Source organism: Gymnogyps californianus, unplaced genomic scaffold, assembly GCF_018139145.2.
Source record: "Gymnogyps californianus isolate 813 unplaced genomic scaffold, ASM1813914v2 HiC_scaffold_40, whole genome shotgun sequence".
NCBI lineage: Eukaryota > Metazoa > Chordata > Aves > Accipitriformes > Cathartidae > Gymnogyps > Gymnogyps californianus.
In genome coordinates, this window is record NW_026114290.1 from 56,204 (window position 1) to 117,118 (window position 60,915).

The 60,915-nt window shown below is 51.6% G+C and overlaps 2 protein-coding genes across 2 annotated transcripts; both read left to right on the forward strand.

Moving 5' to 3' along the window:
• Nucleotides 1-1,004: 1,004 nt before the first annotated feature.
• On the forward strand, nucleotides 1,005-14,701 carry AKAP8L (A-kinase anchoring protein 8 like). Its single transcript, XM_050914430.1, has 13 exons — nucleotides 1,005-1,017; nucleotides 2,511-2,543; nucleotides 3,638-3,878; nucleotides 6,019-6,487; nucleotides 6,981-7,104; nucleotides 7,269-7,324; nucleotides 7,994-8,030; nucleotides 9,466-9,574; nucleotides 9,922-10,063; nucleotides 10,542-10,647; nucleotides 11,967-12,097; nucleotides 12,931-13,026; nucleotides 13,519-14,701. The coding sequence occupies exons 1-13, from the start codon at nucleotides 1,005-1,007 to the stop codon at nucleotides 14,062-14,064; spliced, it is 2,103 nt and encodes a 700-aa protein (XP_050770387.1). The 3' UTR covers nucleotides 14,065-14,701.
• A 5,963-nt stretch (nucleotides 14,702-20,664) lies between these two features.
• Nucleotides 20,665-42,549, forward strand: AKAP8 (A-kinase anchoring protein 8; the record flags this gene model as incomplete). Its single annotated transcript, XM_050914445.1, has 13 exons — nucleotides 20,665-20,703; nucleotides 26,791-26,829; nucleotides 27,531-27,563; nucleotides 29,245-29,533; nucleotides 30,478-31,075; nucleotides 31,490-31,634; nucleotides 32,037-32,081; nucleotides 34,202-34,298; nucleotides 34,921-35,062; nucleotides 35,796-35,889; nucleotides 36,785-36,915; nucleotides 38,326-38,421; nucleotides 42,034-42,549. Coding segments are annotated over exons 1-13 (2,244 nt in total), but the record flags the coding sequence as incomplete, so codon positions are not given.
• Nucleotides 42,550-60,915: the final 18,366 nt, after the last annotated feature.

Below are 60,915 nucleotides of genomic sequence, written 5' to 3' on the forward strand. Positions count from 1 at the left end.
CCCGTGGGAAAAGGGGACACGGGGGTCAGGATGAGGCCGTGTCCCCAAGGAAAAGGGGACAGCGGGGTCAGGATGTGACCTTGACCCCGGGGAAAAGGGGACAGCGGGGTCAGGATGTAGGCCACGCCCAGGCCGCCACCCAGCACCCACGGGAGACACGAGTGGGGGAGGAGGGGGCTTCCCTTGAGTACTGAGTTCTGCCCCTCCCCCCCAGTGGGGACAGCCACCCCGCGTGCGCTCCCCACGTGCACACACACACCTGGGGGGGGTGGGGGGGTGCAGACAGGCGTGACACGCGTGTGCACACGTTCACGGGTGGGTGAAGTTGCCCCTGCGTGTGTAACACACGCGTGTGCGCGCACACACGGCCCCACTCCCCCCCCCCCCCCGGCGCGACCGCGCGGGGGCGCCCACGCGCCCGCTCCCGGCACGCGGCCCCCACGCGGGTGGGTCGCGCGGGTCGCTGGCCGGGCGGGGCCTCCACGGAGGCAGCCAATAGCAGCAAGCGCTGCGGCGAGGAGGGGCGGGGCGAGGCGCAGCCCAGCCGTAGTGGGGGCGGGGTTAGCGGCCCGAGGCGGGTCTGCCACGCTATTGGTGCAAGCAGGGTCAGCCCGCCCCCTAGCTGGCCAATGAGTGAGCAGAGCGGTAGCGGTCACGCCTCCTCGTGAGTTGACAGCCGCGCCGACTAATCAGCGCTCGGCCTTGCGGGTCCCATTGAGCGAGGAGCCCGCCGCGCCGCGATTGACACCTGCGCCCGCCAACCGCCGCGGGGGCCGCCCAATGGCACGCGAGGGAGGCGGTGAGCGACATCCGCCGGCGGCCAACGGGAGCCGCGGATCACCCCGGGGAGGCTGGACCAATGGCGGCGGGGCGCGGGGGGCCGCCGACCAATGAGAACGGGGAAGGCGGAGCGGCGCGGCCAATGGGGCGGAGAGGCGGGGCCCGCGCGCCGCCGTTACCGTCTCGCGCAGGAGGAGGCGGCGGCGGGCGGCGGCGCCGCCATCATGAGCTACTCAGGTGAGGGGCGGCGGCGCAAGATGGCGGCTGGAGGCGGCCCCGCGGGGGAGCCGGGACGCGGCCGGAGCTGCCGCGGCCCCCGCCGGGCCTTGGGGGTGATCGTGAGGCGGGGGGAGGCCGGAGCCTGCGGGCGCTGCGGCCGGGCGGGCCCCTGAGGGGTGACGGGCGCTGCCACCGCCCGGCCTCGCCCCTGTCCCCGTGTCAGCGGGGCCTCAGGGCCGGGAGGCGGCTCTGCCTCCGGTCCGGCGCCTCGGAGCCACCCTATGGCCTCGGTCCCTGCGGCTCCCAGCCCCGGGACGCCGGCCCGGTGCTCCCCGGGCAGCCCCAGGCCGGGGGCAGGCGGAGCTTCCAGCCCCGGTGCTGGTGATGGGGGAGAAGGGAGCGAGCCAGGCTCTATTTCTGACAGAAAATTGATTTATTTTTTAATCAAGCTTAATTAGGTTCCCTCTGATTTCCGCCTGGCGGTGGTGGCTGGGCAGGAATTCCTCATCCTCGCTCAGGTGACGGCTGTAACTCTGCTCCTCGCCTAATTTCCTGGCAATTTTGCCTTTTTTCCTTTTTAATCTCGGCGTTTTTATTCCTTTGCTGGCTCCTGGAGCGGGATCTCGGCTCACCTGTGGAGCACGGTGGGCGTAGGAAGCGATTTGCCGCTATATTCCGTGTGAGCTGTTTCGGCTGGAAGTGGCTCGGGCTGTAAGGGTGACGCTGGGCGGGGAGAGGGGGGGCAAAGAAAGAGCAAATTAATAAATGAGCCGCCTTCTGGGACGAGGAGTTTCTAATTAAGGGGGAAATCGCAACGAGAACCTGCAAGGTAACATTGCTTTCCCACAGCGTGCGCGTGGATCGATAACGAAGGGAAGCCGTGCGCATACGTACCCTGGTTAACGAGGCTGTAATTGCTTTGAAAATTAACGCTGGGGTAACGGTTTCTCGACTGGGGAGATGTCATCCTGGCCGGGGCTCCTCCGGACCCCGTCTTTCCATCCCGGTATCTCCCATTTTCCAGCTGGTTTCCTGCAAGGGCAAAGTGCAGCGATGCCGTCGAGATACGTTTCGCCTCAAAGGGCGTCTGAATGTCAGTCCCGGGAGGCTGCAGGTTGGCGGACGATGGGATTAAAACTTCCCCGAGGTGTCCCGGTCCCTTCTTTTTAGGCGTTAATCGGAGCGGGGTTTATTCCGTGCGAGACCCCTCTCGCTTTCCCAAACGCTTCACCTCGGTTCCCAAAAGACTCGGTCGTGGAAATCGTTCCCGGGAGCTCGGCTCGTAATTAAAACCCGTTTCTTGGGTCAGACGAGGAAAGGCTGTTGTTCTTGTGGGGACGTCTCATTTGCTGGGGCGCCGTTAAGGTCTGATTTCGTCGATATTTGGTGCAAGACTCGTGGATTATTGGGGGCGTCGTTCCGTTTGTGACGCCGGGTAACGAGAATCTCTTCGGCCGCGAGTGCCACCGTAACGATGAACTCGTCTCTAATTGCTTTTTGCTCTTTTCTAGGTTATGGAGACTGGAACTCTGGGACGAACAGAGGCAAGTACAGTAAAAACTGGAGTAATGGTTTATTACCTTCCACTTCAGATCCGTTTCCTGAGCCTGAGGGAGACGCGCCGGAGGTCGGTGACGAACAACCGCCGTCCCCGCCGCAGCGCAGACCCCGCGCAGCCTCTTACTGTTCCGCCTGCGCGACCATTTTCTTCTTTTGTTTTAAAAATGCGTGCCGAAGCCAACAGAAAACTTTGTTGCTGTAACTGGTTGCACAGGAAAACTGTTCTAGGCGGGATATTTGGGTTTTGGGGTTGTTTTCCCCCCCAAAAAAACCGCCTTTCTGCTACTTAGGGAACCGGAATGAAGTCAGTGCAGGTGACGATGTAAATCGAGGCTTGGGGAGACAGCAGAAATACAAACGCCCTCTCCACGTGTGCCAGCGGCCAAATAAAAGGGCCGGGGAAAGAAAAAACCTAAATTTTAAGCCTCGGCAGGCTTTTAATTGGCTCTGTGTGTTAGTCCTGTGGTGGTTTTTTTTCTGTTTATAGCAGTTTTGGGGCTCTTTAGCAAGAGGAGAAGCCTCGCTGTCGCTTTCTGATATAAAACGTGTGGGAAACGCTAGGCTGAAAGTGTTTTTGCTTTCAGCGCTCGGCTGTGCTGTCTTTAAAGTGGACAGGTCCCCGCTACGGCGTCATCCCTTGGGATTTAAGGGGTTATAAAGCAGCTTATATAGGTCCCGGCGAAGGTATGTCCTGGCTGTGTTCATCTGGCTACCAACAACTTCGTATCAAACTAAAAAACGGCTTAAAATGGTTCTTCGATAGCTCTTGTGTTAACCCAGAGTGGGTTTTTCTGGAGGCTCTGCCTTGGCCGTGTTTACTCCGCTCCCGAGCAGGTTCGACGGAGGAAGCTATGGCTGTGCCTGTGTTTTCTGGGACTTACACGAGCAAATTGTTCCCGTAAACCTTTGTGAGCTCAACAGTTCAAAGTTTATCGGTGACTTAAATAGAAATCTGAGCTTTTTTTTTTTTATTTTAACTCCCTGTGGCGATTTCTTGGGGCATCTTAATTCAAATTAAAACATTAGCAAAGCCGGATAACTGGAAATAAACCCGGCTCTCTTATTTTTGTCGTTCCAGGTTACGAGGGATACAGTTACGGCTATGGATACGGCCAGGATAACTCCGGTAATTACGGATACGGCATGGCCGCTTCGAACTCCTGGGAAATGGCCAATTCGGACGTTGACATGAACCCCGACGGTTCGGGAGGCGGCAACGCCGACGCCGTCATCGCGAAAATGAACCAGCGCTTGGACATGGTGTCGCACATGGATACGGACACGATGCAGGGAGGACACTACGGATCTGGCGGAGACAGGTGAGCGCAGGGCACGAGGCGAGGAGACGCGGTAACGATCGGCTGTTCGTTAAGAATCGTTCCTGCTCGGTTTGTTCCCTCGCTGGTCTCGTTCTTGCCTTTTTCCAGCGTCGTGACTCAAGCGAGCGTCCAGAGCTGGCTCAGCCATCCTCCTCTCGTCTGCTGTAACTGTAAAATAGGATTTTATGCTAAGTTTTCATCCATGTCTTGCAAAAAAAAATAATCCAAATTTGGGTCTTACGGTGCAGCGTTTCCAGCAGTGGCTGAAATTTGGGATTCTTCAGGAAAATAGTAACGATAAGGAACGTTCTCACGAGCTTGCTTATGTACTTCCAGAGCAGGGCAAAGGAAAACAAGGCACTATTCCATACTTAATCTGAGTTTAAATTACTAATTTTGATTAATAGATTGACTTCTGCTGCTGTGGTGAGGTTTTTGTAGCCGGTGTCGCAGTAGACGCTCAGCTCTGCGACGTAGTCAACGCCTTGCCGATCTGTGTTAATGTTTAAGTGCTAAGAAACAGGATTCTTTCCCCAAAGATTTCTTATTGATTAACGTGCACTGTGAGTTTTGAGCCCGGACTTGGTATTTCTGCAGGGCGACTGCTTACTCCAGGTTTTTAATACCTTAAATAAGTAAAAGTATGTTGGACGAAGTAAAACTCGGGAGTAAATATTAATAAGTGTGACGTAACTGTTTTCTACTCCGCTCCTACGCTCCCAAAACAGTAACTCTCCTACGAAATGATGCGTCCGTACTACTCTATCAAATCGATTTGTTCCGGTTGCTTGCTCAGTTTAACCACGCAGGAAAGGGTTTGCCGAATCGTCCCCCGGATTCTTGTCCCTTCAAACATCTTTTTGGGCTTCTCCGCTTTGATCTCGTGTGCCGGCGGTCGGCGGCTCGCAGGCACGCTCCTGCCTGCGGCGTGTTTCCACCCATTCGGCGCTGCCGCACCGGTTGGGATGGGATAGGCTTCATTAAAAAGTTAAAACTTTCCTGCTCCGTGCAGGAAAGAACGAGAAACGCGGTAAGAGGAAGGTAAATCACTTGGAGAACGTCGGCTCCGGGCTATAATGGAGCGGAAAAGGAGCTGCTCACCCTCCAGCTGCTCCGGCTTAGGCGTAACCGGACACTGGCGGCTCCTCCATCGGTGCCTGACGTGATTTTTGTAGCCCCAACGTCTCCCCTTGTATCAGCGGGGTGACTTTCCTCTGACCCTGGAGCCACGATAACATCTTTTCCCCCTTGCTGATTCCCATCTCCGTGCTCTCCAGGCCTCGCTGTAAAAACCCAGCGGCGAGGGGGTCGCGCTTCGGCGAGGCTCGTTAGTTCAGCGTCACGATCTTTTCTTGAGCGCCGGCTTTCCTCCTCGCCTGCCTTGTCAGTCAAAGCACTGCCGGCAAGCAGGCAAAGCCTTAAATTCCAGTACAAAGCGTTTTAGGATTGCTGAATATAACGTTAAAAATCCGCTCCCGCCTCATTTCCAGGAGGAAAAAATGGATTTAAAACGGGTGGGGCGCGTGTTGGCTTTCCAGTTGGGGAAACCAGTTTCTTAATGGACGGATTGCTTGTGGGGAGTGAGGAAGGATGAGGTCTGGAATAGGTCTGTGGTTGTGCCAAGGTGTCCCTTGAGTAGCTGAGGAGTAAATCTCGCTGCTCCCGGAAGTATTTCTGGATAAGGTGGAACTTGCGATGAGGACGAGCGGCTCTTGGTTTGCTTCAGCTGCTCCTAAAGCTCATTTTGAGGCAGATATTTGGGAGCGAGGACAAAGCGATAACCCCCAGCCTCGGCTGGCGAAGGAACCTTTGCTCAACGTGTGGGGTTTTGGTTTTTTTTTATTTTAAAACATTTTGGTAATTCTGGAAGAAACGGATGGTTCGAGGGGCTCCCTGGCATCAGGGTTTTCCCGTGTCTAAAGGTCTCTGGTTCCTCCACCACTGGAACTGAAACCTTGAAGCTCTGTCACCAGCTCCTGCTGCTCCCGTCCTGTCCCACCGCGCAGTGAAATACGTCCCGTGTTGAGTGACGCGTCGGCTGATTGCAAAATAAACCTAAAAATCTGTTTCGATGGGGTTTTTGTTTGCTTAACCTCTGCCGCCGTTTCTCAGCGGCGTCTCGCTGACGCGTCTCTTGCAGGTACGACTCGTACGAATCCTACGACTCGAGGTCTTCCATCAACGACCGCGACATGTACCGATCCGGCTACGATTACAACGAATCCGAACACGACAACGACAACGCCTACGAAGGTCACTACGACAATTTCTACGGGAACCGTCGGGATCAATACCAGAACAGAGCACGGGATAACTTTGGTCAGCGGGGTCAGAATTGGGGTAGAGACGGACGCAATAATAGACCCATGGCCTCTTCCTATCCCGGGCGCATGGGCGGACAGTGGAACGAGCCTCCGCAATCGATGGGATCGCGAGGTCTCGGTCCCCACGGCTCTTCCAGGCTTCCTTCCCTCTTCTCCCACAACATTATCCCAGAACTCAGCATGTTCCAGGGAATGCGAGGTTTCTCGGGAAATATGCGGTACGGAGGAGGAATGATGAAACAACGAATGAGGAGGAACTGGAAAATGTGGGACTCGGATTTTAAAGTAAGTACTTGTGCGAGATCCTCCCGCCTGCTCGGCTCGAATAAGAGACTTCTTTCCCGACAGACCCGCGCGTCCTGCAGCAAAGGGCTCCAAAATACACGCTGGGAATATATAATATATATATTATATGTATAATAATATACAATAATATTAATTGAATATATAATTCTGCGCGTTAGTGGCTTTGTAGCGTGTTTTCTCCTAAGCAGACCGAGGAGGCTGCGCTCAGTTGCAGAGCAGTATTGATACGCGGGATGTTTTAATCCTAAAAACTTTGTTTTCTGAAGGTAGGAGAATAGCGCAGCCCTTCACGGCTTAATCTCCTACATTACGGGATAGAGGTGTGGTGGATTATGTCCTTCCTGATCGACTCTGCCTGTCGGAAACTTAAGGCGGGAAGCTTAACTCGCTAAAAATGAGTAAAACAAGACGTTGCTGGTTGTGGAGGGCAGCCGCTCGTATCGCGGCGATTAACCTTTCTCTTCTCTCGCAGCCCCAGAAAAAGAAAATCAAAAAAGATCCCACCGCGAAGAAACGGAAGCAAACAAACAGCTCCGATGAACCCGACAGCAAGGCAGCAAAGACAGACGGCTCCGATAACTCCGACTCCGACAACGGTAAGAGCGGAGCGGCTTCGCGGCGCGCCCGGGAGCGACGCAAAGCTGCCGCTGCCTTTATTTTTCGGCAGAGGCGTCGTGCTTCGCCGCGCGTTTTAACGCGGTGGCCGAATTGTCGGTGTCGATCTGGGTTCTCTTTCTGCTGACTGTGCTCTTTCTTTCAGAGGAGGGAACAGAAGGAGAATCAGGAGAAAAAGAGGAGAAAGAGGGCTCCAGAGGTGTAAGTAACTCTTGAAAAACCACTTTATCGTGATTAAAAGCCGTAGTTCTGGTTGGAGGTGCTGGAGCTGGTGAGGGCAGATTCCTAGACTCCCGTGTTATTCCCAAACTGAGTCAGTTGGCAGAGGCTCGGACGAGTTGGGGGGGGGAGCGGATAGAAGCAAACCCTCCATCGAGGGAAGCGTAGACGTTACGGGGGCTTCCCAGCTACGCCCACCGGCCGCAGCGTCACCGCGAGACGCTTTACGGTGTCGAAACGCAGTGAAACACCCGTGCGCAAAGAGCTTTAAGTAAAGAAAAACCCCCCAAAATCAATCGCCCGCGACGTGGCGAATCCCAAAGCGTGGGATCGCGTTGCCTCGCTCTAGATGGGGGCCGAAGGCGGCCCTCCGCCGGCGCCCTTCGGCTTGGTGGAGGGAGGGTCTCTCGGCTAGAAGACCCGCGGGCGTTGTGGAGGCATCTCCTGCGGCGCGGGCGCCGCGCCGGCTTTCCCTGCGCTTACGGGAGCGCGGAGCGGGCAGATTCGATGGATCTGTGGCTCCTCCGTGCGGTGCTTTGAGTGCCTGGGGGGGAGGGTTTGAGAGGCAGCAGGCTGGTGAAGATGGCAAACCGGCCTCCAGACGGTTCGCTTTCTCTAGATGGTTTTAACTTCCCGACGTTGCGTTTTTAGGAAGGGGAAGACGAAGAAGGAAAAGATTCGGAGAAAGGTGAGTTGGTGTGCATGACAGCTCGTTTGCGCTCCGAAGCTCCGCGCGGAGCATAACCCCGCTCTGGTCGAGGGCTCCGACGTGGCCGGACGAGATATTTCCAATTAAATCCGATGAGTTTATTCAGGCAGCTTTGGTTCTTAGAGTCCGTTTGCCTTGTGGCTTCGCTGTCCCTTTCGGTTCGTTGCATCTCGGTGACCTGAGCTAAACCTCTGCACCTTCTCGATGAAGGGCGATTTTTTTTTTTTTTTTTTTTTGGCTTCTGTGTGCGTTCCCCGAGTCCCCCGGCGACGCCGCTCTGGTGCCGTGACGGATCCCAGAGGTGGGGTCCTACCAGCGAGAGCAGTCGAGGCTCTCGCGTGCGAGGCTCCGGTGGGATTGCGTCGCCGTAGCCGGCGGAGGGAAACGGGGAGGCTCTTCCCAGGGCCGCGAGCCGCTTGCTCTTGAGGACGAGACCTGTCAGAGCTCCGCTGACGGGGGGACAGGGGACTAGCTCAGCTGTAACGTCTGCATTTAGTCAGATGAATCCCATCCTTTGTGTCTGCTCAGGGATAAGGAAATGCTGTAAAAGCCCTGCTAGGGAGAAGCTGGATCCCTTGCTGGAGGTAGGTTGGTGAAGCTGCTAGCCTGGGGCTTAGGGAAAGCAGATTTAATTTCCCACTGTGCCGTAGATTTGACTTTGGGTAAGTTGTTGGGGCTGTGAAACAGGATGGAGCTTCCCGGCTCGGAGAGAAAGGACCGGTGGGAAAAGCACCGCGATAACCCGAAGGGAGCTTAGAGAAGCAGGAGGGCTGGCAAGAAAGCTCTTGGCAAGATGCGTTGGGGGGGGGGTCCTTGCTGCCCGTCCCACCGGTGGGCAGCGTCAGTTTGATCCTGGGACGTGCCCGCGCGTATGCCAGGGCGGGCGGGCGGACGGACAGAGAAGCGGTTTTTCCGTCCCAAAAATCAGCGGTGTAAATTCATCCCCCTTACCCAAGCCGGATTGCATTGCCAGCGTTCGCTTCGAGGCTGAACAAATCAGAGCGGGTGGTACTTTAAAAAAAAAATCAAAACCTGTAAGTAATTAATCATTAAAATCTCATAAAACCAGTAGTAGCAAACAGAAATTAAAACAAAGGGCTGGGAAACCGCGTTAGAGTCTTTCTGCTGCGGTTCTCCCCTCTGCCCCGCACCCACCAAGCTTGGCCCAGCGCAGCTTTTTTTTTTTCTTTTTCTTTTTTTTTTTGGAAAAAGCTAATTTGGAGTGGACGGCGCCGTCGTACAAACCCGCGGTTTATCTGTAGTTGGCTGGCGGGAAGCAGCTTCTTGAGGCAACGGCGTCTCTAGGTTGCGCGGGTTGGTCGGGCTGACGACTAAACTTGTCGAGGGAAATTCTCTTTAATCAGGTGGTGTCCTCAAGTAGTGCCCTGAAATACAACCTGCTTTAAACACTTAGGTGCTTTAACAATTCAAGAAGAGATCAGTCAAATCAAACGCAAATTGCAGGCGGGCAAGAAAACTCAAGAGAGGCAGAAGAAGAGGCATCGGGATCGCATGGTAGAAAGGTAACGTCTCCTATTTTATTTTATTTAGTCGTGTTGCTTTCTTCTCTGGGACTGTAGTCCTCGCAGCCGGGGTCCGTCCTTTTGTTCCCAGTCGTCCCGGTGTTTTGTCTGTTCCTTGTAGAAGCTGCTTTGCTCTCCTGCCGCTCTTCTTGCCGTCCGTGCTTAAAAGATAAATAGGAATGGGTAAACCCCTGGGAAACATCCCGTAACTGCTTAAAGGGTTGGAGACTTCCATGAGTTTATCTGCCAGCCCTTAGACAGAGCGAGGGAGTAGATCCGGTGAGAAAGCGGTGCCGCGTAGAGCTGGAATGGATCGGTTTGAATATCGCTTCCCTCTGACTCCCCAGGATCCAGTTTGTTTGTTCGTTATGCAAATATCGGACCTTCTACGATGACGAGATGAACAGTCACCTCGAGAGTAAATTCCACAAGGAACACTTCAAGTTTGTTGGAACCAAGTTGCCTCAACAAACAGCTGACTTCCTCCAGGTAAGCCTCTGGTTACGTTTCTGTCCCCTAGGTTTAAGAGTTTGGGCTTGGTTTATTATTATTTATTATTATTTTGGAGATGCTGTAAATTATTATTATTATTATTATTATTATTTTGGAGATGCTCTAAAGCTCCTGAACTGCCTCTCTTAAGTAACTGTCGTGGAAACTGCTAGAGAAGGTGGAGTAAAGTCGGGCTAAAGCATCAGAGCTCTGCCTTGACTGCCCTCTTCTTTTCAACAGGTCGCTTAACCTCTGGTCTTACTTGGTTGCACTGGTAGGAAATAAAATACTTGCCCACCACGGATTTTGGTGGCCAAAGCGGGTGACTTAAGTGCCGAAAGGCAGTGCTACCCGCAGGACAGCGCACGGTGGGATTTGTTAGGGCTTTTAGGATGAGCGGGCTGGAGAGCTGCACCTAAAAGTGGGAAGGGGGGAGAAAAAAAAAAAGATTAATATGAAATATTCTGCCGTACAGGAATACGTTGCTAATAAAACTAGGAAAACTGAAGAGCGACGTAAAGCAATTGAAGACATTAACGCAGTTATTCAGCAGATTTACAGGGACCAAGATCTTACGCAAGGTAAGAGTTACTGCCCACGTGCGTGCGAGAGTTCCTTTGTCGCGTGTATGGGCTGCCTCGTCAGCTCTATAAATAGTAAAAAATAGTAAAAAAAGGGGAGGGGAGGAACGTGCTGGTGTTGCTGAAGAGTAAAATCTACTCTCTGCTCAAGTGCAGCGTCAGCCGCTTCAGGTTATTACCCGGCTTTGTGGACGCTAGCTAAATGATTAGCTGGCTGAAGAGATCTTTTTTTTTGGTTGGTTTGGGGTTTTTTTGGCAAACCCGCAGTGCTGGTGCAGCCGCAGCTCGCGTCGCTCGTCGGTGCGCCGCGCGGCCGGGCTTGTAGCTGGGCCACCGGGTGTTCTGGTAACCTGGCCGTATGTAACGCACGCTGCGCTTGGCTCCTCTCCTGCTCCTCGGGAAGACTGTTTTGATGCCGGTGGAAGGGTTAGAGGTGAGTTTGGGGCGCCCAGAGGTGAGTTTGGGGCGGAGGTGGTTTGGGGCGCCCAGAGGTGAGTTTGGGGCGCCCAGAGGTGAGTTTGGGGCGCCCAGAGGTGAGTTTGGGGCGCCCAGAGGTGAGTTTGGGGCGCCCAGAGGTGAGTTTGGGGCGCCCAGAGGTGAGTTTGGGGCGCCCAGAGGTGAGTTTGGGGCGCCCAGAGGTGAGTTTGGGGCGCCCAGAGGTGAGTTTGGGGCGCCCAGAGGTGAGTTTGGGGCGCCCAGAGGTGAGTTTGGGGCGCCCAGAGGTGAGTTTGGGGCGCCCAGAGGTGAGTTTGGGGCGCCCAGAGGTGAGTTTGGGGCGCCCAGAGGTGAGTTTGGGGCGCCCAGAGGTGAGTTTGGGGCGCCCAGAGGTGAGTTTGGGGCGCCCAGAGGTGAGTTTGGGGCGCCCAGAGGTGAGTTTGGGGCGCCCAGAGGTGAGTTTGGGGCGCCCAGAGGTGAGTTTGGGGCGCCCAGAGGTGAGTTTGGGGCGCCAGAGGTGAGTTTGGGGCGCCAGAGGTGAGTTTGGGGCGCCCAGAGGTGAGTTTGGGGCGCCCAGAGGTGAGTTTTGGGGCGCCCAGAGGTGAGTTTGGGGCGCCCAGAGGTGAGTTTGGGGCGCCCAGAGGTGAGTTTGGGGCGCCCAGAGGTGAGTTTGGGGCGCCCAGAGGTGAGTTTGGGGCGCCCAGAGGTGAGTTTGGGGCGCCCAGAGGTGAGTTTGGGGCGCCCAGAGGTGAGTTTGGGGCGCCCAGAGGTGAGTTTGGGGCGCCCAGAGGTGAGTTTATAATGGAGGCTGGAGTAAAATCTGGAACACAGCAGAAATCCCTGGATTATTTTCCAGCTAATACCGTTCTTATCTTCCTTTTCAGATGTTGGCATGGAGCATTTCATTAAAAAGGTGGAGGCGGCTCACTGTGCTGCCTGTGACCTCTTCATCCCAATGCAGTACGGCATCATCCAGAAACACTTGAAGTCGCTCGACCACAACCACAACCGCAGGGTGAGCGGGCAGCCTGGCGCCCTGGGGGTCTCGCGGGCTTCAGCGGCGATACCAGGAGCCCGAATTTGGATGGGTTGAGTTCACGTGGTTTCCGAAACCAGGGAGAACTTTTCTTCATCCCCTTGGGTGCTTCTCTCCGCAGAGTCTGCGGTTAATTTGGACGTTCTTGCGTCCCCAGAAAGCTTCCCTTTGCGAAAGCTGCCAAGCGAGACGTTAGCGGGATTAAAGCACCTTCGGCAAAGCCTCGTGCCGATCTGAAAATGAGATCTTGTGTCTCTTGCCCTGTTTCTTGCAAAATAAACGCCTTTCTGACTTTCCCCACTTCCACGTACGTGTAGGATGATGTTGTTACAAGCTTTACTACACCCACAAGCAGCGAGCCGAGGTGATGGCTGTCAGACGACAGCTCTTCCTAGGTATAAAATACGTGTATCGGCACGCGACTGTAAATCTTGACGCGTTACTGTGGTGATGTTGAGCAGGCTGCAGTGCTCGGCTGTTCGGCCGTCCTTCGCTCCTCACGCCTCAGCAAAATCAAAACGTGCCCGGGGACTGAGGGATGAAACGATCTCGCTGGTGGAAGTGGGTGAAACGATCCACGCGGCTTTTCCTTGGCTGCCTGCTACTCGCCTTCCCGAAGCACACAATTCGGGGAACGTGCAGAAAATAGCAGATTTCTTAAACATTGCTGTGTTGTCACCTACCCAAATACCGAAGCGGGCTCTGCAGCCTGCCGTCCGCTGCTGAGCTGTGACTAATTACTGGCCTCGTAAGTGAATTCAGAACAAAATCTAAGTGCTTTTTGTTGTTGTTGTTGTTGTCCTCCCGTACAGGCGATGATGGAGCAGTCCAAGAAGTCGTCGTTAGTAGTTGCGAGGAGTATTCTCAACAACAAACTCATCAGTAAGAAACTGGAGCGGTACCTGAAGGTAGGTGTTTGCGGAGCGGCTTGGTGTGGGGTCAAACCGGTAGCAACGCTTCCACGCTGTAGTAATTTCACGGTAGCCGCCGTTGACTGCTGAGGGTGCTTATTAGCTGAAGCTTGAGGCGATTTGGGGAGGTTTTTTTGCTAATATATCCGATTCCTGGTTGCTGGTCATCGAGTCTCTACAGCGCAGGTGACTCGCTCGCTCATCTCCTGCTCCACACTTTACACCGAACCCCGGAGCGAGCAGGACGAGCAAGGCCTTCCGCTGAAACTTTGGCCACGGACCTGACCGTTGCGCTGTCGCCGCTAATATTAGCGTCGATTTGAATTCTCGAGGCGGGAGCTGCTTTCAGGAGCTGCTCGCTCGGCTGCTTTCGGTGCAGCCGTTACTCTGAACTTCTTGGGAGGGTTTGCTGGCGTGTAGCCGGTGCGAATTCCTGGAAGCAGCTAGAGGTGAACTCGCAGCAGGCGAATGCGTGTCTTCTCTTTTCAGGGTGAGAATCCTTTCACGGATGACCCAGAAGAAAAAGAGGAGCATGAGGAAGGCGAAGGGGGAGCCAGTGGAAACGTAGAGGAAGGAACAGCAGAAGGAGCAGATGAAAACAAGGATGAGGAGGAAAATCCGGAAGAAGAAAATCCAGAGGAGGAAAATCCGGAAGAAGAAAATCCAGAGGAGGAAAATCCAGAAGAAGAAAATCCAGAGGAGGAAAATCTGGAAGAGGAAAATCCAGAAGAAGAAAATCCAGAGGAGGAAAATCTAGATGAGGAAAACAAGGATCCCGAAGAGAACCCAGAAGCAGAAGGAGCTGAAAATGAGGGGGAGCGAGAAGAAACAGGGACAGAGACAGAAACCGAGGCACAAGCACAAACAGAGGTGGAGCCGGATGCAGAAAACGCGGAGGAGCAGAGTTCCCCGCCTGCAGAGGGATCTCTCCCTGAGGAAGAAGAGCAACAGCCAGCAGAAGGCGTGGAAGTAGAAGATGAGGAGGAAGAAAGCGAGGAAGCTGCTGCAGCACAAGAGGATGAGGATGCGGAGTAAACTCTGGAGGGGGAAGCCGATGTGTAAAAGACCTGACGTATTTTGTTGTGTGTTATATTTTTTTTTTTTTTAATAACATAACTGTGTCTGTGAATTTCATAGCACATGTTTTGAGTTCTCATTCTACTAAACTCACTTAGGCAGTGGAAGCCTTTACCTGTAAAGTGATTTTTTTGGAAAATAGAGGAAATCTTTTTTTTTTTTTTTTTTTACCAAATCTTCATTTTAGTAGCTAGGTTTTGTGCGGTCTCTGTTTTTTAGATGGCTTTGTACTAGGAGAATTTCCTTTTGAGCATGCGTGCAAACCAGTGCTACTTCACGATCTGGCGAACGAAACCTCTTCTCTTCCCCTTGAATCGAAACTTTTCTATATTTAACAAAGATGTGGTTTGTCTCCTTAGCCTGTCTGTCTGGAAACATCAGAACTTCGGTTCCGGGGTTTTAATTTCTGCGGTGTACGCCGTTAAGGTTCTGGCATAACTTCCACGTGACTGTAATATTCCCCCCTGATGTTTTATTCTTCCTTTTAACGCGGAGCGAAACTTAAGTGGTGTCAACATTGTATTGTTTGTAAAATGCTTTCGTTTTAAAGGTGAATGTTTTGGTGGGTGGAGATAAAAGGACTGTCCTGAGATTACCTGTGACTCTGCCTTAATTTCTGGTGCCCCGGTAAAGCTTGTGCGAGGTTGGAGGCTTAGAACCGGGCTACGAACCCTGCGTCTCCGTGTTCTGGTTCGTTATTTGGGTTCAGCTCAGCTTTCCTCTCTCTTCATTCAGCGCTGCAGATGGAGCCGACTTACTCGCCTGCGTTAGCAGCGCACGCTTAGTTGAAGCTGTCATCGGTTAATAATCACCTGGAGTGCGGATTCTCCTTCCTGAAATGAGGGAGAAAGAAGGAAATTGGTTTCCAGGATGCCGCAGAAGTTGTTCCTGCTACGGAGAGAGGCGGCCGGGAGCTTTCCTGCCGGGTGGGTTGATGGATAAGGACGTGCTTAGCCTTGAATCGCCAGCGTGACAGCAAATCCAGCCTTACAAACCTCCAACTTGGCGTAAATTGTTTGTACGAGAGAAGTTTTCCCCCAGCGCTGCGCAGAAAGGGAGGTTTTAAGCGTTAACGTGAAGACAAAGTGCCGAGACTGCTCCCGACCTCAAACCTTTTCCTCCAGCGCGGGTCCCTGGTGGCAGCGACTGCCAGATGCTTCAGCCGTGCCCGTGAAGTCCTCGGCGAGCTAATGGGATTGAGAGCCGGATGAGAGGAGCTCCGTGAGAGGGAACGTTTCACCCGCTCCATGCCAGGGAGACTTCTTATCCGTGAAAACACCGAGCGCAGGTCCTGAACTCTTTATCCTGGCATCGCCCGCTCGCCTTCCAGAGCGGTGAACCCCCTCTCCTGCAGACGGACATCTCGAACTAGTCCTGGAAGATTCTTTCCCAAACATAATTAATAGCCTGAGTCACTAAATACCTCAGCGGGGCTGTAACGAATGCGGCTCGTTCTCTCTTGCGCAGGTATGGCTTGATCCCGAGGTCGACCCCGCGAGCTGCTGGGTGTCGCGGGAGTTGGCTGCCGCTTGCTTCCACCTTTTGCGTGGGTTTAAACGGACATCCGCCGGTTTTGGGGGTGTTTTAGCGTATTGAGCCCGATCCCCCCAGATCTCGCGTTGATCGCGTGTTGGAGCTCAGAGCGGCGGCATCACCGCTGAGCGCCGTTAGCGCGCTGAGGGGATGAACGGGGCGGGGGGTGCCTTGGAGGATGCTGGTGGCACTGGGGGATAATTTTGAAGGCGGTAAAAGAGAAGGGGATGCCTTGGAAGCGTAATCTTCACACGTTTTTGCTTGGAAGGCAGACGGGCACGCAGCTAGCCACCATCATCTGTTCAAATTCAGCTCGTGCCAAGAAAAGAGTCGCGATTCTTTTTGCCTTCTTTTTTACAGCTGCTGGTTTTTCCTCCTCGTTCAGCGGAGCTTTGCGGTGATTTCCAGGTTTCCTCCTGCTTTTCTTTGTGGAAACCCTCTGATCCTAGATGTAATTAGCTGATCCCATCCTGATGAAAACAACCGGCCTTGGCTTTGTTGCAGCGTTAAGGAATTGACCTGCGCTTTGCTTGCGTTTTACTGCATTTGAGGATCGACTGTTTTAATCGGGGTGGGTTTTCAGAAAGCATTATAAAGAAATAGCTTTGATTTAAGGTTTACTTAAGAAAATGGAGATTCTTTAATTGGGGTAGGCTGCCTGTAACCTTAAATATTGGGTCCTGAAAGTGGTGAGATCTCTGTGAGCCAGCCATTCTTTCTAAAACCGGACAACCCCCACCTTTATTTGTAATGTAGTGAGTTACACCTTCCTTATACCTTCCCCTTTCTGCTTTATTTCCTTACTTTCCCCTTTCTGCTGTCCGTATTCCTCTAACACGCCATTATACTGGCTTGCGAAATGAATTTTGAGAAGAGGGACCCTTGAGGGGTGCGGGTTGCGTGTTAAATACGCTGCTTCCCAGCTGATTTTTTTCGGGAGAAGACTCTTCACCTCCTGGTCCGCGGGGTCGGCGGCTCCTCCCGTCCCCTTTCGCTCGCTCCAGAAGTGTCGGCGTCGATGAAAACATCGGCAGAACTTCTAGCAGGGAAGAGCGAGTGGCGTTTGGGCTGCTTGCTGCACTGGTTATCTTCTACCTGTTGTTTTTTTTCCACCCTGATTATTAACAAGGGGAGGGAAAATGAGCTGTCAGCATGAAAGAACGATTTGTAATTAATTCCCTTCTTGTGTAATTGGGGCACAGCCTGAGTGAGGTTACCTCGGTGTTCCTGAAGTTCGGCTTGGAAGGAACAGCTTGCCTCCTCGTAGCAGAATCCAACTTCCCCTTGCAGAGGTGAATTTTTATCCCTTCAACAACCGCCTTTTCGGGTCGATTAACCGGCACGTTGTGCCTTTCGGACGCTCCCCCGCGCCGTTGTGCCGAGCTTTTTACCTTCTGGTGAGGGATTAATTGTACAACGGCCCTTCCCTTGGACTCTGAGCTTTGCGTTCCCTTTCAGCCGAAGGTCTGGCCAAGGAGCGAGTCCTTCTCGAGGGAGCTGATGCGTACGAGGAGGCGCTGAGCTCAGACCGCCGTCCGTGCTGCCGTATTGGTGAGGTCGGGGCTCATCCGGCTTCTCGGGAGCGTTTGAGGCTTTACGGTTGCAACGTAACTGAGTCCTTATACGCTAAATATTGCTGTGGGTTTGCGTTCCGAGTCGAAATCCTTGAATTAAGTGCAATACAGATACGCTGCGTAGGAAATGCTTAGTGCTTGTATATGTAGCGCTAAGGTTTTCACGGCTCTGTGCTCCTCTAGGGTGCAGGCAGTAAACTCCAAACATCTGACAACAAATAATTAGTCGTGCTAACTAAAACCCCCCTCGGACTGCTCGAAGCCGAGCAGGATGGACCTCGGTCTGCCCGTCATCCGCAGGAACATCCGAGCACCTCGTTCCCAGAGATGCCGCAGACTCGGAGCACGTGAGCGGAGGAGAGGCGAGGAAATCAGCCGGGAAGGGTTCGGAGAAGTCAGCGGATGCACTAAACTAAAATCCTTCTGCGCCAACTTCCCTGTAAATGCTTTCCCTGAACGAATTATCTCTTAAGAAAATTGCTGACGAGTAAGCGATCGCGTAGAGTTCGCCGCAGTTCCTCCTGCGTGCTGGCTGCTACGAGGGATGGGCTTTAGGATATAGGCGCCGTACATCTGGCCGTTGCTCGGTTTACGCCTGTCACGACGGTTTTCGGATGCTGCCGCTTTTCCCAGAGGAAAGGTGAGCTGAATTATCGCATCAGCTTGCTTCCCTCCACGCTCCATGCATCTTCTAGTCGTATCCGGCACTGATTTGTTGGAGAACGCGCAATTAAGTGCCGCAATTCAAATTTATGCAGCTCACCATAAAAAATAAGGGTGGTGGGTTTTTTTTTTTTTCCCCAGAACACCCTTATGTCCGCTGCGGCTGCTGCGATACCCTCGGCAGTGGCCCTGGTAGCGGATTTAACTTGTATTTTCTGATTATTTAGCCCCCATCTCAGTTTCTGCTAATGCTCTCGGGTATTTTATCATGTTAGTTAATAATTATTATAATAATTATCACGTGCACCACTCTATAAATCCTGCCTGATCACCCCTGTGCCCGGCGCAGCCCGCTTCTCTCCTCTGAAGCGGTATTTTTCGTAGCACCTAAACAAGAAGGATCTGGGGAGGAGATTGCAGGAAAGATTCAGGGAAAGAAACTGCAGGAGGTTTTGAGATGAGTTTTGGGGTGTTTCGGAGCAGACGGCTCCGTCTCCTGGCAGGATTTCCTGGGGATGTGCCCAGCCTCGTAGTTCTGCTTCCTTCCGAGGTCTCCGGCGCCGTGGGGAGCACCTCGTGGCGAGGAATTTTGAGGCGCTCGAGCTTGCTGGGGTATCTATCAGTCATCAGCAATTAAGGACGGCTGGTTGAACTTGTTTCTATACGTGTTACGTATAGAAAGGTAGTGATAATGCAGCACGGTGGCACCGATTTAACTCCTTACTCTGATTGTGAAGTTGCCAACAGCTTCATGTTCATTCATTTTAATTGTTTTAGATGAGAAACGCATAAACAAGACTTTAAACGGTATTAAATTGAGGACTTCTTTCAAGAATGTATCACCCAGAGCATCGGTTCATAGTCTGAATATTTCTAGGCTAGAAATCCATATGTGATCCGTAAGTATTTCCCTAAGGTGTGGAAATAATTGTAGGACTCTGTGAGTCTCCAATCAACGTGCTGAAACGGCCACGCTTTATTAACACAGACCTTAAATCCTCCTGATTTCCTTCTAGAATCAGGAAATCAATTCACGTCAGCTCTAATACCTGGCTGCTGTGATAATTTCCAGATTTGAGTGGGTAAAGATTTCCTTTGGGTGCCACCGATCCATCTTCCACATCCTACGGAAGCAGGTCGGACGTTTGTTCAGCCCTTCTGTCTCAAATTGTTGGGGTTCTCTTCGTTGGGCTCTGTGTTCCCTGGGATTTTTCCTCATTCTGTTAAAAAAAAAAAAAAAAAAAAAAAATTATCAGCCTCTGCTTGTGCCATTCTGGCATCTGCGAGGGATGGAATAAACGCCTCGCCACCCTTGAAGCTTTTATTTCCCCCCTCAAACGATCTCGCAACGCTTGCGCTCCTGCTCTGGCTCCTCCATCGCGTTTTCTAGGCGTCGCAGCCGCCAACTGGGAACACCGAACGAAATCGCACAGGGGCAGCAGCGCAAACAGGAGAAGGTTGTTCCTCGCGCGACTCAAAACCGTGGAATTTCTTGGGTTTAAGTGGATTAAAATTTAAAAAAGCAGGGAGAAAAAAAAAAATCCCTTGAGGGATTTTTGAGGCTGAGCCACAAAATGGGGATATGTTGGGGGAGCAGCATTACCCCCACACTCTGTTTTTACCCTCTGAAGAAGAGACGTTGACCTGATGGTCCCGCTCTACCAACGCTCCCCTCTTCCATGACGAGCAGTTGTTGTTCCAGGAGTTTTCCTGGTTCTCCCACTGGAATAGAAGATTTTCTCTTTGTTCCGCATCTTTTTTTTCTTTCAGGCTCCATTGATTGGACCTTGCTGGAGTTCAAGGATTGCTCTCTTCCTTCCTTCTCTTCAACTTACACCAGGTAGAGCTGAGATGCCACAATCGTTCACCCTTTATGTAATTTATAGCGATTTCTTTCATAATTTGAACTAAAAGCCTGTCCTTCAGCCGGTTGCGCTTCCATTCAGGTAATAAAGGAATGAAATGGGTCTGGAAAAGGATGCGGAGCTTGAGGAAGACCACGGCGTGGTTATGGCCGCTTTTGGGGTACAGCCTGGCTCTCCTCACCCACTTCCCGCTGCCGCCCGTCGCTTTTCAGCTGCTTTAATCTGGTTTTGGGTAAAAAGCTGAGGGGAAAAAGCCGCCGTCTCGCAGGGCTGAGCCTTCGTCACCGCCGCTCCTCGGGCCGTGCTTTGGCGGGAGCGTAGATCCAGCTTTAGGGATCCGTCTGCTGCGTGAGGTGAAGGGTTCTGGGGGGCGATGCCCCTCGGAGCAAGGCGTTGTGGGACGGGGACGGAGGACGCCATTGCTGTGAGGGGCTGGGGTCGGGCCCGGTGTCACGGCCGGGGTCTCATGGGATAGTGGGGAAGGTCAAGGGTCAGTTTAGGAGCCGAGGGGCAAAGGTGAAGGGTCAAAGGGCGGGTGAAGGGTGAGGGCCCTCGGTGTGGCGATCCCCGCCGCCCCCATAATGCACCGTGAGCGAGCGAGTCCCGCGCCGCCGCCCAGTCAGGAGAGGGAATGGCTGTGATTGACAGGAGGGAGCCCCAGAGTCGGTCGACGGAGGAAGCGCCTCCGCCAATAGAATCGGGAGATGGATGCCGGCAGGGGAGCGCTGGCCAATGGGAGAGGCGGGGGGGGGGGGTGTCGCGCCTCTCGGCGAGCTCGGCCAATGGCGGGGGCGGAGGCGGGCTTCTGGAGCGCGGCCAATGGAGAGCTTCGTGGGCGGGCTAGAGCGGCGGCGGGGCCCAATGGGCGGCGGGCGCGGCGCGCCTGCGCAGCGGGCGCTCGGGCGGGCAGTGCGGCGCCGCTGGCCGGAGGCGGAGGGGAGAGATGGAGCAGGGATACGGCGGTAGGTGCGGGGCGGCCCCGCGGCGCGGCGAGGGCCGGCCTCTCCGCTCTCCCGGGACGGCGGCTCGGTCCTCCCGCCGCCTCAGCGGCGGCTCCCCGTAGCGGTGGGGAGGGGGGGGGGCGTAGAGGGGGGGGGGGACGGTCAGCTCCTGCGGGAGGCATTGTACCCGCCTCCCGTGAGGGGGCGCCGCCCGTGATTGGCTGAACGACGCGTCGCTCCGCGCTAGGGCGCCGCCGATTGGTGGGCGGGTGCTATTCAAAGGGGGGGGGGGTGGTGAGGAGGGAACGGCCCCCCCCCCGGGGCGTGGGGGGGGGCGGAAATGGAGCCGGTCCCATTTCTGAAGACGACACAAAATGGCGGCCGCGCGGCCACGCCCCCCGCCGCGTGCGCGCCGGTCCTTCCCCTCTTCCCCCCCCTCCCCCCCCCCCCCGGAGGGCCCCGTCCCCTGAGGGGGGGTCACCGGAGGGGGGGTCCCCGGTGGGGGCAGCTGGAGCATCTCCTCATGGCCACGCAGGGAGATCCGCTGAGCCCCCCCCCCCCTCCAGGCACCGGCTTCACCCCGGCCGGGGCCTCAAATCCTTCCCCCGTTCCCCCCCCCGGGAGAAGCAGCAGCGACTCGCTGAGGAGCGAGGGCCCGATCCGGGCACCTGTCACAACTGTAAGGCCTGCCATGATGAGCCGCGGTGGCTCTCCCGCCTCGGATACCCACCTCAGATACCCACCTCAAGCCGTCTAGGTGCGTCTTTGCCCCCTGAGGTGTTTTCTTCCTTCCCGGTGTAACGGCAACCGGCCAGAAGGCGTCAAACGAAGCATAAGGAAGCAGGTGAGAGCCCTCCGAAACGGCGGGGAAAGGCTGTTAACGTCGTTCAGCTTCGTTGGCCGGCGTGGGGAAGTGATTTGTGAGGGGGGAAAAAAAAACCCGTCCTCCTTCCACAAAGCACTAAACGGCGTTGAGTTCGTTAGCGTCGGCGCGCTCTCCCGGCTTCTAATGGTTCTTAGCATCTCTTTAAACTACGAAACAAGGCTTGCGGAAGTGGAAATTGAAAGAAAGTCACCCAAATTGACGTTTAACAGATGGATATCAGTTGTTTAAAGTCCCTCGATGAAGTTTATTTGGATGTGAGATGGCCGTGTGTGGGTAAATGCTCCCGGATCTGAGCCCGAAGCAGCCTGGCAGCCCGCATCCTCTCCCCCGCGCCCGTTTTGAGCCCTCCGTCCTCTTCCCGCCTTGAATTCACGCTTCGCATCGCTTCCATTCGCGTTCGGGGACGTGAAGGTCCCGTGAGGGTGATTTTTAACTCGCTGTTGAAAACACTTCCTTGGTTTTTATAACGTAATTATGACTGCGGCAGGATTTTATAAACAATACAGCAGCGATGCCGTTTCTGTGTGTGTTTTATCGAGTTCTTAATACCCCGCACGTCGCTTTTTCTGCAGAGATCGTTCCTAATTCAGCCGGATGTCGTGTTGATACAGAGCTGTTGACAAGTTGCTCTTTCCAGGTTCCCTCTGTCTCCGCTTTCAGCTTGGTGGAGATCTGATGCCCGGCATCTCTTTCATTATGCTTTTAAATGTTTTTTAAGTGTTTTACCTGTTCTTTGGCCATAAAAATGAGGTGAGAAACCGCAACAGGATTAAAAACACCTTAAATGTGTGTTGAATCACCCTCTATGAGTGCTGGTTTTTTTCTACCGACAGCTGAGCGAGTCCACGTAAACAACTCGGAAGAGTTTAGGCAGCTAAAAGTTATTCCCGAGAAAGATTTTGTTGGCTTCATGAAGGTAATGAGCTACTTAAAGCTGGGATCTTCCCTTCGCCTCGCAGAACTATTAATAGATTAAAACCCCCGAGCGTGTTGCAGCTTTAGAGAAGTTTTGTCGTGGATTTTTACCGTGACACGGAATAAAAATGAATGAGTTCTTTAGAGTTCTTGCGTATTTGGGGTTTTATAAATAAACCTCAGGTGTAGTCAGCTCAGCTTATAACCGGCCCCTTTATTTTTAATTCTCTGTGTGTTGAGAAGCGTACGGTTCCATGCGAGTGGGTTTTTGAGGGGAGCACCCTTTACAGTCGAGCTTTGCGTAGGAGCGTGTGATACATAGATTTCATTTAAATACTTCGTGATTCCAGCAGAAGACAAACTTTATTCTCCCCGGATAAACTCCTTTGTTGAAATCAGCAGGAGAACCTCAGACCTCTGCTTTCAGAAGGAATTGCCTCCTGGGCCCCGGCTTTTTTTTCTGTGGGTGTTAAACTTCTCAGCGCTTCACGTAGGCTGAACGACGTAAATCTCTTGACGTTGCTCTGTCATCTCTGGATTCACGCTCTGCTTGTACACATGTGCGGAGAAAAATGATTCCCAAGCTTTTTCCCCCAGCTCAGGGAGCGCTGGCTCGGGAATCAGCTGGGAACCAGGACACATGGTGTGCTCGGCTCAGTAAAATTCACTACTTGGTCCCTTCTGAGTTGTTTGTTTCCTGTTCTGCACTTTATTTTGTGTTTATTTTTCCAAGAGAAGGTGATGATGATTTATTCCGCTGATTTTTTTTCCCTCCTGGGGATGTTTACGGACGTGCTGTGCTGCTGCAGAACTGATGGATACGACCTCTGCTCGTTGGTACCGAGTCATTAATACCCGAGTGTCTCATCTAGTGGGTTTTTTACATAATACTTAGTTTCAAAATTAGGCATTGAACTCTTAATTACAACGTTCTGAAGTTGCACCGAAAGCTTGAGGTCTTTGCTTTGAAAGCTTGAGGTCTTTGCTTAACCCAGATTCCTTCATTCCTTGAAAGGATGTGATAATCGTGGTAATACCTGTATGAACATAATGTGCCTTATGTCTCAGCGAGCCGGATACCAACGTATACGCATGTAACATAAAAGCGGGGAGCTTTACCCTATAGAATCTGGAGGTACGAAGAGGTGGGACTCTCTTTGGCTGAAAAATGCTGCGTTTCGGGCCAAGCAGCCTCTGTTTTCCTCGAGGTTTTGTGCTGGGGCCAGGCTATTTTTTTTCCTCCTGAATTAACGTACCCAAGATTTCATCAAAAGCGGCTTAAAAATCGAAGGAGAGGAGCTCGCTTTTGATCCGACGTCTGCTGCTATTTTTGGTGTCGCTGGGTGAGAAATCGAGCAACCTGCCCGGAGAAAAGCTTCCCTGCGCTGACTTCGCTTTCTCTTCCCGCTTTTCTCCAGCTACGAGCGTGCCCCGAGGCAGGCGTCGAGCTGGGATGATGCCTGTGACAACCGGGGGCTCGGTGTCACTTGCCGTCGCTCGCGTGCGCTCAGCAGTTTGTTTGCAAGAGGCGAGTTAACGTGCTGGAGGAGGGAGCGTTAAAATCGAGCTGCGGATTTAAAGTCAGGCTTTGGGGTGACTGCAGTCGATGGATCAACGGTTTGTCCTTAATTTCCGTGCTCTGTCTCGACCTGATCCTCCCCACGAGTCCCACCGGCAGCCGGAAAACCGCATCCCGACGCCATCCCGCTCCCGCTGGATAAACGAAGCTGAACGGCGAATGACTCGACCTAAAAACGCCGACGGTGGGAAAGGAAATTATTCGGTAATAAAGGCTCCGATTTGAAAAGGCGTTTACGTGTTGCAGTTCCTGTTTTGCTGGAGTTCAAAAGGAGTTCAAAAATACGGCGGTAACCATTTCGCCCGCGATTTCGTTAGGTTCTGTGCGCTTAAGGTGGTTGCCCATGAAAAAAAAATAAAGTCGTTAAGAGGGAGAGGTGTCCTGTACGTTCTTGGGTGTTAGACAGGTTTGTGCGGGGACTTGGGGGCTGCGAGAGAAAAGTTTTGTAAGATTGGGGGCTGTCTCTAAAAAGTAAATGTTTTGCAGAATTGGGGGTTGTTGCCAAAAAAGAAAAGCTTTTGGAAAATTAGGGGCTGCCTCTGAAAAATAAAAGCTTTTGGAAAATTAGGGGCTGCCTCTGAAAAATAAAAGCTTTGGAAAATTAGGGGCTGCCTCTGAAAAATAAAAGCTTTTGGAAAATTAAGGGCTGCCTCTAAAAAATAAAAGCTTTTGGAAAATTAGGGGCTGCCTCTGAAAAATAAAAGCTTCGGAAAATTGGGGGCCATCTCAAAATATAAAAGTTTTTTTGCAAAATTGGGGGCTGCCTCCAAAAATAGAAAAGCTTTGCAAAATTGGGAGCCGCCTCCAAAAAAAATATAAAAGTTTTTGCAACGTCAGGGGCTGCCACCAAAAATAGAAAAGCTTTGCAAAATCGGGAGCCGCTGACAAAAACAGAAAAGCTTTGCAAAATTGGGGGCTGCCGCCAAGAAAAAGGAAAAATTTTGCAAAGTCGGGGCCTCCTCCAAAAATACAAAAGCTTTGCAAAGTCGGGGGCCGCTGCCAAAACCAGAAAAGATATGCAAAATTAGGGGCCGCCTCCAAAAATCTAAAAGCTTTGCAAAATTGGGGTCTGCCTCCAAAAATAGAAAAGTTTGGCAAAATCGGGGCCCCCTCCAAAAATATATAAGCGCTTCCCACAATTGGGGGCCGCCGCTAAAAATAGAGAAGCTTTCCAAAATTGGGGGCTATCTCAAGAAAATATAGAAGTTTTGCAAAATCGGGGGCCCCCTCCAAAAATATAAAAGCTCTGCAAAATCGGGGGCTGCTGCTAAAAAAAAGAAAAGCTTTGCAAAATTGGCGCCGCCTCCAAAAACAGAAAAGTTTGGCAAAACCAGGAGCCGCCTCCAAAAAAGAAAGAATTGTTGCCGAATCGGGGGCTGTCTCTAAAAAAGAAACGCTTTGCAAAATCGGGGGCCGATTCCAAAAATATCAAAGCTTTGCAAAATTGGGGGCCACCTCCAAAAATACAAAAGTTTTGCCAAATTGGTGTCTTAAGGTGCAGAAAAGCGACCTAAACCTTAAAAGGAGGAGGGAAGGAAGCGTGCGTGTGTGTGATTTTTGGCTTGTGCAGGCTCTTCCTCAGCCGGGGAGCCTTTGGAGGGCGATGAGGTCGCTAAAGGGAAGGGGAAATCCGGATCCAGAGGGGGAAGGCAAGGCCAGAACAGAAATGGGGAGAAGTTTTGGGGTAATAAAGTGGGTATCGAAATAATTTGGATCCGTAGGAAGCCAGGCATCAGTAGTTCTGCTTGTGGACCAACTCATTTCTCCTATGAGAATAATAAATAGAGATAATAAAACTGTTTTCCTGCAGAGAAGTGGCAGCCAAGACTCTGGGCAATGCTGTCAGCAAAACACTCAGCGCATTGCTTTTGATTTCAAGATTTCATTTCGATGATCTTAAGGTTTCGTTGCAGCACGGAGCTTATTTATCTGATGCTCTTGGCGCAGATGAAGGTGTTTGCCGAGCTCGCTGCGGGTCTTTCGGGGATCGCTGCGGTGCCGGGGATGCTGATTCCACCCTGGAAACTTCAGAAAAGGTTTAAAATGGAGAGAGGATTTATTTTGGCGAGGAAAACAAATCACTGCTGTGAAATAAAAGCCGGTGAAGCCACGGCGGGAGCTCCTGCGTGTCCTGCTCTTTTCCTTCTTCTCCCACCTGGACAAGTGCTTTGCCCCGCTGCTGTTTTTGGAGAGACCAGACCGAAACCGCCTCATTAGCGCAAATCTTGCAATTAGTGCTAAAAAGTGGAGGGAGATCGATTTATTTTATTGGCTCGTATAATAGCAGTACTCGCCTCGGATCGCGTACGAGGATATCTGATCTTCCCTAGGAAAAAGGATGCTTCTGCTGGCGTAACACAATCGAAACGTCTGTTCTCGATGCTGGTTCAATTCTTCGGATGATTTATCCCGCACATTTTCTCCTGTATAAACGTAGTTTTGCACCGTCGTTACGTCAAGCGCCTTTTAAAACTGATTTCTCTTTCAAAACACACTGTATTTTTTTTTAATTCTCGGTGTTTCAAAACACCTCGTTGACCTTTAGATTGCTGAAACAATCTGAAATAAAGCGTCGGGCAAGCTTCAGGCGTGTTTCCCAAACAATAACAAGCAGAAGCGGAGCTGTAATTAAAGACTTCATTGGGTTTAGGGTCAATTAAGGGAAGAAACAAACCCCGTGATAGCAGCAGAGACGATCCTTCTAACAGCTCCGTTCTTTTTCTTGCAGGTTATGGCACCTGGAATACTGGGGCCACCAACACTCAAGGTGAGTTTTGTGTACGTAAAAACAGATGCGGGGGAATTGCAATTTTAGAATATAACTTAGTTTTGCTTCTTTCTAGCCAGAATAGTGTAATATAGAAACAACTTTTTTCAGCCTTTCTTCTCCTCCACCTGTTTTAGTGACTTTCTACTTGTTTTTCTGTCAAAGCTTTCTCCGTGATACCATGATACGCTCCGATTCCCAGCGCCGTATACTGGAGGAACTGGTCACAACCTTGCGTGTGATTAATAACGTGCTTTGCTTTATCGCCTGGGGTTTATTAGCGCCGCAAAACGCAGCGTGTCCTGGGCTGTTTGGGAGTTTGGGCTCTCTCCTTTGAACTCCTTTCCAGCCTAAACAGCAGCAGAAGCAGCGAGATGCTCCTGAAAGCGATAGTTGTAACGAACGTATTTGCTTTTGCCGTGGTTTTACTGCTACTTGAGGGTTTTTATTGAATCGTTTTGAGTTGGTTTCAAGTGCAAATATTTGAAAGTGTTTCAAAATACGTATTAAAAAAAGTATATATTACGCATTTCATTTTCATAATTAGCTCTTGGAAGTCCCAGCTGCTTTCTTGCCCTTTCTGTGCAAAAGGATCCGTCATTTTTACCGGCAGTTAAACTGAATGATATAAATTCAGTCTCTGAACTTTTAACTTTGGTGCTTTTAGAGCTGAAACTCTCTTTTCTCTTTGTCCCGTTCAGGTACATACGCGACGAACGCGACGAGTTGGCAAGGTACGTGCTAAAAAAGCCCCTCGTTTATCTCTGGGTGTTGGGGTGCCCTGCTCAGTCTCTCGAGCTGGCTGCGGCGAGCGGAGCTGTTTTCCTGCTCGTACGCCGTCTCCGCTTGGAAGTCGATGCGAAGTATGCAACGACGTACTTTTAAACCGCTCCTCCTCACTAATTCATTGATTTATTTCTACCTTGCCTCCGTGATTGCGGCTTTTTCTCTTGCCGAGGGAGCAGCTCTGTCCTGATGACTGGCAGCCATCTGTTCCTTAAAGCAGAAAAATTAGCTCACGGATGAGAAAAGTTCGTTTCGTTTTACGTCTCCGTTTCCCGTTTGGTCTGGGACAGCCAGATGTGTGCATTAATCAATTGATTTTACTGAGATTATATCGTTTTCCCCTCAAAACCCAAGGTTTGCCCTTGTAATTCTGGCAGCTTGACGGTACACAAACGCAGTTCTCTGTGCAAGCCGGCGCTTCCTCAATAAAACATGATTTGCTTTCACTAATAAACTTTTCCTCTCAGAGCAATTAGTTAATTGGCCTTGATTTGGATCCTATGGCTGTTTGAAGCTGGTCTTAACACAATCCTAAGCAAAAGCCCGAGATTCTTTTAGAAAATATTATTTCTTTGGTCCTCACAATACAAAAATTGAATGCTGCACGTCAGGCTGTGGGTTCAAACCTCCTAGCTCAAGTCATTGGTGAAAATGAGGGGTTTTTTTTCTTTTATTATTCCTCTTTTTTGTAAAGCCTGGGTGCCCCCGTGAAGGACTTGCGCCCCGTTGTGCTGAGTATTGTGCCGATGCGGAGCAGAAAGGCTGTTCCTGCTCCAGAGACCTTTTAATCTAAGTAAAAACAGAAGTCGCAGGCAGATGGGGGAATACAAAGACACGATGAGGCCGTGCCGGTCAGCACAACCGGCAGCAGGATCAGCACACCGGCGGCCTTAATGATGTCAATTTTATCGTAGGCATTGTGGAAAAGGAGAATTATGAGGGATTATTATGGCGGTCGCTTCAGAGAGCCCTCGAAGTGATAGAGCGAAGGGTTTAGCAGGTCAGAAGCAGCGAGAGGAAGCTTGCTGCATAGCTCGTGGCACGTGTGTCTGCCGGAGCGACACTGGATTCGAGCCGGGGCCGTAGAGCTGCGACAAGGATTGCCGGGACGTGCGCATCCCGTCCGGATCTCGGGATCGCATGAAGCATCCGGCAGCTTCACGAGCGTGTTGGTTTTTCCACCGCGCTGTGGTATCTTGCCACAAGGTGCTGTTTGAATACAGCTCGCAGCTTTGATTTTCTGATTGATTTATTTAGTCGTGGTCCTTTTTTGGATGGATATACGGCGACGTGCTCGGCAGCGCATCCGTTTTGGGTTTCTTTGTGTCGTTTTGTGGGACGGTGCGACGTAGACGGCTCAGGGTCTCGTTCAGAAATTGCGAATACGACCAGCGGCGCTCCGTTTCTGCGATTAAAATCGCCCAAAGGAGGAAGGTCCTTACGCTTTTAGGGTTGGGCAACAAGAATCTTTGGTAGTTCTCACTTTAAGAAACCAGATTTCCTTTAAAGGAGGTAAAACCCAGCTGCGGCCTTGCCTGGTAGGATCCGTTCGCATCTAAACTCTTCCTCTGCCTACCCACGTCTTTATAATATTGTACTAATATCGATTTTATTTTCTTTTCCTGCCAGGCTATGAAGGCTATGACTATTACAACACCCAAACCACCGCCGCTAACACAGCGGCCACGTACAACTACGCCGCAGCCGCTGCCACCTCCAGCAGCTGGGAAACACCCAAAACTTCGGATATGAGCATGAACGCCGACGTCAACGCCGCCATGCCCGTCGCCTCGTACGGCGCTGAGACTTCGGCGAACGAGAACTCGGATTCCATCATAGCCAAAATCAACCAACGTTTGGATATGCTGTCGAAGGAGGGCAGCGGCGGGACAGGGGAGGGGATGGAAGACCAGGAGAGGTGACTGTTCCGCTGCTTTATTTTAATAGTAAAAAAAAAAGAATGGCTTTTAATCGCTATAAGTTCAGATTAAGCTGTTCTAATTGCATAGGCACCATCCAGCGTTCGTTCCCTGGAAAACGAGCTTAACTGCTTACTTTTTACCTGTCCTCATCTGTATGTCGCACGTACACATACGTATTTTATATATATCTCTCTCAAACATATCAAACTTGATGTACACGTCAAGCATTAAAAGCAGCTTCCGTTGTCGATTCGATTCCTAGATTTTGCAGAAGGTTTTTATCTGTAGTTTTTGGGTTTCTTAAAGTATTTTTTCCCTCTGCGTCCCTTTTTCCTCCTGGCTGCCCAGTAATTTTGTTTTTTTTTTTCCTCCCTTTGGGTTAAATTCTGCCACTCTGGAGAGTTGTTTCATATCGGTGCGTGCTTTGCTGCTGAAATAATACAGATCCTGGCGAGAGTTACGGAATAAATGAAGTTTTGCCTTTTTTTTCTTTTTTTTTGCCATTTGATGCTCGCTGCTGCGGTCAGACAAGGCGCTGAGGGGTTTATCTGCATTAATTCACACCCGGAGGCCCAGCTAAGAGACAACGAGAAGCAGCTTTTACCTGGGGAAGCTTTTGGGATCTGCTTTTCAGCTGGCAAAACATAAGGCAGAGTGGTTTAGCGCTATAAAGTTAGTAAGGTGACGTCCTCTCCGAAGGATTTCTGTTCAGATGCTCGTGCAGAAAACCGCAGTTCTTTGACACTGATTGATTTTCCCTGAGACTAAGGAAAAGGTGATGGGGGATACAGAAAGCGATCGGTACGCAGGGTTTAAAAATATTTTGATTCTGTTTTTTTCTGGCCAAAACCACTTGGATTGTGATAAAAATGGATGCAACCGCCTGTCTGATGTGTGGAAACGTTATCCTAGCTGCTGACTGTTGTCTCCTCCTCCGCAGCTCTTTCAGATTTGAGTCTTTCGAATCGTACGACTCGAGGTCTTCGATGAACGACCGTGACATGTACCGATCCGGCTACGATTACGGAGAAGTCGGAACCGATCGGAACGATTCCTTCGGGAGCCAGTTCGACAACCGCAGGGATCAATCTCGCAACCGAGGAAACAACTACGGCCTCATCCGAGGACGGGGTCAAAACCGCGTTCAAAATCGAGGGCGTCTAAACGCTTTCAACCGCACCGACCACTTCATGCCCTCCTCCAGCTCCGAGCGCCTCTCGGCTCGTTGGAATGAGTTGAACTACATGGGTGGGCGTGGGATGGGGGGTGCCGGATCCAACAGGCTCCCTTCCCTCTTTTCCCAAGCCCTCGTTCCCGATTACGGCGACTACGGAGATTACGGCGACTACGGCGACTATGGGGATTACGGCGATTATGGCGACTACGGAGATTACGGTGACTACGGAGACTATGACTATGGCATGATGGGGATGTCGGGCATGGGAATGGGACGGTATGGGAATATGCCGTATGGAATGGGGAGGCAGCGAAACAGAGACAGGATGGGTACGGTGCCCTGGCACATGAACGCGCTCATGGTAAGTCGTCACCGTCGCTCTTTTTTTTCCTTGTTAAGATTGCTTTTTGCTTGCCTCGGTGGGTGGGCTTCGCTGTTCAGCTGTAGGGCGGAATCCGTGGAGAAGCACGAGTCTTCCTTCACGTTGCTTCCACCACAGAGTAATTTAAATCTTCTGGGATAGAGCAGAATGTCGCCAAGCTTGTATACACCCATTTGCCCGGAAAATAGAGCCTCTGAATGCTTACCCCATCCCAAATCCGCTCTTTAGGGGCACTAACCCAGCTAATAAAATCCTTTTATGGCCAAAAATAAGTGCGGAGTCACAAGAACTTAAACTTTTTTAGGAGATGTAGCGGATGGGTGGAATACTTTGATTTTAAAGCTTTTTTGGTGCCTCGAATTGATGGCTACAACCGATTTCTTCCCGCTTTAGCCCAAGAGAAGAGGTTTCCGAAACCGTTCAGGAGGGCGATCGGACGGCGAGGGAGGAGGACGCAAGCGAAAACAATCGCAAAGCGGAGACGAGCCGGACAGCAAACAGGCAAAGACCGACAGTGAAGGAGACGACACCGAGAACGGTACGAGCTGTCTTCACCCACTAATATTGGCCATTTCCCCCCATTTTTAAGTGTTTTATCTTTCAGCTGACTGCCGGTTGTTACGTTTCAAAGCTGTTGTATTTTTTTTTTTTAATCGTTAGCGTTGTTATAATACTCCTGGAAGCGCACAGGCTTTATGATCTGTGTATTTTGTGGCCCGGGACAAAATTTAATGCCCGAGGTGAGCATTGTGAATGTAAGGACCGAGTTTGCAGCAGCGACTGACGGGCAGGGAGAAACCAGTGAGCTATTTGCGATCTTCACTGGAGTTTTGAGCTGTTATCGCAGCAGTTGGGGATTTATTAGGGGCCCCTTGGAGTGTTAAGTGGGAGAAAAGACCCCCCCAGCACCACCTAAATGATTATCTCTTTTGTGCAGCAGATGAGGGCGAAGGAGAGGAAAAATCAGGAGATGAAGCTGACAAAGGTGTAAGTAACCTTTTTTTTTTTAATCACTCTTCGTGGCAAATGTGGGAATATTTAAGCACTCGAGCAGTTTCCTCTGCTCTTTTTCACCGCGCTGAGGGTCGGAATATTGAAAATCCCCCAGAAACGGCGTTTGGAGCCCATATATTGTGCAAGTATGCGCTCTTCGTCATTTCCCCGTGCCCTTCAGCGCGGATTACTGGCGGATTCGCTTCCACCGAGGTGCCTGAAAAGCACTCGTAGTGGAAAGGTTGGGATCCTGCGCCTGTACTTCTGCTTCTGGCGAGGCTCGTTAGGGCTAAATTCCAATGAGCGGTTGGTTTCTTTCCTCGGCGGTTGGTTTGGTGGGGGTCGTTGCCGTTTGTCTTGCTGGTGACGGTGCGTAACCTTCGGTACGGCGTTCCTCGGAGCGGCGACTCGGCTGCCAAGTATTTAAATTTTGATAGCGAGAAGCGATACTTAGCGGTGACATAGAACCTGATATACGGAAAACAACTATTTTGTAAACGTTTCTAAAAACGGACGTTGAATCCCCGAACGCCAGAACCCTTCGCTCGCTCTGCCGTCTGGCTGGGTGGACTGTGAAACCTCCAGATCGCAGTGAATAACCCCAGCGTCTTTTTGTGTTTCTCTTTTCCAGGAGAACGGGAATTGGGGCGATTTGGCGGAGGAACGTAGGGTGTGAACCCCCCCTCCTCGCGCAGTCCTCCTGGATTACTCCCACACCGAATCCATCTGCTTCGCCTCTGGGTGCTACCAAGAGCTTAATTTTTTGCGGTCAAAACCTGATGCAGCTCCTGCTGCGACCTGTTAACCAGTCCAGGGCTCCGGCGCTGCCTGTCGTGGCACGGAATTGCCGCGCTGGTTAGCAGGGGAGTCCCAAAACGGTTTCGTTTCTTCTGGGCTTCTCCGCGCGGACGGTTGCCGTCTGTACGAATGGATATTGGCCGCGGCGTTAGTTTCTTTTCCTGCCCTGCTTGGAGGACGGCGGCGAGGACGCGCGTGTCTCGCAACAGGGCAGAGCAAAAATCCCGTAAACTAAATAATTTTCAGGGGAGGTTTCAGTCACTGGGCTAAACCCTCTTTTGTTTTGATTTTTTTTAAATAGATGGGAATACATCGAGGTATATTAGAACACTAATTTAAAAACTGCATGGTCTAAAGTAGCTGAAACCACTTCAGCGTTGTAATTTTCGATGAAGACACGTCAACCCCACGCACGTTGTGCCTTCTGCATTAGAGGGACGTGGGGAAAACCACGTGTAGGACTTCTTTTGCTGCTTTTAGGTTGTTTCCAGGATTCAAACTGAGGTGGGGCTGAATGTTAAAATTCTCGTTTAAGCGTCCCTCTGATGCCCGGGTCCGGACTCCGGGCTTCTTTACCTGAAAACGTTGCAGGTGAATTATTACCGGAGTCCTGTGAGGCTGAAAGACCTCTGACTCGCAGCTTTCTACCCCAAAACACTGCAGCACTTAGGTCAGCTGAATCTTTTAGTTCTTTTTTGCTTTCCCAATAATTATCAAGGAATTAATATTGGGAATAATTCCTTGATAATTATTGGGAAGGCGACATGAGGAATATATCCAAAACCGTCCCAAGGAAGCACAACCGTTACTCGAGCCCTGCTAGCATCTCTGCTATTTTTTGTTGCTTCACTTGCTTGAGTAATGTTTTCAGCCTTGTGAAAAATAGGAGAGGGAAAAAAAAAAAGAGAATTTGGGGAGAAAGTAGCAGCTCCCTCCCAAGGAAGGGAGAGAGAGAGAGGTGTCTTTGCAGCATCGTAAAAGTCGGGACTCTTTTCCCCTCTTTCCGCTAACGGCACGTCCCGTCGCTCTCTGCGGAGACTTGAGTCGCTGCGGGAGGTTCAGGGAGCTGGGAAAGAGGAGGATTTGGGTTTTACAACAACTGCTGAAAACCTTGGAAAAAGAGGCTGCCGCTTCCCTGCGGTCGGAAGCTGACTTGGGAGAGAGAGAGCTTCCAGAGACCAAAAGAAGTTGTGACTTCCCGACGCTGAGAATGAAAAGGAAATTAAGGAACTCGGGCCCCCAAATCCCTCAGCCAGCAAAGCGGCTGGTTGGGAACGCAGTAATTCTGATTTATTTTTCTTTTTCCCCTCCCAGCATCTGGAGATGGCTGTGAAGATGACGACGAGGAGGTGAAAAAGAAGAGGGAGAAGCAGCGGAGAAGAGATCGGATGCGTGATCGTGCTATGGACAGGTACGGAAAGCGATAAGCCGGTCCGTTCCTAGCGCTTCTGTGAATAATATCGACCAAGGATATTCCTCTGCGCAAGCGTGGGAGGAATCTGCTGGGGGATTGTGTTTTGGGGCTCTGCGTTCTGATTTCAGCGGGGTTTTTTTCCCTTTTTGTGTGTTTTATGACTGTTTTAAGGTGAGGAGAATACTGTGGTTCTCAATACGTAGATCAGCGTAGAGTTCTAGGTTCAGAAGGGTGTTTTAAGTGGCTATATATGCAGCCTTGCTGTTAAAATAATACCATAAGCGATCTAAAGACAGACTAACCGGCGAAGGCGGCACCAGCGTTTCCGTACCTCGGGGCTTTCCCACCCCGGGGAGAGGATCTTCATATCGAAGAGTGCTGATTCACCTCCTGCCCTATGAATTTCTCCGGTTGCTTTTAAACTCGTGCAGGATTTTAGCATCCAATCCCGTAGCGTAAAGTTGTACGGAGAAGTAGGTGCTGTTTACTCCGTCCAGGTCCTACAGCGATTATAAAAGTCCAAGGCAAAGTCAAATCGCGTGTGGGGGGGGGAAACTTAAGAGGTAGAAAACTACAAGAGGGGCTCGTTCCTCATTTGCGGTACGATCGCTCTGTTTAGAATCCAGTTTGCCTGTTCCGTCTGCAAGTTCCGCAGTTTTGAGGAAGAGGAGATCCAGAAACACCTCCAGAGCAAGTTTCACAAAGAGACCTTGCGATACATCGGTACCAAACTCCCGGATAAAACGGTCGAGTTTCTGCAGGTAGGTGGGTTACCTGGCATTAGCTCAACCCTTCCTTGCGTCCGTGCTGGGATTTCCGGCTTAATTTGAGATTTCCCAGCTTAATTTGGGATTTCTGGGCTTAATTTGGGATTTCTGCTTAATTTGGATTTCCCGGCTTAATTTGGGATTTCCCGGCTTAATTTGGGATTTCCGGCTTACGTGGAGAGCGGAAGGGGCTACAAATTCATCCACGTACGGCCCGCTGCTTGGTTAGCTCGCATCACCACTCGTTAACGCGTCACCTGATGACGTCAGTTTGCGTGACGCGGTTTCTTTTCGTGTTGGGAGGAAAAGTGAATTGTATGAATTTGAACAAAAAGGCCAGAAATTAATATTCCGGAGATGGTCTTCACCGTCTACACATCTAGAGCTGAGGAAGGCGAGATAAAAGACCGGGGTGTTTTATTTTCTGGATGACCAGCGTTTGCGTTTTGGGGGCATTTTTCAAGGATTTGGGGTTTCCCGTAAGGAATCTGATGGTGACGTGGGAGCAGGCTTCCGTTCGGCTCTGATTTGGATCTTTCCGTCTCTTGCTCTGGGTAGAAATGAGAGGGGAAGGGGAGGGGAAAACCCTCGCCTTGTCTAGTTAATTCACCGATCGCGCTCTTCCCCGCGGGGTTTTTTCTCTGGAGAGCTCCTTTCCCTTCCGAGCTACGCCGTCGTCCCGGCGCGTTGCGTGGAGGACAGCGGGTTTTGTCCTCTTGCCTTCTAGGAGTACATCGTCAACAGGAATAAGAAAATCGAGAAGCGGCGTCAGGAGCTGACCGAGAAAGAGGGCACAAAACAGAAGCCGGATCCTTTTAAGGGTAAGCGTCCGTTCTGCGTCCAGAGACCGAAGAACTCTTGCTCCCCAAGAGATACAGCAGCGCAAACGTGAAGGATTTGGGTAACTCGGCCTCGGGTTCTGGGTGGGGTTTTTTTGCCAACTCAGTGAAATAAATTCGTTTTGGTGGGGAAGGGGGGATGCCTGTCCTCTCTGCAGTTTCTCAAGCAGCAGATTCATGAGGCTCGTGCAACGTCAGAGATACTAAAGTCAGGTAAACAGGGAAAAACTCGCAGGAATGGTGCGTTTTTGTGGCTGGTTAATGCAGCTGGGTCCTACGTTCGGTTTTTAATGTTAAAAGAAAGCGGCGAAGTTGATCTGTCGTGGCAACAAGCGTGATGGGGGAAAAAAATCCGCTTAGCTTCCTCAGCGTGCCCGTCCCCGATACAGGCTGCAACGCTCGGCCGCGTTTGTCCTGAGAGCGATGAGTGGAGTTTAGTTAAGCCGCGTGTCGGCCGTAAAATCTCGCAGGCAGAAAACCTGAGCCTAAGTAGAGAGGAGGAACAAACCCGGCGCTGGGGCAAGCGCAAGTTGTCCCTTCTGCCTTTATTTAAATAGATTTTTGGAGAGGCAGGCTGGTTTCGGGAGGAAAACAGCCTCGGGTAAGCCCATGCCTTTGTACCTCGGGCTGTTATCCCCGTCTCTCTTCCTCCTACGCCTGGGTGCTGCGTCGGTACGATCTGTTTTAGAGCAGAGTAACTTTCCTCCCCGTCTTAGAGCAGCGTATGGGATTTTTTTTGTCCCTGGAAGGAATACGGGCGCTGAATTAGCGCGTCGGCCATGACACGGGGTCGTTAGAAGGGGTGGAAAAGCAACGTTAACCGGCCGAACGTCTCATTTCTTTCGGGCTTTTGGCTGACGTCTCGTCGTCGCTGTAGGTATCGGCCAGGAACATTTTTTCAAGAAGATCGAGGCGGCTCACTGCATGGCGTGCGACATGTTAATTCCCGCGCAGAACCACCTTCTCCAGAGGCACCTGCGATCTGCCGACCACAACAGAAACCGCAGGGTAAGCAACCCTGCTCGCTTCCGAACCGGAACGTTTCACCTCTGCCGGGGCGAGAGAACGTCGGTCCTGACGCTCGAGTTTTATTTGCGGCTTCTTAAAACCTTCTCGTACGGTCTCGGATCGCGCCGTGAGATGAAGCCGCTGACCGGGGAACTGTGAAGGGTTGTGGGACGCTTGTGGATGGGTTGTGCGAGGTTTGTTCTTCCGTAGGGAAACGCGAGCGGATGAGAAGTGGGGAGGTGAACAGAAAAAGCGATACGAAAAGGGAGATCTGGCCTTTTCTTTTGCGCCGGGGGTTTAGCGGGGTACGTTGTCCGGGCGTGCTGCATCGACGTGCAGGCTGAACGCTTCCTCTTTCTAAATTGGCAGTGCTTGCTAGAAATTAATTAAAAATTACCTTTGAGGGCGCTTGGGGAATTCATAAATGAGCCGTAATCGATGTCTAAATTGGCAGAGGCGGGAGAGGGGCTTTGGACGTTGCAGACGGAGACGGGGTTGAGCTTCGGTCAGCGCCGCGCGTCCCTCGTTGTCGTGGTTTAACCCCAGCCGGCAGCTAAGCACCATGCGGCCGCTCGCTCGCTTCCCCCCCGGGATGGGGGAGAGAATCAGGAAAAAAAAACCTCGTGAGTTGAGATAAAGACAGTTTAATAGGACAGAAAGGAATGAAAATGAGAATAATGATATGACAAGAGTAACACTAAAAGAATTAAATTATACAAAGCAAGCGGTGCACAGTGCAATTGCTCACCACTCGTTGACCGATGCCCAGTTAGTTCCCGAGCCGCGAGCTGCCCCTCCCAGCCAGCTCTCCCAGTTTATATACTGGGCGTGATGTCATATGGTATGGAATATGGTTTGGGGCGGTTGGGGTCAGCTGTCCCGGCTGTCCCCCCTCCCAGCTCCTTGTGCCCCTCCGGCCTTCTGGCTGGCTGGGCAGGAGAAGCTGCAAAATCCTTGCCTTAGGACAAACACTGCTTAGCTACAACTAAAAATATCAGTGTGTTATCAACATTATTTTCCTACTAAATCCAAAACACAGCACTGTACCAGCTACTAGGAAGAAAATTAACTCTGTCCTAGCCGAAACCAGGACGGGGGGGTCTTCGTCTCCTCCGTCTTTGAGTCTTTGACGTGAACGTCGCTGTCGCGGACTCCATCTCGGGATATTTGGGGGATGTTCCAGCTGCTGGTGCTGAAACGCGTTTTTCTCCAGGGCTCGTGTTAGCGGAAGAGAGGCGGGTGCTCCCTTGCACCCGCTTTTTTGTGGGTTTTTTTTGGGGGGGGGGGGCGGATCTGAGATCAGGCTTCCCAAGCCCTGCAGAGGAGGAGGGAATCCGAATTCTCGAGGCGAGCTCTTCCTTCGAACTCTTCCCCTTTTGAACTGACCCCGATGGTTCGGTTCCTTTGCAGATGGCTGCCGAGCAGTTCAAAAAGACCAGCTTACACGTCGCCAAGAGCGTCCTGAACAACAAACACATCGTAAAGATGCTGGAAAAATACCTCAAGGTGAGTGAATGAGAGAGTCGGCAAATCGTGCCGAGTTCCCGGAGCGGCATGGAGCCACGTCTCGCTGTGTGCTGCGTGTCGGTGACGCGACGCCTCGCCGCGTACGATGGGGAAGAAGCGTAGGTTCCACTCCGCTGCCTTTTTATCTCTAAATCTTTGGGTCTGGTTTCTTTTCTCTGTAGGCGGTTTACCACTTCTCGTGCTTTTATTTTTTTTTTTGTTCGGTTTTTCGGTTTTTTTTTTTTTTAATTTCTTTAACTCGCAGACTGTACCTGCTGTCATTCCCAGGCGCGTGTAGATCAATTTACGAAACCGTCCCAAACGGAAACGTAATTAAAGAAACCAAAATAGCAAAAGGAACTCCAGTTCCCCGAAGCCACCCCTCGAGCTGTGGCCTTGCGGAGGGGGGGGGACGCCAGGTTCCTCCCCCCCAGCGCCGGGATTGTGAGCCTGTGGGTCGGGAAGCCACCGCTTGAGTCCCGCCGGGATCGAATCCGACGTGGATAGCTCCTGGCCCACCCGCTAACCCCGCGCTGGAGGGGGTCGGAATTTTTACCCTGTCTAAAGAGCCGGGCTCCGCGACGCTCCCGGCAGCTCGACCAAATGACGGAGCACCCCGAGGAGGGGGGCGCATCCAATTCCCGTGAGTTGAAACACCCTCGTTAGCCCCCCCCTGCCCGCTCCCTCTTTTTTTTTTTTCCTCCTCTTCCCTTGGGAAGTGGCAGAGGACACCCCAGCCGATCTTCAGAGCCGAGATGGAGCACGAGGAGAGGTCAGGGTAGGGTTCGTTTAAGCCCAAACCAGCGTTCGGAATTACAGAAAGAAGCCCGGAAGGCAAGCGCAGTCTTCAGAGCACGGGGGGTAAATCCGCTCCGTGCGGGAACGCCGCCGAGCGAGCGAGCGAGCCAGCCGGGCGGTTGTGCCCGGCCTAAAACGCCTCGCGGTATCCGCGGGTCCGGAGGCGGCGTGGGTTTAACGGGCGAGGTCCGCATCCGAGCCAGAGAGAGAGAGAGAGAGAGAGAGAGGAAAGGTCGCAACCTCCTCCGCCAGGCGAAGATGAAAAAGAAGCGCTTTTGGCTACTTGCTCGTTCCCTGGGAATCCGGGAACAGCCCAGGATCCGGCAGGAGAGAACCCCTTGTTTGCAAACCTGGCAGGCAAGGGCAGGCAGATGCCCGCGCACACCCCGGCCCCCGCCACGGGGGGAGCGGACGTTTCCCCTGTCCCACCGGCGGCATGGGTTTATTTACGGTCTAAACCCGGACTGAGCTAGCTCTCGTCATGCCCGGTCTCCGCTAAAATCTAGCGCAAACCGATAAAAACTGCGACTCCGCCCTCTGGGTCCAGTGAAAAAGAGACTTTGAGCTGAGAGTTTGTCGGCGTAGGATGGCCGTCTCTCCCCTTAAACCGGCCTCTCATACACGTTGAACAGGAGGGTGAGATAAAAACCCTGCGGTACCCCACAGGAGAAAGAGAGAGCGCCAGCGAGAGCGCCCTCGGGGCAGACGAGGTGCAAACCTCTGGGATCTCTCCGAGAAATTTAAAACGAAACGAACGAAAAATTTAAAAAAAAAAAATAAAACATTCCCCCCCCCCCCCAAAAAAAAAAAAAACCCCAAAAAAAGACCGGAACCACTCAAGTGCAACTCCGTCTACCCCTGCCAGGGTCCGCAGGCACGTCCACATCTCCTCATGATCAACGGTATCAAAGGCTGCCGGCAGATCTAAATGAATCAGCACGGGCACCTGACCTTTGTCCATCGGCAGGAGGAGATCTTCGGATCCATCCCAGCACGGTCTCCGTATCATTCCCAGGTGCAAAACCAGACTGAAAAGGGGTGGAGGAAAATCTGAGGATTCCAGGTAATTGCCAAGAGCCGCCTCGCCATAAACGTTCTCGGCAAACCTTCCCCCAGAAAGGAAGGCCGGAGACGCAGGGCGATTAATTAATCAAGACTTGGCCGCATCAAGAGATGATTTCTTGACCCGTCGGCCTAACGATTCCTCCTCGGAGGGATGGCGGGACACCTCGCCCTTCCCAAGGGAAGCCGTGACAGTCTCCACCACGAGTGGACTTCACATCCCCCGGTAGATTTTACCGGCGATAACGGACGTTGGGGTCCAGATCGCGAGGTAGAGCCCGATATTTTCCTTATCTCCCCCTACCTCCGTGACCTCCGTAGGGTTTGTGATCCTCAGCCGGAGAAGAGATGAACGTTGAGGTTTCTCCTCCACCTGCATGGATCTTCTCGCGTGGAGGCAGCCAACCTGGTCTGAATCTCTGATCGAGGCAGATATTAACCCTCGGGTGGGGCGGAGATGGGGGGGGAAGGCGGAAAAAAAAAAAGGAGGAAGGCTACCGGAGAGCTTTTTCCCTTCCCGTTTTTCCGAAAAATAAAAAAACCTCTCCCTGCCCCGCCGCCGCCGTCGATCAGATTTCAGGCGAGGTTTCTGCCGCCGTCGGCATGCCGCCCTTCCCTTCCCCGTTGGCCGCGATGTCGTGGTGACCTGTGAGGCGGTGGCCGGGGCGGAGGGGGGAGCGGCGGGGATGAGTTTTGGGGGGGGGGGGGTGGAGGGGGAAAAAATGCGGAAAAAGGGAATGGCTAGGAGCAGGGTTTGTCGTCGGATTGCGGCACGGGTGTGTGTGGGGCATCTCCTCGCTGGCAAGGTCAAGGTTGTAGGGCAGCAGCACCCCTACTGTCACCCTACAAGCGCTCGCCCCGCGCCTCCTAACTCTCGAAACGCTCCCCGAAACCGAGGGGGAGCGGTGCTAGGATCCGCTGGGAAAAAAAAAAAATAAAAGGTAACGAGGTGAAAAAGCAAACTTAAAACCCCCCCAAAACGAAACAACACCCCAAAATCCGCAGGGTCTCGGTGTCTCCCCAAGAGACCCCCCCTCCCCTCACGGCAGGACGTGGCGTGGGGAGCGAGCGAGGGCTGCGAGGTTACGACCGCGTCTGGATTCCTCCGTCTCCCGAAAAAAGAAACCAAACCCCCCCAAAACCTCCCCCCCCCCCCCCCCCCAAAAAAAACCGAACCAAAAAAAACCGTAAAGGCCAGATGCAAACCTGGAAGCGTCGCCGCTCTTCCCGGCGAGGGAAGGGGAAGCCGGCCGCTGGCAGCTTGAAACCGGGGACGGAGGGTTGAGGAATATCCTTTTGGATTTTAATCGTCTCGGTTAAAGCCGAATTCCTCCCGGGTGAGGAGCGGAGCCGATAAATCCCCGGCACGCTTTCACGGCAACACCGGCGCGGTTCTTCCTGAGCGTCGGGTCCGTCCCCGGTGCCCGCAACGCCGCGCAGGAGCTTCTGTTGTTTGTCACCGATTCTTTCCACTCCTTCCAGGCGTGGGATCTTTTTTTTTTTTTTTTTCCTGGGGTTCTTCTCTCGCTGCAAATCCTTCGGGATTTTCCACGACGGATTATTCTTTTCTTTTATTTTTTTTGTTTTCTTCCCCCACCATTTTAAGACTCGTCTGTCGCCAAGCCGATTTTTCCGTTGCCAAAAAAAAAAAAACCAACCACCGACCTCTCCCGCGTTTTCACGGCGGAGATTCCTTTTGCCTCGGCCGCAGCTCGATGACTCTTCGTCTTTCTCCCGTCTCTTTTTCCGCAGGGAGAAGATCCCTTTACGGATGAAATCACGGATCAGGACGTGGATGAAGCTTTGGAAGGCGGAGACGGCGCCGGGGAAGGAGCGACCGAAACCGCCGCCGTCGAGGTTGCCCAGGAAGGAGAAGGAGGAATCGGGGAAGCTACGGAAACGGCAGAAGCTTCCGAAGAGTTTTCCAAACCTGAGGAATTTCTTAAAAATCTGGGGGAGCAAGATCAGCCCCCCAAACCGCTGCTGATGCCCCCGTTCCTGCAAGACGACGAGCTGGAAGCGGAGGAGATGACATCAGAGGTGACGGCGGAAGCGACTGCCGCGGCAACTTCGGAAGCGGCGCCGGCGGCAACTTCGGAAGGCACGGAAGAGCCGCCTGCGGTTCCTGAAAATCCCCAAGAATCGGCGGATTCCCCCCAAAATGAAACTGAGGGTTGGGCAGGCAAAGAGGAGGAGGAGGAAGAGGAGGAAAACGGGAGCGAGGCGGCGGCTGCGGCCGGCTGCAGCGAGGAAGAGGAGGAGGAGGAGGAGGAGGAGGAAGAGGCTCCGCCGGCGGCTGCGGAGCCGCAACCGGAATAACTGTGAATATTTGCGTGAAGGTGATGGTATAATCCGTGCTTTTTGATTTATTATTGTTATTGTTTTTCGAGCGCAGCGCCGGAAACGTGGCCAATTTGGGTTGGAATGAAGGGGAGGGACCCGGCCGCTTCGTTAAGGAGCAGCCCCGGCGTTTAATTCGTCTCGTTAAGATTAATTTCGCTTCGTTTCTGCCAATTCTTTTTTTTGTTTTAGGACGAAGAGCGCAGGAAGCCGTACCTTCCCCCGAGAAAACCTCCGGCTCCGGCTCCGCTTGGGGGTTTTGGGGTGGGTTTTTTTTTTGGGGGGGGGGGGATGGGGGGGGGGGTGGGAAGGGGGTGGGGAAGGAATTTTAGAAAGAAAAAGGAAAAAAAAAAACCAACCAAAAACCCAAACAAACAAAAAAAGCTGAGGTTTGGAAAAAATAATAAAAGCATCGATTCGATCCCGGCGCCTCGTTGGGTTTTAAGCGCAGCGCTAACGGCGGGCCGGAGCCGTCGTCCGTTCCCTCGTCCCCCGTCTTCCCCGAACGCCCGAAATCCTCCATTTTGGGGAATTTTTAGTCGGGGGATTTGCCAAAAAGGGGCATTTTCCTTCGTGGGGAAAGGCGTTCGTTTTCATCTGCCTCCGTTACCGCCGGAGGATTTGGGTTGGTAACGAGTTCGTTACGCGGCAGCTCGATTAGCTCGAGAAACGGAGCGGGTGTTTGCGCGGGGGATTCGCTCCGGGCGAAGAAAACGCTGACGTTCCCCCCCCCCCCCCCAAAAAACCCCTTTTTCCGGCAGAATTTGCAGGCTGCGGCCGCATCCTCCATCTCCAAACTCTTTTCCTAAAGGATTCACCAAAAAAAAAACCTAAGAGAAGTCACGATTTGGTGTTCACCGGGCTGCTGCCGGTGAGGCTGGAGGCTGAGTAAATCCTTTTTTTTTTTCTTTTTTTACCCCAAACCCCTTTTTTTCTCCCCAAAAATCCCGCTACGGGCAGGTTTTTAGGCTAAAAAATAGACTTTTGGGGATGCAGAACCCCGCTGCTGCTAACGAACTCCCCCAAACTGCCCCCCCCCCCCCCATTTGTGCACCGAGCTCAGCCCCGGTCTCAGCCTCCCTCGGCGCGGGGATGGACGCTGGGGCCGGCGATACTGGGGGGGGCAGCGGTTGTGTCGGCGATATTGGGGGGGGGACGACGGTCGTGTCGGCGACACTGGGGGGGGGGGGCCACCCTGTGTGTCCCCGTGTGATGTCACACCCCGTGCACCGCCATCCCCCGGTACGCTGAGCCTCTGCGTTCTGCCCCGCCCCGCCGCGCGCGGTCCCTCCCCTCATCCCGTGACGTCACGGCGCGGGGCGCGAGGGCGCGGCGGTGCCCGGCGGCGGCGGCGGCGGCAGCAGCAGCAGCGGGTGGGCGGGGCCCGCGGCGCCGTGACGTCAGGCGCAGCGCGGTGAGGTCAGTGCGGCGCCGCTGCCGGACCCGCTGCCCCTCGGTGCCCGTCTCCCCCCTCCCCCCCGCCGCGGCCGCCTTCCCCCCCCCCTCCCCTTCCCCTTCCCTCCTCCTCCTCCTCTTCCCCCCGCCGCTCGGTGACGCCTCCCCCGGCCCTGCGGGACCCGGCCCCGGCGGGAGGGCGGCTCGCCCGGCCCGGCCCGGCCCGGCCCGGCCCCCTCCTGCTGCCGCCGCCGCCTGAGGTAAGAGCCGGGCCGCGGTGCGGGGAGCGGCACCCCCCCCCGCTGCGGCGGGGGGTGGGTGGGGGGGGGGGGCGTTGCCGGGTGGAGGCGGGGGGGGGGGGGGGTGCCGGGATTCACCAACGCTCCGTACGTCGCCCCGCCGGCGTAACCCGCATTGCGTAATGCGGCCGCTGCGTCAGGGAGGCCTACGTAAACTGCGGCGCGGAACCCGCCTGGAGGCTTGAGGCCTGCTGCGCAAACGGCGTAAGGCGGGGGGGAGGGAGGGAGGGCGGGCGGGGGGGTGCGGGGACGCCGTTAGCGTAGCGGCGGTCACGCGCCGGCTGCGTAGGCCGCTGCGCAAAGGGGGGGTGGGGGGGGGCGGTGTTCTCCGCGCCGTACGCACTTTGCGCAATCGCCGGCTGGCTGTTTGGCGGGGGAAGCGCGGCCCCGCCGCCGGTACGGGGCGGCGGGGGGGGGGGTGGGGTGTGAGGGGATCGCTCGGTGCGCGGGGCGGCGGGGGAAGAGAGCGGGGAGCGCCCTCCCGCCTGCGCTCGCTGGGTTACGCTGCTTGCGTAAAGCCGGCGCGGAGCTGCGGCGTTTGCGTACGGGGGAAGGTGGGAGCGGCGTAACGCGCGCGGCGTCCGTCCCCGTCTTCCCCCCCCCCTCCCCGCACCCCGCTGCGCCGTTAGCGTAGGTCCGGCGGTGAGTTGCGCCGTTGTCGTCGGGGCGGGTTACGCCGTTGGCGGGCCGGTACGCAGAGTGCGTGCGGTGGGGCGGGGCGGGGCGGGCGGCGCGGGGGCACTTCCTGCCGCCGCCATTTTGTCGGCGGACGGGAGGAGGAAGCGGCGGCTCCTGCGCGGAGGCAGCGGCCAGGCCCGGCCCCGCGGCCCGCGGTGAGTGACGCCGCCGCCGCCTTCCCACCGCCTCACCCCTCACCCGGGGGATCCCCACCGGGCTGGGTAGGACCGGACCGGGCCCAGCGAAGGGGAGGTGGGAAGGGGGGGGGGGGGGGTTGTGCTCCCACCGCGCCGTTAGGCCTAGGCCGCCCGCCCCCGCCCTGGCCCTGCAGCCAGGCCCAGCGGCCGCTCGCTTGGAGCTGAGGCGGTGGGGACGGACAGCGAGGGCGATCGGAGCCGGGGAGCTGATGGAGGCTGGGCCGGGAACGGGGTGTGAGTGTGCCCGCCGGCCGGGAGCCCTGTGGGGGGGGAGCGGCGGTGCCTTCCCGGGCAGCCCTGAGGTACCGAGCTGCCCGCCCGCCGCTCCCCACAGTTTCCCCGCCGTAACACCCGCTCCACGGTCGCTCAGCTGCTCCTCGGCCCCTTTTTTAAGCTTTCCACAGGGTGATTCGCTCTCCTGGTCTTCAGCTCGCACGGCCGGTGGGTTTCTTTTAAATTTTCAAGCTGAATTTTCCCTTTTTTTTTTTTTTTTTCCCCCCAGGTTGCGTTCCCCTTTTGTAGGAGTTGTTTGGGAACTGTAAAGCTGGAGGGCTCAGCTCCGGGAGAGGGGAAACTCTTGAGCCGCTCTCCTGCGTTTTTGGGGACGGTGTGGGGTGGGAAAGGGGAAACCTCGGTGCTGTTGGAAGCCGGAGCCGGCCGGGGAGCGACTCTTCTTTCCCCGGGGGTTTCGTGGGTGAAATGCCGGAGGAGCGAGGTCTGCTCCAGTTCACACGGACGCTCGGTTCCTGCGCTCGTTTGATGCAGTAATTAGCCGCTGGCGTGAAAGTGAAGGCTGTTCCTGCTCGCTTCGAAGGCACGTTGGCCGTAAGAGATACAGCTTCACATGGCTAATTAACAGCAGGGAGTAAAAGTCTGTTCGTTATAAACTCAGGCTGCTCTCACCTTTATTAACGAGCGCATCCTTATTCCCCCCCCCCCCCCCCCGTGTTTCCGTGGTGTTTTCCTCGGCTGGTTTTTATTTTCACTGATGCCTTTCAAACTTAAAAAACCCTACAAATAGTTTTTACTCCACATAACGTTAAAGCTTCCCCGCTCTCTTCAGCAGAAGTTTCCACAAGAAAACTCTTTAAAGCCCCGTTATTCTTTGGATACGTACCACGTACTCCCGCGAAAGTTTGCAGCGTGGTTTTAAAAATAAATAAAGGCAGCGCCGTTGCTCGTAGGGACGTATGTTATAACATAAAGAATTCAGCTGGTAATTCGGTAACGAATTTGTGTCGCCCGGTAGCTTTATGGGGCAGCGAAGGGGACCCCCCCCCGGGTTGTGCGAGACGCCCCGGTGCCGCCGCTTTGCTGAGCTGGGGTTATTGGCTTCTGGTTTTCGTATCTGCATCATCCGTTAAAGTTTTGGGGTCTTTTGAGCAACTTAAAACACCCGTCGTAGTTTTATGGAGGTTTGGTTTTAGCTGTTTGTGGCGCGGCGACTTCAAGTGAAGCTTAAGCGCTCTGTTTAAGGTTGTTGTGGCAAAGTTTAGCTCGATGTAGGCAAGAAAATGAACCAAACTGCTTTGGGCAACCAAAATATTGAGGATTTCAACCTTGCAAACACTCAAAAGGCTGCTGTAACTCTGCTGCATAAGTGATTAATCTTTGGTGGGATTATTGCTAACGTAAGTGTTTGCAGAGATTAATGTAAATCGAACGTACGTCGCTGCGAGTTTCTAGCCTTCAGTTTAAGGCCGTGTGAGTTAAAGGTCGCCCTCGGCCGTTTTCTGGTGTTACGCGAGGGCCCCTTTGTGTTATAAAACACGAGGCAAAAGAAAATATTTGAATTCTCCACACCTGAACTCGAGGAACCGCGATAGCGACTGTAAATAAATGCAGCGTACGGGGAGGAGGGGGGAAACCACCCGTGCGAGGCCGGTTGTTCCCACAAGGCCTCTAATCTTTGCACCTTGGCAGAGGACGGGATTACTCATTTGAAAGTAGTAAAACACGACTTTCCTGATTATTTTATTCCCCTCCAACAACGTTAATTGCTTAAAGCTGAATAACTGTTGTTGCTGCATTATCTGATGATACTCCGAGTGTGACTGCGGTGGAGGTGACCAGCTATTAGCTAAATTACCGCGGGCAGCAAAACCATCGTTAGCGTAAATCCCGTTTGTGTTTTAAGAGGAAACAGGGATTGAGCTTTGGTTGGAGACCGGCGCGGGTAGGAATCGATCTCACCCCGGCAAACGACCTGCCGGTCTCTCCGGTGCTTCTAATTACTTTTTATTAAGTTATTTTTGGTCTTCCACGCTTCAGTCGAGGGGAGCCGTAATCAAGTGTACGTAATCAAACGCCCCTCGTTATGTTCCCTTGCTATTTTGGAACAATTTCTCCAAAGTAAACTTTATAGTCTGGTAATTATCTACTGGCAAACAGCGTTTGGACCGAGTTCAGGAATGTAAACCATTTATTTGCAGGAAGATATTTTACCTTAACCCCGCACGAAATCCCGAGTACTCCGCCGAGAAGGAACCGGGGTGCAGCTTTGCCAGCGAAAACGGGGTGAAATCTGTGGGATTTGAGTTGGCGATAACGCTGAACGTCGGCGTTCCCTGGATCTGGCGGTGAACGGGGAGGATGAAGGCGCATCCCGGCCACGTTACTTCGCCGTTTGTAGCGAGGGGTGATGTTTCATGAAATAAATATTTCCTCCTCGTTCAAGCGGTGGGGTCGTTGCGAGCGTTGCCTTCCTAAATATAGAAGGGGCACAAGAATAGGACGGCATCTCGTTTTGGGAGATAGCAGTGGGTGGATCGCCGTAACCTGACCGCGTCTGCTTGGGAGGGTTCTACAAAGCCTAAATCCCCCCGGAAAGCGGCGGAATAAGGGATGTCAGCGTGCGGGGCAGGGAAGGAGAACTGATGACTGCTGTTAGGAAAGGTTTCGCGTCGCCTCCTGGCTCGTTGCACGCCGTTTGTGTTAAATTCTAGGACGAATCGTGTCTCTGCTTCGGCCGAAGCAGCGAGCGGGGAAGAAATCTGTCCCCAGTGCCGCTGGAGGAAGGGTTTGAGTCCAGGTTTTAATCTGGTTTTTGAGCTTTCGTGCTATGAAAAGGAGGAAAACAAAGTGTCTGTAAGCTTACGAGGGAATTGGTAGGGGTTTTTGGGGTGTAATTGAATAATAGGTATTTTAAAGCTCTCTGACATCCAAATCCGAAAGCTTTTGGAGAAAAATTGGCAGTGTTACTGGGGTTTTTTTGGGTGAGGATTAGTGTGATTCAAAGAGCGGCTCTGCAGAGCGGATGTGAAAGGGGAAGCTGCCCGGCACAGCCAGCGGATCCCAACGCAGGGAGCTCGCGTGCCGCTTCTGGATCCACCTTCCTCTCTGGGATAAGTCCCCTGCCTGCTTTGAGTTTTGGTTATTCCAAAGCAGAATATCAAAATGACTTTCCTTAGCCAGGATTAAGAAGACCCGGTTGTATACAAGCCATGAAGGAGTCATCATCTTGCTCTAAAACTTCCGGAACCGAGCTACGGATAACTCACAGCGATGGAAAAAGGGACTGGGATTCTGCTGTACCGACGCACAAATTAACTTACACCGTATCGGATCAGCGACGTGGAAGGGTGAAGGGTTTATCGCTGTCACTTGCGCTGCCAAAGCTCCCGTCGAGCGAGGTGGGACGTTTCGGTGTTGGTTCATAATAAAAACTCCTGGTTTTAGTTTCCAGCGAGCGCTCTGCAGCCTCTTATTTTTATTAAATAGCTTAGAAGGGTTTGGTAGTCATTAAATATCGGTTTGGAGAAAATACCAAAAGGTCGTTTTGGGTCGAGAGGGAAAGTTAAATTCCAGCGCAGGGGTTTTCTACTCCGATTTCTCCGGGAACTCTGGGAACTTTGGTGGTATTTGGGGAAGGTGTTGAAAAACCAGCGTCGTGTTTCTCTCCGCTTCGACGACCGAAAGGATTAAGAGCGTTTTTTGACACGCCACAAACTTGCGGTGTCTTAATTCACGTTGCCTGCCTTACGACGGACACCTCCACGCAGGGAGAGCTCCGTTGGGACAAGGTGTTTTCCGTACAAATCTGGATATTGCTTGGAGCACGAAGGGAAAGGTGTCGGGATGGGGGAAGGATGCGGAATACCTTGAAGTCAGACTGAAATTGCCAGCTGGGAACTGGGGAGGAGGACCCAAACCCGCAGAGACCCAAAACTCTTCCTTCTAGGCGCGTTTCATCCCTATTCCGTGATATTTTTGAGCTTCTCCTTTAAGAACTTTATGCTATGCGTTGCCTTCATCCGGAACCGGAGGAAACTCGGGAGTTTTTATCCAAAATTATTGAGACCAGAGTATTTGGGAAGTGCCGGCGTGTGTTTGAGGAGGAAAATTTGCTTCCTGGGTTTTTTAAATTCCTATTTTAATGGGAAGAAGCAGCTTTGTTACCATTCCGAGTGTTTTTGGGAGGGAGAATTTTGTTCCTTCGTTAACCGCTCGCGTCTGTGTCACCGCTCATTACTGCGAGCGGGAGGAGAGTTACTAATTATAACTTTTCCAAAAGGCTTGGGACAATCCTGCCCTGACTCTTGCTCCGAGGCGATGGCGAAGCCCGAAGGAGGAGGGAGATGGCGTGGATCCAGAGAAACATAAAACAGCCTTTAAAAAAAAAAAAACCAACCCCAAAAAACACAAACAATAAAACCACCCGAAAACAGGAACTGTTCGGTAGCGACGAGGACTTGGGCAAACATCCTGAAAGCAGAAACTCTGTAAGCGATAGCCCGGAAATGGGAAATGGTGAATCGGTTTGAAATTTGAGGGGTTTGATGTTGGTTTGTTGCCTTCCGAAGGAAAAAAAAAATTCCTGATTTAAGAAAAGGAGGGAGCCGAGGGCGTGCGGGTTTTCTTTTCTTTCGTTAGTCAAGGCTTAGCCCAAATGCTGATTTTTTTTTGTTCAATTAATTTGTTGTTATAACGTATTCCAAGCCTAATGAGGCTTTGCAAGCTTCTAACGCAGCTTAGGAACGTTCCTGTAGTGACAATATCAAACCTGCAAGGTAAAAAAAAAATAATAATCATATTTTTAACACAAAATATCCCAAAACCTGGTGTCCTGTGGGAAGCAGAGGGGTCTTGAAGCCTGGGAAGCAAATGTTGGGCAGCTGCTGAGCGCAGGAGGAGTTTCCTGGGACAGGTCTGTGTTCCTCAGTTGCAAATTATTTTGCCTTTTTCGTATTATTTTAACGGACTGTCTGGGTGTGCTGCGAGATCCTTGCGGGTTTCCCTTGCTAAATCAGCTAAAACCTGAGATTTCAGGAAATTGCTAAAAACTAGACTTTGGGGTGGTTTTCCTTCCGGATCTAGAGGTGGCTGGCGTGTAGCGCATCTCGGGGTTATCAAAAAATGTGTATAAATCCGGCAGAATTAGTGATTAGCAGAAGGGTAATCGAAATATGTCAGGTTTTGTTCGGAGCAGGCTGGTGTGAACTCGCCGTGCGACTTTCTGGGAGAGCTGTTGGAGCAAAACCGCGTTCACCCGACTTAAAAATTGGTTCATTTGACTTCCAAAGCGTAAAGTTGTGCTTTAGTCGCGTGGGTCCTCGTTAGCACTGATGGATTATTAGGCTTAGCGAGCTGCGAGGGGGTCAGGCGGGCGCAGAGCAGCGCTAACGAAGCGGATTGTGTTTTATTTGAATGGGTGCTGAATTCAATTAAAATTTGAGATTTATAGGTTAGTTTTCGCCTTCCTTACGTGATGAGCCGCGCACTTAAAAAAATCTGAAGAATGGTAAATGAATACACGCATAATTAAGCAATTATATGTTTAAACGAACCTGGGTACTTCAGCAATTAAATAGTCTTTTACACTATCGTGTCAGCTTAATTTAATTATTGTCTGCCAGCACGTTGGCTTTAATAACCGAGATACGAAAGAAAAACAAGCGTGGAAACTTAACTTATGTCATACCTGCTAATTAAAATAACGTTTAAAACTTATTTGAGCCGTTCTGAGTTGATTTATCCCAGAGATTCTCGGCGTGCTTGGAGCGATCAGCCAGCAGGGTTACAGATTATTTAAAGAATAATCCTTATAATGAATGAATTCTAGGAAATGAGCTGCAATAAATGAACTATTTAACGAGCTGTAATCTCGCGGACTGTCGAAACGTTTGGGTTTTCCCCCTCCGCCGGTATCAGCCGCTTCTCCAGAGGCGAATTCTTGCGGTAAAAATTAACGGTGACAGGAGTGGAGAAGTAGGAAGGCAGGATGCTCGGGGAAAAAGAAATGGAATATTTGAGGTGTTTTTGCAGCTTATTTTCTACAACGTGAGCAAAAGCATCCGATATCTGGCTCAGGAATGTGCAGTTTGATTTATTTTTTTAATAAAACCGTGTTTATAAAGATGCTCAGCACGCAGATGTTGGTGCTGGGGTATATTCCCACCCCAAAACTTTGACCAGAGCCGGAGCTCCGTAGGGAAGGAGTTTGCAGGTGATCGGAGCCCCGCGATGCTGCCGGCGAGCTGTGGTCTCTTAGGGAAGTTTTAGGTTAAAAAGAAGTAGAAGTGGTGCAGAGCAAGCGTCGCTTTTTATCCTTTTCTGTTTGCTGGAGTCACGAGCGCAGCTCCGTTCATATTCGGGTAGATCTCAACTTTAAGATCAGCTGAACCCTCAAAATACTTGATTTTAGTGAAATATAGGCGATCTCGCCCCGGGAGGGGTTTCCGCCTGCTCCGCAGCAGATCCACGTGTCGCTAAACGTTATCGTTCGATAACTGGGATCGTTCCTGCCCTGGACCGAGCTGGGGGGGAGGAACTCGGATACCGAAGAGTGTTTCCTGGTCTAAAGCATCTCCTTTTGCTCTGGGCTTTCTCGGCGGTAACGTGCTGTCTTCCCCTCCCGCTCAAAACCACTTGCGCAGCCACGTGGAGAACGATATTCTTATTTAATTTTTTTTTTATCCTTTGCTGAGGGATTGTTTTGGGCTGGGAGAAGAGCGGGGCAGCCGGGCAGCACCGCAGCTGGATGAATAACTGCGTCTTTTTTTTTTCGGGCGAGCGAGGAGAAAGTTTGTTTTCACCTTGTTTTGGGGTTATGCGGTTTGCTTTCGTAAAGAAAGATGATGTCCAGGATGCGTTTGCTGGCGTAGGGAACCCGTCTGTGCGTGGTGGGAGTCTTGGTTTATGGTAAAGAGCCTCGGTTGGTGGTTACAGGTCAACTTTTGAATGCTTCTCCTTCCTTTTCCTCAGCGACACTCCCAAAGCTCTTTTGATATCTGGTAGAGAGGCTGGTTGTTCTTCCAGAGCATCCGTGGGCTCCGTCATGCCAGAAAAATAAGCTTTAGTGGCCCCAAAACGTCTCAAAATAAGCATGTATTCATAATTTATTCCTCTCTCTGTTATTTTGGTTGCTGGAAGGATTTCCTCCCCGTTTCTGGCCGCTACGGACGGAGCGGGGAGGTGATCCGACGGGCACAGCTGCTCTTCCGTGGTCTCTGGTGGGTTGTGGGGACGTGATGCTGCGGTTTCAGCTCCTTCGCGATGCTGTGGTTTCACCTCCTTTGTGCTTGGCTCAAGCGGAGGTTTTGGGAGTCAGCCTTGGCTTAACCCCACGGCCGCTCGTCCTGCGGGAAGGACTTGGCACGGAGACGTTTTCCCTGGGACTATCCTCAACGCAAAATGCTTTTTTTCCGGAATATTTGTGCTGTGCCCATCGTCTCTTGAGCTGTATTTTCAATTTGCAAAACCAAGGGTGAAGAATTCAGGGTTTATGTTGTTTAAATTGAACGCAGGGACGAAAACTCAGCCAGGCTGCGTAGGTGTGTTCAAATTTTTAATCTTTAGGTTGCATAGCTCCTTTTTTTTTTTCCCCCCTGCATTTTTTACAGAGAACGTGCAGTGCAGCGATTTAAAACGTTAAACGGGCCGAACAAAGCCATGTTCCTGAAGCACCTTCCTTCTTGGAAAGTTATGAGACAGTTCTTAATCACCCAGTCGCCCTTTTTATGCTAATTTGACAACCTGAAGAGGTATTGAAGTGAGAGGAATAACCCTTAAAAAATAATATCCTTGGGGCAGGAAGTTTTTCTCGGCTGAGTGGCAGTGACTGAAACCCTGGGAATGGAGAGCGGCTGCGAGACAGGCTGGCTCTACTCAACTCATTTGCTCCTGAAACTTTAAGCCCAGCTTAAAGCTCCGTGGTGCAAGGTCCCTTTTACTCCGCGCCTACGCCCCTCGCTTGTGTAAGACCGGAGCGATGGGAAATCAGACCCGTGGGATTGTCTTGAATTAATTGGCGGTGATCGATCAAACAGAAGATACTCAACAAAATTGTGTTGGGCTGCAGGTTTTCTAAAACCAGTACTAAATAACTGCTATGAGACTGTTTGTCCTCGTAGGTCCAGCTTTCCTGAGCTCAGTGCACTTCTTTTTTTCCCTGAACTACCTGAAAACAGTTATTCTTCATCTTTTACATATGAACTCTTGGTTTGGAAGAGGATAATTTGAAAGGAACATAATTTATAGGAGCTGCTTTTTTTTTTTTTTGGCTGGCAGGTCTTGATTGTCATTACAAAAAATATACAAAACACTAAATTACTTGTCGTGGTTCCTTTTTTTAAGGAGCTAGGTGCCGAGTAGCTGCAGATCGGTCGGGAAATCTCTTTGCTAACAGCATCCCTGCTTTGGAAATCCTTTGCCAGGCTGGTTTATCCGGTTATCCGACGGCTCCGGGGAAGGGCAGTTGCGGAGGCAGGGTGAGCTTGGGTCCTCCTGCGGAGTCGAACCTTGGAGGGTTATGATGAAATTCGCAGCAATTCCGCTTCGAAAGCATCCCGGCGTTGCAGCCCTGGCTCGCCAGCGAGCTGGCTGAGACATCAGCCTTGTAGCAAGGCTACAAGTTCAATTCATCTCCTTATAAAAGCTCTTTTTCCCTCCCCTTCCTACTGGCAAAATCTTTAAAAGCATCGTATTTCGTACGTAAAGCCTTGATTTTTTTTGGAAGAATCGAGATTTTAGGTTTAATTTTAAAGTTCTTCTTGCGGAGTTGCTGATTAGGGTTGAAAACGGCCACGGTTTAAAATCAAACAGTGAGCTCGCATCTCTGTTCCTCTCAATGAAAATCGGTTCCGCTGCCGTCCAACTCCGCTGCACCCGAGAGGTGGAATGACCAGTTCCTCGGAATTTGGAGACGATGCCGTAACGGGGATCTGTAACCGCTGCCCGAAGGCTCCTCTGAACCCCGACGCGCTGCTCGTGTTAAATTGAAAACAAATTTCTGCCTCAAAAGTAGGAACTCGTGCTGCTCCTGGTATCTCCTCAGTAGTGACGTGTGTGGATGTGGACTGCGGTGTAGTAGGGGTTGAGATTTGTGCTCAGATTGTCTCTAAGTAGCTTTTTTTGGAAGGTGAAACTGTAATAAATCCAATGCAGAGAGCCCAGCCGCAGTTTTGGAGGGAGGTCGGTGCCTCAAGCAAGGTTTCCCCCCACTCCTCTGGACTTGAAGGGTCGGAATGACTCTGCCCGTTGCCGAGTAGGTGTTAATTTTCCACAAAATCGGAAGAAATCAGTTTAAATCCCTTGACCCAATCCTTTGAGTCCTGCTGCTCAGGGCTCTCCCCTATCTCTCATCCCCTCCTAAGGGAGGCGGGGGGGAAGATGCAGAAGAGCGCTGTTGGTGATAATTTTCTTAAACTTAGCACAGGGAATATTCATTCCACCAGAGCTGATGCTGAAGTTAAAGGTTTTGGCGCAAGAGGCGGGGCACAAAAATCACCGTCAGTGTAAATTATCATCTCGGGTTGTATTATATTTGCTTTTATAAAGTGTTTTTAATTCCTGTCCGGTAGGTATTTCCCCGTTTGCAAGATGTGGGTGATAAAACGCTCGTATTTGTCTGCTGGAATAACAGCAGCAGGAACATCCTGGTAGCAAGATCTCAAACCCTCTGCCAAATTCCAGATGTATTTTGATTTTACGGTACAAACTGTGTCTTTTACGTTGCCGAGCGTAGGCAAAGTCACTTCTCGGAGTTCAGAGTTTAATACCGATGGGGGGAGGTCGGGATTAGAGTGCAAATCGCTGGTCCAAAGGTTACCCGAGATGTTTATGGTTGGGTTTGTTCTTTTTTTTTTTGAATTTGTAGGTAGATTTCCAGCATGTCAGTGCAGGCACTGACCCCGCTTGTAAAACCCGAGCGTCGCGAGCCCCGCTGCGCTCGATGCTCGCCGTCTTGCTCTGGTTTAGGGAGCTCAGGAGTAATTCGGTGATGGGGGGGGAAAGGGATGAACGCTAAAAATAAGGTTTGAGCTTCGCTGCTAGCTCAAAACTAAACGTCACCGTTATTTTTGAAGTATTTCAGGAGACGATTCCCAACTTTATGCTGCTCCCAAACCTCCGGCGTGATCCTTTCCTGCTGAATTGGGGTGTAATTAGAGTTAATTTGGGCACGATCCGGTTCCCCCTGGGGGAAAGAGCAAAGGGGAAAGGTGTGGTGCTGCCCTGCAGGACAAAGTTTGATCTCCTCTTTTTTTTTTTTTTTTTCCCTTTTATTTTCTGCTTGTGAAGTGGTGCTTTCTGCTTTTTGAACGCCGCCTCTGCCCGCGGAGTCACTGGTATGGCCTGCGGAAAAGGAGGATAAAGAGTGAAAAGGGGAAAAATAAGATTTGTTATGCTGTGGCTAGCAAAATTGAACATCTGAACTGGTAAACCAGGACACCTCTGAGCACAAAGACGACGACGGAGCAGGGTCTGTTTGTAGAATAAAGGTAGCGAAGAGCCTTTTTCTGCTTCTCCTTGCCTGCGTTTAGAGCTGGATGCTGTCCTGGACAGAAGAATTCCTTGTAAAAACCGTATCAGGTTACAAGAAAAACAAGATTGCCGCTTATTCCTGCCGGTGAGTCGGAGACCACGTATTTACAGATGAGACTGACCTTGTGCCTGTTGACGGATGTTTGTTTGCAGAGCTGCCGATGGCTCTTCTAGCCCAAGGGGAAAATTCCAACTGTTTGCAGAGGCCGTGGAGTAAAAAAGGTGAAGTTTTGGAGTACTTTGGTGTCCTCTGACACCCCTTTTAAGGTACAAGCGGCTGAGAGGGATGTATCGTTACTAGGCAGGGTGTTAGGAGCGGTTTTGGGGGGGATATCTTCTTTTTTAGAGCCGTGCAACTGCGAAAGGGTTAGTAAAATAGGTCTTTGCTTAACAGATACTACTCTTAACGGGACGCAGGGTGACTTCTGGGTCTTAGATGTGATCTAGTGTCGTCCTCTTCTGAGCCTAGCAGCTTTGGTTTTAACTGGTTTAACTATCCTGCTGGTTTTAATATATTTTTTCTCTATGTCTCAGGACACATTTAACCAGTTAAGGGCGCTGCATTTTTCACATTTTAAAAACATTTTTGTTTTGCCTTCTCTCTCTTTTTTTTTTTTTCCCCAATCGGCTATTTTTGGTCTGACCTTGGCTTGTCCTTTCTTACCTCAGCTTCCAGTTAGGTTTCTCTGGGAAAGGCGGCTATTCGGGAAGCCCTCTGTTCTTGCGGACTATTGATAGCGCCTGAAAAATGCGATGCAGAGCAGTTGTGGTCTCTCGGTATCTACGGACGTGGGCTGCAGAGGAATGTGAATTCAGCTAGAGCTACGGGGCAAAGCCTAGTTGTTCTTGCAAGGCTGATATTGAAAGGTCTGGAGCCCAAAATGCGCTTCTAAAAAAGCCTAGCCTAAAGGTGAATCATTCTTTTAGGCTCGGCGTTTGAATGTAGGATCGTAATCCTTATGGTCAACCTGACTTTTTTAGAAGGAAGTTGTCTTTTAGATGTTCGCTTTAAGCCTGGTTATTGATAAAATATGCTGAGGCATCCTTCAAGAGCTTAAGCTTAGTTTTAAGAGAAAAGAGTTAAACCTAAGGAGGTTGAGAACTCCTCCGTGGATTAACGATTTATTAAGAGACTCAAGGTAGGAATGCGCGGTAGCTTGTAGTGGAGGAAGATCTAGCTGTTTACACCCGTGTTTTTTCAGTGCACTTGAAAAATAAGCGTAGGGAAGGGGATGAATGATCTTGCTGATTGCAAAAAAAAAAAAAAAAAAAAGAAAGAAAAAGAAAAACCAAACCAAAAAACCCCCCAAAACCCCCAGAAAAGAGCCGGGACGCGTCGGTGGCAACTTTTTAACGGCAGAGAGATGATGAACAGGCAGCGACTTAAATAAGTCCCTAGGAAACACTGGGGTCTTTAATTATTTTGAATAATCAGCATTCCTGAGCGTCTTCTGGCTGTGTGGAAGGTGAATTTGTGAAGGGTCGCTCTTTCTTTTTTGCTGGAGATGGGGTGGTGGATGTTTGATGCGCTCCCGTATGGCCGCTTCGACTTCTCCTCTCTCCTTATCTCTCATCACCGGGATGGAGATGGCCTTTGTCACCCGCTGGGTGGATCTTCAGAAGCCTGTTGATTTGTACCACGCCATTGAGAAATGGGTTTATGAACCCAAAACTGCTTCGATATTCCAGCCTGGAATATTCCCGGTGTTCGTTCGGGCGGTTGGAAGATCAGACCTGTCCGTGGAGGGGTTGCTGTGGTGGAACTGAGACCTGCAGAACCTGAGCTTGAGATCTTGGCGAGGTTTCTGATGTTCTTCAGCGCACTTAACGTGAGCTCGGGGCTTTTGCAACGCGATGTCCGAGTTGTCTGACCTCACCTACGAGCTCATTTAGGCTGAAATGAGTAATTTACTCCGTGGTAAGGATTAGCATAAACATCTCGGTGCCGAGTAATCTTCTCTTCCTGCAGCTCTGAGCGTACCCAGGAGGACACGTCCTTCCCCATCTCGCTGGAGAAAGTTTATTTTATTGTCGGTGACGGAGTGATTTACAAGTGAGTTTGGGTTGCTCGTTAGCTTGATGATTTTCTAAAAATCCCTGTTTAATTTGCAAGGAGCTTGGAGCCGTCTGCAGCCCCAGCTCTCCTCTAACAGCGCGCTCGTGCTTGGGGCACGCTGACCCCGAAGTGGATCACTGGGTTTTCGCCGCCGCCGAGTCGCTCGCTCCCATTTTAATTTAAGTGGGAGTAGAAACGTGCTCTCCGTGGTATGTCACCCGACTTGTCCGGGTGTTAGTCACGCTGCCGGCACCGCAGCCTCTTGCTGCACGAAATGTCTTCCCTCCTGGATAAATGTTGAGGTTGGTGTCGATTGTTCTGGCTATAAACTCTTGAATTAATTTTTACGTGGTTTATAAAAAGTGGTGGTTTCATGTGCTCGACTCTTGTCGAGAATCGTCGGTCCCAGATTATCAATTAACGGATTAAAAGTTGGCTTTTCTGGCTGCAGCCTCGTGCTAAAGATAGCTGCTGGTCGTGGGTGAGTGCGCCAAGGGAGGGAAGGAGGAGAAAGTCCCGCTCCTCTAACGGCTCCGTATCAGACTTGTTCTAATAACAAAACTAGCAGCTGCTAATACTTTCTAAACTTGTGATTTTTCAGGTCTTTCAAGGCTGTCTCTGCAATTAAGAGAAAGGAAATGGCTAATTTCTGGGATCGGTTAGACTGTGAGTCTCTTGACCAGACAGACATTTGAATATAAAACCACCTCTCTGCTTTTTTTGACGTGATACTTTTGAGTATTTGCATCTAGTTTTCCTTTCGCGGCTTTGTTTTAGCTTCTTAATCCTTGAAAGAAAAGAGTTGGCATCGCAGTTGGGTCGTTTCAGACTCTGAGCCTCGTACTGCGAGTCCAGACCGTGTTTCCGAGGTGCGGCGTGACTGTACGCAGGATAAAAGACCCGTTTGGGGAGCGCCCGGGGAATTGAGTTGCTTTCAGGTGGCTTTGAAAGACCCCGTGGCCGAGTTCTGGGTTTGAAGCTCGTTGCCGAGGTCGGGTGCCGCTGGCGTAAGCCCCCTTAAAATACGAACACGTGTTGGACTCCCTGAGCTGCTCGGAGGAGACCGAGGCTCGATGTTTGAGATGCGTTGACTTCGCTTTTTAATTGCTTTGTCTGCCCGTTCATCAGAAATTTTTTGAGAGAGATTTGTCACTTCCACTTTGTGGTCGAGGCTCGTGTGCTTTGAAGATCCGAGACCGATTTGCTTGGCGCCCTGAATTGATCTCGGATAAACTTTTGCTATTTTCTGAGCCCTTCGGTAGCGGCAATATTAAAACAGATTCAAGCATGAGGATGCTTGGAGGGAGGTGGGGTCTGATTTGGGTTGGGGGAGGACAGTTTTTGGGGCACAAACCCTTCTCGGATACAAACTGCTTAATTCTCGAGGTAAAAACCTCGTCAACCTGCAGCTCCTGGCCAGGAAACACCCTGCAACTTTCTTCCATCCCTGTGGCTTAATTGCCCTTTGAACCTGCGGATCTCTGTTTGTAGCTGGATACTCCGCTTCTCCTGCTGCTAATTAAAGGATTTGAGGCTAAATTGATCTTGTTGGAAAACTCTTTCCAGGCTACGGAGCGCTAATACGTGCTTGCAGCGCGTAGCTGGTTGAAGGAAATCTCGTACCTAGCACGTTTAAGCAGTTTAATTTCTATTAAATCGATGTTATTAATTCTAAATTATGCTTTTGCTGGATGGGACGGGACGAAGTTTGTTCCGTTAGTCTCAAGAATGAGAAATTTAGTCTCTGCTTTTACAGATACTTGAAGTTTTTGCATGTAACTTGCTGGAAAAGTGGGGAAAATCTGATACCGGGGCTGGGTAATGTGCGGATTCAAAAGGGAATTTACCCACAGAGGAAACTACGGAGTACTAAAAGCAGGAGAAATTTAAGCAAAGTGGGAGACTTTCTGAAAATGTATTTTACACGATGTTTCCCACTTATTTTAAGCAGATTCTTGGCTTCATATGTTGGATTTGCCTTGTATGGTGTACTGGATAGCTGTATTTGCCTGAGGTGGACTAAAGTACCTGTTACGTCATCTATAATGACCTACGACGTTGCCTATATGACCAAAATCATTGATTTTCTTTTTTTGGGTGGGTTCTGCTGGGTTTAACAACAGTTTTAACTTCACCGTTGACTCTGGTTGTGGGGTATCGCTCATCCGTGTCCTCCCCTCCCTTAAATACCAGAAATCCTCCGCTCGGAGAAGCAAACCAGTTTGATGAGCAAATAACGTTGTCACGTTTGTCCTCGTTCCCGTTGGTTTTATTAAAACAGCTCGTTTTTCTATATATTTTCTTGCTTTAAAATCACAGCGACTCTTGCGGCGGTATTAAGGTTCTCCTGCTGTAGCAAATTGCGGGTTTTACCCTGAAATAAAAAGGCTGCGTGGTATTTGGGGCTGGCACTGGAGTATTGCCTTGAGTGCTGCTGGTTTTTTTGGCAGCTATTCAATATTACGCAGGTCTGAGTATTACAGAACAGAAATTACAGGCGCAACTTGGTGCACGTTTACTCCTCTTCAGGCTTCATCCAGGCACGGATTTATTTAAATGCTTAAAAAGTGCTTAGTGCTGGTGTCTGAGGAAGGTCTGTGAATGCAGGAGGAGTCTGAGGTTAGGGTCAGGAGGAGGAAAACCTTGCCTGGTATCCAAAACACCGGTAACTCCCGATTTTTTTTTTTTTTTTTTATTATCTGCTGTTTTGCTAGCTCTTCCTAGGAAAAGCCTTATCTTCAGCTTCAGCCCAGGCTGCCCGCGCAGCCCTTGGTAAGCAATATCCAACGTACGGACTCGGACTTTGGAACATCAAAATAACGTTCCTGGGGTCGCGTCCGGGTCTGCGACCGCCCTTAGCTTTGGATGCCGATGTGGAAATTCAGAGATCCAGGTGAATCAGGTACTA

Excerpts from the sequence above, each read along its gene's own strand:
- AKAP8L (XM_050914430.1), top strand. Across the intron at positions 2,544-3,637 it reads GAACTCTGGGACGAACAGAG|GTTACGAGGGATACAGTTAC; the intron begins GCAAGTACAGTA and ends TTGTCGTTCCAG. Across the intron at positions 3,879-6,018 it reads TACGGATCTGGCGGAGACAG|GTACGACTCGTACGAATCCT; the intron begins GTGAGCGCAGGG and ends CGTCTCTTGCAG.